General features: G+C 44.3%; 1 protein-coding gene, 1 non-coding gene and 2 pseudogenes across 2 annotated transcripts; 1 reads left to right on the top strand and 3 right to left on the bottom strand.

Moving 5' to 3' along the window:
• Positions 1–23,210: 23,210 nt before the first annotated feature.
• FGF1 (fibroblast growth factor 1) lies at positions 23,211–43,849 on the bottom strand. Its single transcript, XM_016205553.2, has 3 exons — positions 43,669–43,849; positions 27,779–27,882; positions 23,211–23,544 (listed from the first exon to the last, which is right to left on the bottom strand). The coding sequence occupies exons 1-3, from the start codon at positions 43,835–43,837 to the stop codon at positions 23,350–23,352; spliced, it is 468 nt and encodes a 155-aa protein (XP_016061039.1). The 5' UTR covers positions 43,838–43,849; the 3' UTR covers positions 23,211–23,349.
• On the bottom strand, positions 32,860–38,430 carry LOC107531482 (dnaJ homolog subfamily A member 1-like; annotated as a pseudogene).
• A 10,527-nt stretch (positions 43,850–54,376) lies between the features above and the next one.
• Positions 54,377–54,500, bottom strand: LOC148093189 (small nucleolar RNA SNORA36 family). The gene has a single exon (XR_015714453.1). It is a non-coding gene; the product is annotated as a small nucleolar RNA SNORA36 family (small nucleolar RNA).
• Positions 54,501–67,583: 13,083 nt separating this feature from the next.
• On the top strand, positions 67,584–71,685 carry LOC148093188 (large ribosomal subunit protein uL6 pseudogene; annotated as a pseudogene).
• The last annotated feature ends 404 nt before the right edge of the window (positions 71,686–72,089 follow it).

Below are 72,089 nucleotides of genomic sequence, written 5' to 3'. Positions count from 1 at the left end.
TCTGTTTCCCTGTGTTGTTTGGGGGACTCACCATAGACTCCTACAGAAGCTGGAACAAATTACCTGAACCATGGCCACTCACAGAGACTCAAGGATGTCAGTCCCCATTACCAAGTAACTCCACTGTAAACCTGGCATGTTGTTTAGATGGGAAACTAGAACCGAGTGGAAAGTTTATAGGACAAATTGATTGGTTGGAGGAGCTGGGGTTTGACTCGAAGTATAGCAAGATATTTGGGTAAACCAGTTCTCAGGAGCCAAGGAACTAAGATGGTGCTGAGAGGCCATGTAGTAGAGCCTAGGAGGAGTGAACCTTAGGATAGAGGGAAGGAATCGAGGCCTTATTTTTAAGAGTAGTAGCTTGAGAAAAGAGAAAGTACTTAGGATGGGAGGTAAGTGACCAAGTTTAGGTTCTGCCTTTGCCACACTACAGTTTTGTAGCCTTGGGCCTTAGCTTCCTCATTTATAAAAAGAAAGTTAAAGAGGCTGATGATTAGATTATGTCTAGATTTCTAGTCTTAAAACTATATGTGAGGACATGTGTTCTTTATTATTATTTGCTTGTTTGTTTTATAATGTTCTTTCTAAAGTTGTTAGCTGGTTTGAGATGTTATAAGTGGAAACAAAGAAAGAAGATCTTGTCTATGCCTCAGTTAGAGGCAGGGGTCAGGCACAGCAGAAGACCCTCAGAGAGGGGGCAAGAGTTAGGGACTGCTCAACATTCATTCCTTCTGGAAGATTTTTCTCACTTTCTTTAGAAGATTTTGTATTTTATTTAAGCATATGGTGACTTTCTTTGAAGGAAGCTAGATATCCCAAGACTTAAGCAAATTCCACATAAATTTTATAATTTTCCTTACGACCAATAAGATAGGTCCTATCAGTAATGATACTGAGCATAAATATTGACAGCTCTTAGAGTTCTCAGTATATCATTTCGCCAACCTACCCAACTTTCAAGGAATCACACCTGTCTCCTGGGAATTGCTCCCTAACCCCTCTCCCTCTTACGTCCCCACAGCCATCCACCCAGCCTCAGGGAGAGAAGGCAGAGCCGTCCAATGCGGTCACTCTCTGGCCACCTTCTCCTTGCTGGAACCCTGCTTGTTTTGAGACTGAAAAAGCATCACAGGAATCATTTTGGAGTAATATTTGCTTCAGAGCTCAGAATTTTCATGAGTGAATATAGGAGGAGGAATAGATTTGGGACTGAGGAAGGGACAGCTGATGACTTTCAGGGTGTTTACCTATCATCCACCTGGCAATGTCCAGGGGGCAGTTGAACTTACTGACCCACAGTCCCCAACAGAAGTACAGATACAGCTGGTGAGTCATCAGGGAGCAGGCTCCCTTTTAAAGCACGGCAACAGCTGTAGTAGCCCAAGGAGAATGGAAGAAGCCAAGAGCAGGCCCTTATGCAAGAGAAGAAAGAGCGGCCGAAAGAGGTTGCAAAAGATGGTCAGGGCTGTGGGCGAGGCCTGCGTCACTGTCCTTTACTCTCTAAAGAGTCACTCATGTGCCCCCTGTCTGTTCTACAATCACCAGTTTTTGATATTTTGTGTCAAGGATGTCAACGTTTCCAGGATATATTATCGTTCCAGCTTGTCTAGCAATCTGTCTACATGCACCATTAGTTGCTAACTAGGTGAGATAAATATCTGGCCTTGCTGTCTTGGCCACAGTTAGCATCCCTTCCGTCCTGTGCAGATTGACAAAAGTACCCATTAGGCCTTTTGGAAAGGATCCAAGTGACTGGACAGCAATGCCGCAGCCCTGGTAACTTGCTGTAGGCCAAAGAAAATAGGTTAAGCATTAGGATCTATCTTTTTGACTCTTAATTTCTTATTTTGATGGGGAAAATGGGCTCTGTAACTTTCTTCTTGTAGGGAACCAACAGAGGAAGGGATTCTGGCTCTTGGGAGCAAGTGAGAATGTCAGAGACTCAAATGAGACCTAGAGTTTTGGATCCTGCCCTTGGCCTTTGTGAGATCACTTGGGACCATGTCCCTAAGTCTCAGCAAATTCTACCAGGAATGAGATGGAGTCAGATGCCTTGTTCCAATAGACCCAAGTATCTGCCTCCCATTCCCGTGATACCGGAGATAGACTCAAACACATAGGAATATTGGTTTGGTTGGGTGAATATTTTTATATTTCAGTTTACAAGTCATGAAAAACAAATGGCCATGGTTTCAGTTTGAACTGTATCCCTAGGATTTATTTATGCATTTTAAACAAGTTTGTTTTGCCATTCAGTAAAAAACAAAAGAAATACTTGGACTCAGTTCAAAATTCACCAAATGTGCAGTTTTGAGTACGCAGTATGGTTCAAGTCCTGAGCTGTCTCCTTCAGAGAGAAGTAGGGTAACATGTTCCCCTTTATTAGAAAGGCCTATGAAAAATCAGCTACTTATTATTCCTACTGTATTTTCCTCTGGGTAACAGTGAATATTCCTAAATTTTGTAAGTCTAGGCAGATCTTCCTCTCCTTGTCATGTCCTTCCTGTTTTGTTCGTGATCTGGCACAACTCTTGGGGTCAGATGGGGAATAATTTTTCAGGCCAAAAGTTGCTATCTCTTTTTCTGCTTGAGGGCTCAGGACACAACCTATGTAGTAATTCCTGAGACTCCTGCCCTCGACAGAAGAACGGTGACGAGGTTAACGAGGTGTCAGAAGATGACAAAACCAGCTCCAGTGCTACGCCTTCCAACTTTTTAATTAGGAGCCCTGATGAATGGCTTGCTTATAAAATACCCTTTCCCTGGGTGACACCCCACCCAGCAAGGAGAGGTGAGGAAGTACATGATGAGATAAAGCGGGCCGTCCATCTAGCTCTGCTTTCTCCCAAGTTTGTCCAGCTCACATCCAGGGCCTGGAGCTGCCATAAATAACATCCTGGGGGCTTCCAGAGGCTCTCAAAGGCCACAGCTTCCACGATGACGTGAATTACCATGGAAACATGCGATAGCTGGGAGCTTACGATTTTTCTCCTGCAGACCCTTGGTTTGGATCCAGAGTTTCCCACAGTGTGTGTGTGTGTGTGTGTGTGTGTGTGTGTGTGTGTGTGTGTGTGTGTGTGTGTGTGTGTGTGTGTGTGTGTGTGTGTGATTAGATGAAGCCTTAGATTTGGACTTTTGTGGAACTGGCTACTTCCAGGTCCTCATGGTCATGGAACCAGAAGGTTTCCTGGGGCCATTCTTATTAAACCTAGGAGACTTTCACTGGGAGAACACACATTTTGCCAAGTTTATTCCTCAGAGGAAGCGCGCTGAGTGTTCCCCTCATTGTGGCGTGATGGATGTGTGCTCTCAGAATTTCCAGGACCCTGTGGACGTTATCACTGGGACCCAGCCACGTTTCTTTTTCCCAAGTGAATAAAGTTTTGTTCAGGAAACACATCAAGGCTAGAAAGACAAACAGCGTGATTCCATGTGGATGGATGAGGTGTGGGGAAAAGAATCCCTCCTCGGGAGAGAAATGGGGACCTTCCTTCATCCTTTACAAAGCGTGTTTTTCAGACTGTGCTCTTGGAACCTTTTAAGGGATAAAGAAATCCATGGGGAGCACAGGGGGCTTTGAGAGAGGAGGCAACGACCGTGGTTATGAGGGCAGTGATGGCCCTTAGTGCCGTTTCTCCTCTACTCCCCTTTTGACTTTCAAAAATTTTGATTAGTTCGGAATTTTTTGCATATGTATAGATTAATGTAACCACCACCACAATCAGGGTGCAGAATAGTTCCAGCACCCCCAGTTCCCTTGTGCTGTCTCTGCACAAGCACGCTCTTCCCTGCACCCTCAACTCCTCGCAACTGCTGATCTGTTCTCCATCCCTGTAGTTTTGTCTTTTTGAAAACGGCATATAAATACAATCATACGGTATGTTACCTTTGGAGCCTGGCTTCTTTCACTCAGCATAATGCCTTTGGGATTAATCCAAGTTGTTATATGTGTCAATAGTTTGTTCCATTTTATTACAACATATGGATATACCATATTCGTTGAAGGACATTTGGGTTGTTTCCAGTGATTTCAGTACCTCATTTTAAGGAATTGCTGTAAAATATGTTTAACATAAAATCTGCCATATTAACCATTTTAAGTGTCTAGTTCTATCGTATAAATTACATTCACAATGTTGTACAAGTATCGCTGCTATCTGCTTCCAAGCTTTTTTGTCACCGCACACAGAAACTCTGTAGCCACAAAGCAATTACCCTTCACTCCCTCCAGCCCCTGGTAACTTCTAACCTACTTTCTTTCTCTGTGAATTTGGCTATTCTAGATATCACATAAGAATGGAATCATCCAATATTTGTCTTTTCGTGCCTGGATTATTTCCCTTAGTACCATGTTTTCAAGGTTCGTCTGTGTCCTAGCGTGTGTCAACACTTTGTTCCTTTCCATGGCTGAATAACAAGTGTCCATGGTATGTATATACCTCAGTGTTTATCCACTCACTTGGGCTGCTTCCACCTTTGGTTAATACATATACTACTGCTGTGAACACGGGTGTACAAGTATCTGAGTCTTTTCTTTCAGTTTTTTGGCCATCTCTACTTTTTCATTGACGGCGGGGGGAGCATATGTATCGGGAAATTCCATTTTCTAAGAATCCAGTATTTTGTCTGAATCTGGTCATTGTTCTTTGTACTTGATGTTCCTCAAAATTTGATGAATTCTAGCAAATTTTGGTTCACTAGTCTCCTCAGTATCCTGGAGGAGAAAGGCAGTCACAATCCAGGAATGGGGAAAGTGGACTCACAATGGGCTGGAGCCTGGCCGTGGAGCTAGCCTCTGTGTGCAGCTTTCTCAGGTCGTGGTGCAGTGGCTTGGCTGGGTTGAAGTTGTCTTTAGTAAGTATGTCACATGGCCTGCTTTCGCTGTCATTTGCTCCATTTCCCCACCGAGTTTGCTGTGCCATCAGGAGAGGACTTAAGGATGGGGGCAGAAAGTACCAAGTGAGAAGTAACTTTCTCACTCTGCAGGATCTGCTTTTATTTGTAGAATGTGCCTGCACCTACCCAGACTCAGACAACCCAGCTCATTTCTCACCCACTTAGAATAATTGGAAATAGGACGAGTCTGAACTAGAAGAAATATGCGGAATAGATTATGATTACCTTCTAGGATATACCTTTGGGACCAAGAGCTTAATAGACTTTCCTTAATTAAGAGATACCTCTGATTTATTTTTAAGCGGCTGCATTTCTATACAGCAGGGGCTAAAGTCATTTAAAAATGGTTGTATTTTTAACCAGTGACAAGTTTCTCCTTCAGTGTTGCTAGTTTGTTTATTAAATTTCTCCTGATAAACATCTTAGAGATAGTTCAGGCTAGCCTTTCTTATCATTAATTGCCAGCCCATAAAAACTAAACTTACAATGTTTTATTCTGTACAGACTGGCTTGCCTTCTTTGTAGCCTGAATATATAGTGGATTTTAAAAAACGTTATAAGCATTCTTTTGCCCCTAGAGGATGACAAACCCTGTCCTTCACCGGCCTCCTTCCACAGCTGCCACCAAGTCCAGTTCTCACCCTTGGAGTAACCCCTTTGGCTTAAAACCCTTCACATTTCCAGGAAGTTGTTAAGCCTAACAACCCCGTGACTCAGTCTGGCCACACTCTTTTAGTTCCCAGGTTTGCATGGGAGTTTATGCTCACTCTGGGACCAAGGGAAGGCCACTGGCATCCCACTGCAGAGAAGAACAAAGAGGAAGCATGGTTACAAATTGAGCCATCGAGGGCTTCCACTGACAGAGGTATTCTGCTCAAAAGCCCTGTGTGATTGGCACCTTTTTCACTGCACGTGAAGATGCAGCAGAGAGTTAGCTTTGTTAGGTCCCAAGTTCATTAGGCATTAGGATTTTTTCCTTAAATGGGATTTTTGGGATATTATATTTGGGGCTACCTCATCAACTTGATTAGCCTTTCAAAATAATGGAATAGAAGTTAAAATAGGTTTATTTATCAAAAGGGACAAATTACAACAACAGCCATAATAATAACATAAAAGAGCCCCCCCCCCCTTTTTTTTTAAATATTCTGGAGCACTGGGCTAAGTACTTTCCTTGCATTGCTGCACTTAAACCTCACAGCATCCCTAGGAGTAGGCGCTCACGATCTTCATTTTACAGGGGAGGGATGGAGACAAAGAGGGATTTCAACCCAGGAAGTCTGACTCCAGACCCATCTGTCGGAGCCTCCCTCTGTGAAACAGAAGACATACAACTACATCTTTCTGCTATTAAACACAATTTCAGTCATTTAATTTCAGCAAAACAACATCATCTGTCAATATCAATATTTTGTATTTTATTGGCATTGTAATTTTGTTTTTAAATTTTTTATAAGTAAATCATGTAGATAAATTCATTTTGGTTTAATAGCTATAAGAACTATAAGCATAAGAGTTTATACCTAGTTTTATATATTTGTGCATATTTACGTAATATTATAATAAAAATGGCTTAGGTCAACACTGGCAGTCCACAGTATTAAGTCATTAACACCCTCAACACATTAACACTGTTTACTTTAAATAAAATCCCTTAATAGTTTAAGAGACTGGACATATTTTGATAGACTGGGAATGACGAGGTGATGTGAAGTCTCAAAACAGAAAGTGCTGTTCAGTAACGACTCTGCAGCTGGTTATGAGATACCCACAGGGAGGGAGTTGACATTTATTTTCTATCAACACTTTGAAGACCAGATTCTGCTCTCTCTTGGCCACCGTTGTTGGGTCAAAAAGTCTGCTGCCAGTATAAATGCCACTTTATAGGTAATTCCTCTTTCCTTTTTAAAAAAAATTCCCATCTCCCTCTCCCCTTCCCTTTGGCAACTATCTTGTTTTCTGTATCTATGGGTCTGTTTCTATTTTGTTTTTTGTTTTTTTCGGTTCCATATGTAAGTGAAATTATATGATATTTGTCTTTCTCTGTCTGACTTACTTCACATAGCATGCTCTCTAGGTCCATCCATGTTGTTGCAAGTGGCAAGATTTAGTTCTATTTTATTGCTGAATGACATTGTACGTGCCTCATCTTCTTTATGCATTCATCTGTTGTTGGACAACCAGGCTGCTTCTATATCTTGGCTCTTACTAGTAACGCTGCAATGAATATAGAGGTGCATATATCTTCCTGAATTAGTGTTTTTGTTCTCTTTCCTCAGCTGTTTTTAAGATATTCTCTATGGCATTCTCTGTGTTCACAACTGTGTGTCTAGATGTGGATACAGTGTAATTTATACTACGTAGGACTCTATGTGCTTCCTAAACTTTAGGGTTCATATCTGTCATCAAAACTGAAAATTTCTCAGGGAAAAGTCCTACCAACATCACCAGTCCACATTTCCACTCTTCTCTTATATTACAACACCTCCTCTTATTGTATTTTTTTGTGTTTTTTGACCTCCCATTGATCTCACCATGTTACATTCTGGTTAATTTCTTTCAGTTAATTTTTCCGTTTACCCATATTCTCTCCTCAGATATGCCCAATATAATATTTAATTCATCCATTTGGATTTTTTAGTGGAAGGGATAGATGTATCCTATCATTTCCATTTTAATCAACTTTATTGAGCTATAATTGATGTACAATAAAGCACACCCATTTAAATTGTACAATTAGATGGGTTTTGATAAATGTATACATGCTTGAAACCACAGTTAAAATATAGAACAGTTCCATCACCCCTAAGAATCTTCTTGTGCCCCTTTGAGAAGTTTTCAGTAATTAATTTTTCAAATATATTTTTATTTTTTCTCTTTCTCCTTTGCCTCTGGAATTCCAATTATGTGTGTACTGAACATTTGGATATTGTCCCTCCGATTTTTGAGGTTCTCCTCACTTTTCGCTCAATCTTTATTCTCTCTGTGGTTTGGATTGGATATTTCTATTGCTCTACCTTAAAGTTCACTGATTCTTTCTTCTGCCATATCCAGTATGTAGTTGAGCCCATCTAGTGAACTTTTTAAATTTCAGTTTTTATACTTTTAAGCTGTAGAATTTCCATTTTAATTTTTTTTTAGTTTTCATTTATTAATTGAAAGTTCATAGCTGTTCATTCAATATGATACCATATTTTCCTTTAATTCTCTGAACATATTTAAAAGAACTGTTTTAAACTCTTTGATAAATCCAACATCTTTCTGTGTAATTTGGTGGTTATTCAAGGATTTCAACAGAGATGAAGATCACTCTCTTTTTATTTTCTTGTTTCTAGAGATTCCCCTCTCCCTAATTTTTAGCTATTTGGTTGATTTTAGGTTCTGTCTTTGATATTTCAAGCCTATAAGATTCAACTTTCTGGCACCTGATTTGTGCATGATTGGGAGGTTTACTCAGTTTAAAAAAAACCAAAAAGGTGCCCTGGAACATCATCCCGTACACCAAAAGGTTGTGGGTTCAATTCCCGGTCAGGGCACACACCTAGGTTGCCAGTTTGATCCCCAGTTGGGGTGCATACAGGAGGCAACCAATTGATGTCTCTCTCTCTCTCTCTCTCTCTTTCTCTCTCTCTCTTCTTCTCCCTAAAAATCAATGAAAAACATATTCTCAGGTGAGGATTAAAAAAAAAAGTCAGTGAATTCACAGATAGGGCCACACATCACTCTGTTATTCAATAGCAAATTTCTTTCTGGTTTCTGTTCCCTTTTTCACCAAGCCCCTTAGGGCCTCCTCCCACACATGCGTAGTTTAGTTCTTGGCCAAGGATTTGGATAGAGTTCATACTCAGAGTTTAATACTCCTTCTGTAGGTTTTCTGCTGCCAGTACTTTTCCTGTAGATTTCTAGATGTTTTCAGCCTTGAACTCTGATATCTGGTACCTTGGCTGGTAAAGCTGTGGTTTTCCACTGCTGTTATTTTTATAGCAATAGCTGTAAGAGTTGGGTATCACCGTCAGGCCAGGAAGACATAAAGTCAAGTCTTGCCCCTTCCTGTGGCAGATTTTTGAGATTAAACTTTCCTTCTGCTTCTGTATGATTTTGGACCTCCTCCAGGTTCTTTAAATAGTTATTCTTAAAAAATACTTTTTAAATCTTGTTTTTGTCATTGTTTTCTCTGGGAGAATTTTATGACCACTTCACTCCTCTGACATTTTTGGAAGTAGTCCACCCATTAGATTTTTAATTTAAATATCTCTGTTTTTCATTTGAAGTTCTGTTTGATTCCTTTCTGAATTAAATGTGCTTTGTGTTCTGGATAGTCTTTTTATTTCTCACCTTATAAGTCATTTTTGAAAAATGTATTTGATTACTTCAAATATACCTATTTTACAGTCTATATTAAGTTAACATCCAGTAATTCCAGTTTGTGAAATTCTTAGGTGATCATTGGTGCCATTTGTTGTTTTTGCTGATTCTTCTCATTCAACTTTTTGTAAGTAATTTTTCGATTAGGAGCCAGTGATTGGGAGTGCATTAAATATGGAAAAAGCATACTTCCTAATTTGGGGGTTTGAATCTGCAGAGAGGTTTTTGTTTGCTTTTTCCTGGTGTCCAAAGAATATTATGGACCATTGTCTTTTATTAATTTCTAAGGCTAGAGATTCCTAGGCCAGGAAGGTAATATAAATCTATAGCCCAATTCCACCTGAGGACAGACTCATGTTTATAAATTTGTAGAGGGAAATGTTTCCTTTTCATGATACAGAGCTGAGGACAGCCATATCCTAGGCCCATGGTAGACTTCCCCCACAATCCATCCCTTCCAGGCAGTATAGCTCTTTGAATATCCTGGTTAGCAGTAGTTTCAATTGTAGTTTTTACTTACTTCCAGCTCAAGACTTAGTCTCCTGCATCCCCACTCCCTCCAGGAGCTTTCAAAACCTCATTTACATGATTACCATGAGAAATGAGATGAACCCCAAATTTCCCAGTTCCCACTTACTGCTTGGATTTTTTATTTTCTCATTTAATTCAAGTTTTTATTCTGGGAACATAAGAGTAAAAAGAAAAGTACAATACACACCCGTACACCCGTAATCTACATTTATTAGTTGTTAACATTTTGCCATATTTGCTTTATTTGTATGTGTATATGTGTTTGCTGAACCATTTTAAAGTAAATTATGTACATCATGACATTTTACCCCTAAATACTTTATTTAACATGCAGTGTCAAAAAAATGAGGCTTTTCTCTATAAAACTATTACTATTTTCACACTTAACAAATTGTATTAGTCAGGGTTCTCCAGAGAAAAGGAACCAATAAAATGTGTGTGGGGTGGGGTGGGGTAAGAGAGAAAATGAACTAAGTAAATGGGAAGGAGAGAATTATCCAAGAAATTTTACCAGAAAATTCCCTAGAACCAAAGATCATACATTTCTAGATTGAAAGAGCTCACTATAAACCCCAAACAGTCCACACCAGGGCATATTATTATAATATTTCAAACACTGGAGCCAAAGAAGACATTGAAAACTTTAAGAGAAGAAAAGAGGTAACACTTTTCAGAAATCAGAATGGTTTCATACTTCCTCACATCAGTACTGTTAGCTTAGGGCACAAAAGAGCAATTCCTTCGTGTTTCTGCGGGAGAATAATTTCCTGAGACTTCCATACCCAGCTAAACTGTCAACCAAGTGTAAGGTTAGAATGAAGACATTTTCAGGCACAAAGGCCATCTAAAAAGTAAATTTCTCTTTACCATTTGTAAAAAAGCTCCTGGAGGAAATATTAAAAAGTGGGGGTGGGGGCTAAATTAAAAAAAAAAAAAAAGTATTGCATAGGATCCTGGACTAGCACATCTAAAACAGAAGAGAGGGACAAGGAATCCCAAGAAACTAGTGGAGGGAAGCCACAGGGTGATAGTTCTGCATGAGGCCCTGAGAACAGCCTCACAGATTGGAGGGCTCCAGGAGGGACATCTCAGTGAGAAGTTGAACTGATAAACAATGTGGTTGATTGTATTTAGAGGCTTTTTAGAGTTTCTCAGAAAGTTTGGGGTTGAATTAGCAATGAATAGGATGAAAATGGAGGAAATGAAAACCAGATACTTGTATAAGAAAAGACATACAATCGTCCATGTGGCTTATATGTAACTAGTAGTTATATAATTTTACTAATGCAAACATTGAATCCTGAGCTAACCAGTGGTGCACTTTATAGGGAGGGTGGGAAGGGCACTGAGATGGGATGGAGGCTGTGTGTATATATATAGCTGGTGAAAAGCGTAAAAAGCTAAATCCTTATCTTCCATAGAATGTAGCCAATAAACATTGTTTAGTATTGAAGAAAAGTCAAGAAATGATATTTCAACATGTTGTTATCAGAATAAATGAAAGTGGTTGCCTCTGGAGAGCAGGACGGGAGTATGGTGGGGAGACCGCCGTTTTTTGTTATAAAAGTTGTAGGGCTATATGACTTTTAAAACTATCTGCATTAGTTTGATTAAAAAAAAGTTTTAAATATAAAAATTAAAAATCCATTAATTTCACAATTTTAAATACTATTTGTAATTAGTTGACTGTGACAGATATCACAGTGCATCATAATATCACCATGTTGGTAAAGTTTCAAGTTATCCTCACCTTCTTCAAGGGCAGAGCATGCCACCTCCTAAATTTGCACGGTCCAATGCAGTATCCACTAGCCACATACAGTTATTTAAATTAATTAAAATAAAATAAAATTCAAAATTCAATTCTTCAGTTACACTAGTCACATTTCCAAGCATTCAGTAGCCACATGTGGCTAGTGGCTACCATGTTGGACAGCACAAGTATAATTTCCATCACTGTAGAAAGTTCTATTGAACTGCACTGTCCTAAATCATTCTCAGATTCATTTCTTTTTCCCAGCTTATTACCATTCTCTCATCGGCAATAGAGAGTAGTGATTGAAGATGTGGGCTCTGGAGTCAGAGTAGAGCAGCTCAAGTGTGGGCTCCATCCCTTATTAGCTGTGTGACTTTGGGCATATCACATAACCTCTCATTGCTTCAGTTTCTCCATCTGTAAAATGGGGATACTAATAGCACCATCACCTCCTAGAGGTTTAAGGAAAGACTGTGATAATGTGTTTAAATGAAGGGCTTAGCACCATACCTGGTGCATGGTAAGAACTCAGTACAAGTTACCTCCTGCAACTGGTATTGTCATCATCATCATCATCTTTCTCATGCTTTGCCATATATCCCTCGAGCCACGTCTGAGCTCGCACGCAGCCTGATGGCCTGTCCCCATACGAAACGACTGCTTCCACGTCAAGGGCTGGCCTCTCTCTTTCTCTGCCTAGGGCTTTCTTGGGTGTTACAGGGGTTTGCTTAGTCTGGAGGCAGAGTCCAGAAGTGCCTCGAGTGGAAGTGCTCAACCAGAGAAGGAGGTGCCAATGGATAAGAAGAACCCCACTTCCCTGGTTGGGGCAATTCTGGGATGTCTTCTCCACAACCCCTCGGAGGCTCACTTGTCCACGGCAGTGACCGGCTCAGCGAAGCAGCCTTTGTTAGCCCTTCTTCTGTCTTATCTCCTTTCTCAGGTGTGCTGCTTAGGATCTCCTCCCAATCTGCACTCATGTCGTGGTCTCAGGGTCTGTTTTGGGGGAACCCACACGAAGAAAATCGTCATCACCGTCACCCATTCAGGTTCTTATCTCAAACCCAAGCTCTTACAGTAGCCTCCTGACTGGTTTTCCCATCTTCTTTTCCACTACAGCCAGAGCTCTCTCAGTTTAATCTAAATGTGGAGTTATGACTGACCTGGTGAAAGTCTCCATTGGTTTCCTCTTGCCCAGAGGCAGAATTTAAGCTTAGTTCTGTGATAAAGAACCTTCACAAATTCTCCAGAGCTTACCCTACCGGCCTCACCCTTGTTTACTTAGGCTGTTCACTACTCTTTAAACACGCCATTCTTTGCTCCTCGGTGTCCTCACACACGCTGCCTCCTCTGATTGGAGTAATAACAAACATTCCTCCCACCTGTGCTCCTGTATGAATTTTTCTAGTGCTCTCCTGTGTTGCATCCTAATGATTTGTTTATATACCATGTTCCCCAGCCACGCTGTGGACTTCTCAATAGGGCCTTTTCTTTCTTCATTCCCGGGAGTCTGGTTACAATCCCTCTTCCACAGCGGGGATTCAGGAACTGTCTTCTCTGTTTGGTTGTCAGGCAGGTAGGTCCCTGTGCCTTCGAGAAAAGGGAATGAGATCAATTCAGAATGGTTCAGATGGCATCAGTCATGTTTCTTACAGAATCCAGGATACCGAAAATTATCTGTTCTATCTCTGTTCGCTTTCTGTCTCTTTGGTTCCTTTGTTCTTTCTAGGAGGTCACTGTTTGACCACAGGACTTTAAGAAGCCCGTATCTGTGGGGTAATGTGGGCTACTGGGTTTTTCTCATGAGGTCTGTGTAAACATGTTTGTGTTTTCTCTTTCATAGCCAGATTAAGACATCTCCAGCCAGCCAAATCCCTCCCCAAACCCTGAGACTGGCACCATCTCTGAAGAGTCTCCAAGTTGCCTTTCTGTTTTTCTGTCTTGTGAAGGATGTGGTTTTGGGTTGTGTGATTCTTTTTTAAGCCGCTTCATTTGTTTCTGGACTGATTAATAGCATAGCTACCCAAACTTGGACACAAATGTCAAAATCCAGAGTTTCTGGACGCACAGAAATAAGAAGCTCCTGAGTTCATGTTTTCCATCTGAGTGAGACTCAGACACACAATCGCTGCTTCCTTGTTTTCTCTCTCAGCCTTGGCAGCGCTGGCAAACCTTGGTTTTCCTTTCGGATAGAAGGGATTTGCTGGGAACAAAAAGCGTTTCCCTGTACTCCACCTGCTGGATGGAATGAATGAAAGCCTCAGGGAAAGATCTCAATATTTAGCAAATATAACCTCAGCCCTCAAAGTTTCAAGTCTGGAATACATTTCACAGTCTCAGATTTGAACCCAAGCCAGAAACATGCGTGTTGATACTAATTATTTGTGTCCTTTGGCAGAGGGTTTAGAAAAGTGTTACAATTCAGTCGCATGGGGAGAGTAATTGTGTACATAAAGCTTCGCCTGGTACCTACAGATGTTGGAGAATGGAGTCCACCTAACTTCCCTTGTCCATCACCTGCCTCTACCTTGCTGTCTGGCCTCAGTTCACATCTTCCCCCCTACCCCTTGCTCTCCACACTTTTCTGGAGTCTCACTGGCATTGTGTTCCCTCCTGCTACAGGGCCTTAGCACATGCCGTTGCCTCTATCCAGAATGTTCTTCACAACCCACACTCCACCTCTTTACCTGGCCACCTCTCCCTCCTCCTTCTGATATCAGCTCATTTCCTCCCAAAGCCCTGAGTGAGTTCAATCCCCCTATTATGTATTTTGAGGACACTGGACACTTTTCTTGTGTAAGCACCTGTCCCACCTGCAATTTTACATTTCTTTATGGGATCCTTTGTGTAAATTGCTTCCTAAAGTGTAGTATATGTATATGACACAAATAGTATGCAGCGTTCATTCTTTTATTTTAAAGTTATATGTTTGTTTTAATGTGTATTAGGAAAAATATCTATAGAGTTAGCAGCCTATCCTTTTGTGAATGTTTTTGCTTACGCCGGGCCTAAAATAGATAAAGCTATGAATTCACCTTCCACAAGCCATATGAATTAGAAGTACCATAGTTAGGCAATGGGCATGTAGGCAAACATTTTAGACAGAGTATATGAATGACTGAAACTGGAAATAATATTTTCATAGATTTCCCCTCACTAGATTGTAAGCTCCAGGAAAGAGCTTTTTTGTGTGCCATTCTACCCCCATGTCTGGTACATATTTAAGCCTTAATAAATATTTGTTGGAAGACTGGACAAGTGATTGAATGAACAGTTTAATGATTCAATAAGGGCCCTTCCCAAGTGACATCAGGCCAGCCACAGATCAGATCATTAGAAAGAAGGGTGAGATTTCTTTTGAGTCTCATCTACATGGATTGCACACAGTAGAGAGAGGTTGGAACTTTGCCGACTTAGAACATTCAGCTTCAGAGGGACAAAGACTTTGCAGAGTCACAGGCTATATATAGGGGACCTTTGCAGTTATCCTGCTCAGAGTAGTGCCTCTAGCATCCTGGACAGGTACTGTCATATCTTCATCCTGCGATGAAGATCGGCATGCAGGAAGTATCAGAAATTTTGAGATCACACCTATGCAAGGGAAGGAGGCAGGATGGGGCAGGAGAAGTTGAAGCAATTTTCAGTAGAGGCCTCAGCAGACTTCATGAGAAATTCTGAAGCTGGAAAGATCCTTAGAGCTGACCGTAGTCGAGGCAAAAGGACCAGGCCATGATGCCCCTGTGCAGACCAGCCCAGAGGGGCTTGCAGCTGTCCTCCCCAGGGCCATCACTGAAGGCTGCTGATGTCGAAGGCCTGCTGCAGGCAGTGCTCTCAGCAGCTGGGAGGGTCGCTTCTGAAGGGCGAGCTGGGTGACACATCACAGAGTCTACCCCAGGTCTCTACCCACACTCTGTATGAAAAACTCCAGGAGGGGCAGATCAATCACACTACCTGTGGATGGGCTTCAACCACGGTTGGATGCTATAGAAAAAATTTTTCTTCATATGGAACCAAAAAATACTGCCTTGTCAAGATCCAAATACCTATATTCGTTTTGATTATCAGAGCAAGAAAAGCAAAATGACCCTTGAGCTATCTGAAGAGAGCTCTGACATCTCGTTTTAAATCTTAACTAAACACACCTCGTTTCTTTAGCTGTTTGTTTTGTTTTGTGTATGTTTTTGCTGGCCCCTTACTATTCATCTGTTACCCTCTATACAACATATACTTTTTTTTAATTTGTAAAACTTCATTTACTATGAACATCTGGAATGAGATACAATAGTGTGTATGTGGCCTGGCCAGCTCGAACTACAACGGGGCACTTGCATCCCATAATCTGTGCCGTATAGAAGGGCCCTGGGAGTCGACTGAGGTTCTCATATCTCTTTCAAAGGAGTGGCTGTGAAGCGAGATCTTTCCAAATATGGATTCATAAAATTGATCATTGGGAACCTAAATGGAAAATCCAAAAGAGAACTTTAAGCAGTGTCGTATTATTATATAGTATGCATGCTTATTTTTATTATAATAAATAGCAAATGCTTGGTTAATCTTTATCCTAGGCCAGGTGTTGTGTTAAAAACACTTGCGTGCCTTCACCTCATTGGGTGCTCCCCACAACCCTGTGAGGTTGGGACCATGTGTGCCCTTATCCTATAGAGGAGGAAGCAGGGCACAGATGAACTCACTTGCCCAGAGTTACAAGGTCAGTAAGTGCAGGAGCCAGGATTTCAACTCGGCCAGTCTGGCTGCAGAGTTACCTTCTTCTGTGTGTTACATTGGTTTGGGTTGATTTAAATCAGGGAATGACTTAACAGCATGACCTTGAACATACATGGTGGTTTTCAGAGAAGCTCAGAGGGCTTAGAAAGACAGTAGCTTTTGAAAAAGAAAACAAAGCCAAAAAAAAAAGATTGATCCTGAATTTCATGTAGAGACTTTCACTACGGTAATAAGCTTTTTCAGGGAAAAGGCCACATGTATTCATCTTTTAAGACTGTGTCTAGCAGAGTCGCTAAACCACGGCTATGTCAGTTATCAGTGTATTGCCTAGGCTCCCAATCCCCTCTCCTTGGCCACATCGTGTGACACTGCGGCTGGGCCCTGGAAACATCTCCCTTTGCCAGCTGATGCAGCTCCAGGTTTGTCAGTAGAGGGCACTGGAGGGACACTGCGAGAGGAAGGGGCTTTTCTTTGAGGTTCTTGTGCTTTCCTTGTTGCTCCTAAGCCAGTGGGCAGCTTGCTGTGGGAGACCTAGTGGCCCACAACCCCAGCGAGCCCCTAGGTGTCCTGCAGGCCGCAGCCGTTCCTTCTCCCAGGGAGCCTGCGTCCCATCCTCGAGAGGAGGCCAGCGCTCCCGTTGGTTCCTTCCCTGAGTGCTTTCCTCAGGCTTGGGGCCAATACCTGCTGTTCCAATATTCTCTAGACATCTCTTTACTCCTCTTGGTGGTTCATCATTCTTTCCATTAAAATTAAAACTCCCCCATTCAAATTGTTGGTGTGGTTTCTATCTCCCGACTGGGCCCTGACTGACACAGTGGTAGACAATAAATGACGAATGGATGGAGGAGTTCATGAGGGGCTTAAGGAAAGGGGCCTCATTCTCACCAGTTCCTGCTGTGTGCTCTGCAGGACTAGCCTGTTCGGCGTAGCCCTCTGCCCTCCCGAGCCTTCCCAGATGCTCAGGGTGCTTGGGAGTTCCACATTCTCAAGCAACCCATGGAATCCGCCTCTTCCTCACCTCAGTTAAGTATTATATGACAGATTCCGGTAGCACCAAGAACAGAGAAACACGTTTGCCCCTCATTTGTCCTCTCTGTACACCTGCCCTGGGTTTGCAGTTTTGTCCCGTATCATCAGGAATCATCTGGCCAGCCCTAAAACCCGCGCCTTCCCAGGTCAGAATCCAGGTTTCTCAGGTAGATGTTCTATTTTGAGAATGCCATCAGTTTTACTGTTCATTGCTACAGGCAGTTGCTGAATTCTTAACAGAGCTGACAGACCTAGGCTGTGAACAGTCCTGTTTTAACAATCCACACAAAATGAGGTAGTGTGTAACAACATTCCTGCAACTTATTTTGGAGAAAAAGTTTTGGGCCAAGGCATATCAGTAAAATAATCTAACAAGATATCTTGCTCTTATGTATCTCTGGGTCAGACAAAAAAAATTTTTTTCCCCTAAGGCAGGAAAACATGAAATATGAAAATCACAATGAAGTGTGTTTCGGTGATGACTGGCACAAGTCACCTGCCTACATTTACACCCCCAAACACAGCAGCCAAATGAACCAATCCTGAAATTGAACACAGTTCCAAACAGGGAATGCCCAACCCTTCATTAGGGTTGATAGGAAAGCACATCAAAGACATGGTGAGGTTTTGCTTGCTGATGTAATAAAACAGACACCGATGTTTAGCTGCTGAGTGGGTAAATTTAGCCTGTGTGACAGTGGGAAGCTAGGGGAGAAGGAAGCAATTTGGGAAATACCTCCTCCCCACATCACAAATATTCTCAGAAGACCCCCAAAACTAGGCCCTACAATATATGCATTTTATAAAGCAAACCCAGCCCCTAGTTTCAGGCCCTGTGTGACCTGGTTTCTCTTTTAAATTTTATAACTAGGGCAGAAAGCTAACAGTGTAGTGTGTCATGGTCAATATGTCAACCACAACGTGGGTACAATATTACCGAAAGATCCCAATAGTTGTTTAGTAAATTTCCCTTTAACTTGAGAGAATGTTAGATGAATCCCTGGGATCTAGAGCCCCGATGTCAGATCCCCACACCTCAGGCTCTGAGTTCTCTAGATTTTAGAGTAAATTTTACGTATACAATGGCAAAAGAAGTTGCTTTCTAGGGGTGGAGGACAGGTTTAGGGAGCAGAGTAGGAAGGGGGGTATCACTTTTTATGAGCCATAATCTCAATTTTAACATTTGCCAAATCCCTAGTAATTTTGAAATGGAGAACACACAAGTCCCACTGCTTGGTTGGGCTTAAGTATCCCTACATTGCACTTTTGCTCCTGAAAATAATTTTTGTTCACTTGTGAAAGTGCAGCTGAAGGCACATCTTTGTTTGACAGCCCAAAAGAGCTAAGGGTTCAGGATTCCCCTCCCCTGCCTGCCCTAGCTCTCAGATAGATATGAAAAGTGATGACTTCATTTATATTTTTTTCTTTGTGGTCCAATTCACCCATAAGGGGCCGATTCTCAGCTACTGCAAGCCCCTCAAACATTTAGGGCATGGAGTTAGTTACTTTTTTCAATTGATTCAGCAAAGATGAGAATTTTTAAGTCCCTGGGTAGGATGCATTCCAGAAGCAATGGCGTTTATCTTGTGACTGAGTCATGGATGGTAAAAACTCTTCTTTGGGTAGATAAGAGGGTAGATAAGATGGTAATTTTCAGAAAGTGATGGGGGCTGGGTTTCTAGCTTTTTCCTGGCTCAGCCTACTTTTCATATCTTGTTTAGAAATGCTTATGAAGTAGGAATTTAGGGGCAAAAGAGAAAGATGAAGTGAAGACTGTGGGAGTCAGGGAGGGAATGGCCCAAAGTGATGAGACTTCCAAACGAGGAGAGGGGATCCAAGTGCCCAGGCTCGGAGGGCGGAAATCTGCCAGGACCAGCGTTGAGGCAGCAGAGGGTGCCTGTGGAGTCTGCCACGTTGCATGCGTTTTGCACGATTGGTAGCAAACCTGCTAAAAGAATTCACCAAGCTCTTAGAACAGGTGGTTTCTGGGTAACAGGATGTCCAATTGTCTTCTTTCTTCGAGAACAAACTGTGTCTTTGAAAACACAGACGTCATAATATCGGATTCTAAGTGAGACTTGTCTTTGGGAAGGAGAATGTTTACTTTAAGCCATTTTTCAAACTTTGATTGTGACCCATTAATGTTGTGTTCCAATTTAATTGCTCTTGACCAGCATATTTTAGTAGAATATAATAGAAAAATCTGAGTGCATCTCATATATAGTTTTGTGACTTTTTTTCAATTGTATGTATGTAAAAGAGTATGTCCGTGCTGGGTTGTAATGGAAAATGTCATTCTTAGTGTGGATCAAGCTCCAAATAGTGGAAAAATACTGCTTTAGGCAACTTTAAAAGGAAATGGAGAGACTGATTGTGATATGTAATTAGCAGAGTGAGCACACACGGCTCAATGTTTTTTACTGGTGCACATGCATGTGTGACTATGGGTGTGTGCGCACATGTATAAGTGTGTGTGTGCATATATGAGTGTGTATATGCATGTGCGTGAGTGTGCATGTGCGTGATCTGATTCTACCCTGAGGTCTAGGAAACAGCGTACTTTCTCCTAAGAGTAAGAAGTTACAAGACTCAGAAATTTAAGAAGACATTGTTTAGTATGATAATTTCAGAAAATCTGCTGGGGAAATCTATAGTCCCACATCAAGGCTCTTGAGATGCAAGAGATGTGCCTCTGACCATTGACTTAAAATTGTAAATAAGTCTTTGAGTTTTTTTCAGGTCGCAGTACCCTTGCCTAAGCACAAGCTGGTCAGCTCTACAATAGTAGCATTGTTTCGCATGATTTATACGATGAAGCTGAAGAGTGGACCGAGTTAGTTACGGTGCTTGGCTCTTCAGGGGGCAAATTTCCTTACTATATGTCCCTAGTGGATCTCCAGGAAAGCACCAATATTGCCTCAGGTTTCCAAACAAAATGAAACATGTTGCTGCCTTACCTTTTCCTATCAGTCTTTAAAGTTTCATACCTGGTGACAAGGTAAGGGTGGCAAACAGAGCAGCCCCACCTCGGGGATGCCGGGGCAGTCCTTCCCTAGGAAGGTGAGACACCACGATGCAGAGAAACCCAGAGACGTTATTACCTATTGGAACATTTATTAATACTCATAAGGTGCAAAAAAAGAGAGACAGTGATGTAACATGACAGGCGTCTTCTTCATCCGAGGTCTGCTTTGCCTCCCAGGAGCTCTGTTGGTCTAGGCACCACGTTCTACAAGGACCCGGTCTTCTGTAACATGTGATGCCCCACTTAATTTTTGTACGTGCACACTGTTGGCCATAGGAGGCTTTGTTACCATCCCTTCCAGGGAAACAGGCCACCACCGGCTCCACCAGCACATTGGAAACCATCAAACGGGTACACACGCCCGATGCTTTGTACAGAATGTCAGGCAGCTCATAGCCGTTGGCCTGAAAATGAACCCACATGAGAGGCACATGGCAGGCAGACGGCTGCAAGGCCGACTCAAGGAAGAGAGAGAGCCACAGGCATGCTCCGTGTTTAAGGGGCTAGCGCATGTCCTAACAGCGTGGGGAACGGCTGCCCGCTGCCTTCCTACCAGGTCCTACCTGATTTGAAAGTGAGCAGTTGAAAATCTCAGCTTTCCCTTGCTATGCCCTCTGACACTTTGATAGGGGTTTATCTTATGCGGGGGGTGCTAATTCTTCCCAAACCTGGGTTTCAGGGACTTGCTGTCTGTCCAGCAGGAACCTGCGAAAGTCTGTTTTTATTTGACTGAAAGAAAAAAATCCACAGCGTCTCCCATCACAAATCTAATGCCCTGGGAGAGACTACAGCAGTAAACCCGACAGACAAGGTTCTCGGGGGCCCCGGTACCCAGCACAGTGCTGGGCACACGGCCGGCACTCAATAAATATTCGTTGAATGAATGCACGGGTGATGACTGGCCTGAGGGGGTCGAGGTCACAGTAGAGTTTCTCCTACAGTGCTTTGGGTCTCTGAAGCCACAGACTTCTGCCTCATCTGTTAGCAACAGTATTTACATTTTCTTGGCCAATGCTATCCTTGAATTTGATTCATACGCTAAAAATTATGGACCACTATAAATATCTTGGATTTCCTCTCCGGGTACCTTTTTCTAGCCAAATCTTCTTAGTCAAGAGATGTTAAGCCACACTGTACTATCTCTAACTTGCCTGCAAAGATTTACTAATATGACATAGAATCGTGTTATCCAAGTTATAAAAACAAAAACAGTTGTGAAATCGTTTTGCTGTAGAGACAAACGCAGGATGGTATTATTTACAACGGTGTTAACTTGATTCAGTCCTCGATTCCACTGTTGCTTCCAGCTTTCACAAATTGTCACTGTCCTTCCATTCTCAATATGACAGTTCAACCAGGAATTGTTTTTCAGTTAATCACTTTAGTTCCTCATAAAACATGAGCTAACACTCTCATCAGTTTTATCCACAATTAACCACATCATTGCTTAAGAATCCCCATTTTCAAAGAAAAATGTCTAAATAGTACAGTGGAAAACAAAGGAAAAAATCTCATTTTACAGGTAAGTGTAGTGTGAGTAGTAGATAATTGAGTCGATTATGCATCGTATCCTATCATCATTCTCAGTGGCTGGATGCTAATCAGTTTAACTGCCTTTGAGCTATATATTTTTAAATGTGATTAAAACATACAGTCTCACAGTAAATTTAAATGGCTTATTAAAGGCCTTTACAGGGCAACGGTATCATATGTCAAAGATGAATGGTGTTTCTAATTTGCTAGCCACTTGGGTCAAGTTTACTTTAAGCAGGAAGCATATTTATACAAGTAATCGTAACACAAATGACCTCTTGGGAAAAGCTGTTTGTGAGGGTTTAACATTTTTGAAGTATGCTTTTGTTTATCTTCTGAATGGGCATTTTATAGGCAATGGGCCAAAGCGCCTTAAATACATGCTCCTTAGCACGGCATAACCGCCGGGATGCTGCCCGAAGGCTACAGTGTTTTCAAGGGTGAGGAGAGGGGTGGGGCGGGAGGGCTGGGCCAGCTTCATTGGCCTAACATCCTGCAGGACCCAGACTTAAAGGACGGTAGGGGGACAGCAGCGACATCCACAGCAACTGGGCGCTTGTTAGAAACGCCCAAACTCCACCCCAGGTCCACCGAACCGGAATCTAATGCAAACAAGCTCCCCCGTCGTGGTTCACGAGCACTGCCCCGGGACCCCAAAGCCTCTACTTTCTGGTGGCCAAGCACACCTCCTGGCGTCCCTTCTCTTTCCTTCTCACTTCTAGAATCATCCTCTGTAGAGGACAACAACCCCTCAGCCCCGTCTCCCTTTCCCATCGCTCCCACACCCACTCCTCAGGCCCAAATGAACTGACCAGCATCCGATGCCTTTTGATCAAGAACCCGCTTCTCGTGCTGACATCTGACATCCCCCAGGGGCTCCTGTTGCCAAAGAACCTTCGGAAAGTCAAGGCCGCGCGAGGACTTCCAAGGGCCCGCGTTTCGCCCGCTTCCCGGCCCGAGCCTCCGCCCGTCGCTGGTTCTGCACCGAGGCCCAGAAGGCAGCCCCCCTGCCATCTTAATCCCTTTCGGGACGCTGCCTTCCTCTAACCTAGCCGTAAGCCTCTCTGCTAATATTCGTGGGGTGGGGTAGGGTGAAAGGGAGCATGGCCGGTGTCTGGGAGAACTGCGGACAGGCTTTACTCAGCAGAGGGACCCCCTCGGCGGCCCCCTGAACGCACTTCTTTTGGCCCCACCTTTGCTCTGAGGGACTCAGCCTGCAGCGGGCGTCCAGAGGCTACTGGACCTCCAAACCAGACCCACACCCACCAGCCTGTTGGCCCCTAGAAGCGATTTGGTCCCCTCTGTTCCAAACTGTGCTGGGGTAAAGGGCTCTGCGAGAAAATGAACGGCATTTTAGAAGCGCATTGCTTACAGATTCGGGCTCTGTGGGCCAGGGGTTAGCGCAGCCAATGGTCAAGGGAACATTCTGGGGTCAACCGGCGAGGACCCCTTCAGGCTCCTCTGGAGTGCTCAGCACTCGGAACAGATTTCTCTAATCAGAGGAGACTGGCAGGGGGAGAAACAAGATTGCTTTCTGGCCATAGTGAGTCCGAGGACCGCGCTTGCAGCTTCCATTTTTCTTGAGCCCAACGAACCAATTCTTTTCTGCGTGCTTCTTGGATGTGTAGGTGTTGTAATGGTTTTCCTCCAGCCTTTCCAGGAACAAACACTCCTCATTTGGTGTTTGCTAAAAAGGGAAAACCAAAAGAGAATAAAACTATCAGTGAGTGGTTTTAGGTGGTGGTGGTGGTGGTGGTTCTCTGCTTAAAGCTGTGTGACCTTGGGCAAATTACTGAGGCTCTCTGTGCCTCCGTTCCTTCTTCAGTAACATCAGGGTAATAAGGGAGCCCATCTCTGGGGGTGGTAATGGGGACTTAGAACAGGACCCAGCACATAATGAGTCTTCAATATACATTTGCTATTGTTATAAGCTCCCCTTCCATTTGTGGTCTTCAGGACCCTATAGTCTGCCATTCGGAGATCCTGAATGACTCTAAGCACATTAAGGGTGGGCTGAGCCTTTTGTCTCTGTGGAGGGTTGGCACACAGGCATGACCACGAAAAATGTCCAAACCAGGTAAAAGCAGACGGTGATGCAGTGGGGGCTTTTAAGTTTGGACTTGAAGAATAAATGGAAACCTACTAATATTACTTTTTATCCTGGCGATTGTCACTAACAATAGCAGGATTGTACCTTAGCATTATGGGCAACATAAATGCTTGCACAAAATGTGCCCTACGCCTACAACACATCCTGGAACTTAAAGTTTTTTAAAAAATGAAAAGAGCTTTATCTTTTAATATTTATCAAAATAATTGTACTTTTTAAAAATTACAATTTTACTTAAAAAAAATGAAAAAAAAAGAAACCACCCCAAAGCCCACCCACCCAGATATAGACAACTGTTAACAGATGATAAACATCTTTCCTTGCGTCTTTACGTTCATACACACAGCAAGAAATAGATGAGACCAGATGGATATAGACTTAGGATGCTATCACAATGGTATGCTATGTCTGCTGTTTTAAAAATTGGCAAAAAGCCTATGAAAACATTCAATCTCACTAGCAAGAAAATGCAAATTAAAATATGATTTAACATAAGTTGGCGATGCTATCTGCAAAGAGAAAAAAGGTTTACAAGTCTTAGTGTTGGTGAGAGTGTAGGAAATGGGCATTCTTGTGCACTGTTGGTGAGATAAATTGGTGGAAACTTTCTGAGGGTAATTTGGCAATATGTATCAGAGTTTTAATGTGTATTACCTTTCACTCAGCAATTTCACATCTAGGAATGGGCCCCTAAGAGATATCTGAGCAAGAGTAAAACTATATTTTCAAGGATAGTCTTTGGATATAATGGTAACAAACTGGAAATAACCTAAATACTCATGGACAGGTGATTGGTTAAGTAGATAGTGGTACATACATACAGTGGAATCCAACTCAGTTGTAAATTTGTTAAGCTGGAAAGATAGCTACAACATATTAAATAGAGCAGTTGCTTTTTTAAAAAGTCTACCAACAATTATTTTTTTACTTGGAATGTATCTCTTAGAGAATGGGAGGAACCCCAGTTATTTGGACTTCCTATTCGTCAGGATTTTAGAATTACATTTATTATATTTGGATATAAACCAGTTAAGTATATTAAAATATTTATATTGACTTCGCTCCAATTCCAGGTCATGTGGTCTCTACATTGTCTCTTCACCCACAGTGCTTGGCGAGCCCCTTTCTGGTGGTTTCCAATCCTGTTGTCCCGTGTTCTCTGTTTGTAGGCACGTTTGTCTATTAGACTGTAAGGCCTTCTGAGGGAAGAGGTGGAATCTCGTCAGCCTTTTATCTACCCCTAGACACAGAACCTTGCAAATAAAAGGTGCTCACCATCTAGGTGGGGAATTTAATTTGACTCTTGAGATCGTGTAAAGCCCTCAGTCAAGTTACCTTTGATCGGTAAGGAACTCTGTGACAGGAAGCAAGCTGCTGCTTAGTCACCTGAGTTCAGTGCAGTAACAACTGGGTGAGACACTGGATCATCTTAGAACAGGGTGGGACATAGACGTGACATTTAATTGGGTGACTCTGATGCCTCTGAAGGAACTAATCCAGACATTAGTGTTTGATGCACAGTCAGGGGCGGGAGGAGGTGGGCCATTTTGGACCTGCGTGGGAGGGCTCACCCTCTGATGTCCCTCACTGGGCATCAGGCCCCCGCTCTGTGACAAGGCTGAGGATGGCCATGCCCCCCATGATGTCTCCATTATACTACGGTAGCAGCCACACAGAGAATGACTGAGTCACAGGCTGAGTCAGCAGGCCAAGTCGGAGGTGCTACGTCTGTCCCCCAACCAGGATTTGTCAGCTCTCCTTGCACATTATGAGCAATGCCAAGGGCCTGGGAAGTAACAGTTGATTCATGGCAATTGTTTTCATTATTTTCTTTTCTATATTTAGCGTGCTTCCCCCCAGTGACATAGGTGGTGTGTACCCGCTGTAGGAAACTCGGAAAATACAGGAAGGCATCCACACATTATAAAATCAGCCATTTACCACCCTCAGAGATAAATGAGTTCATGTTTTGGTATATAACCTTTCAAACTTATTTTTTAAAATAAATATGTTCTTTACATACACACATGCACACACACAGATTTGTACCAGGATGGATTGATACCTAAAGTCGGTTAAGAGTATGAGACTGAGCTCTGAGATATGTTAGAACCTGTCTTTATCAGTGGGGAAATTATGAGGCATCGTATATTAAGGTCACCAACTGAATATTTCAGGTGAATTGTAGCGACAGCCAGGACTATGGTGGGAGAAGGGCATGTTTGGAGCCTACAGAAGATTGGATTTGGGAGGTTCTCTCTCAGTATTTTTACACAACTAAAAGAAGGTTATACTAAACATCAAAACTGATTTAAAGAGGGAAAGCCATAAAACTCTAATATATAACCTAAGAAATAATGAGGGCAAGGGGTGTATAAACAAATAATTTGTTTCACGGCTGCTGTTGATGGGGCTCCTCCCTGCGCCGGCCGGGCTGGTGGGCGGGTCCGCTCGTTGCCTTCCCGCCTCGCCTCAGCCCTGTATTCGGGTAGCTGCTTTCCATTACCATCATTTGAGCCAAGGCTCGGGGGGGGGGGGGGGGGTCACTGACTTGCCCAAGTGGCAGAGGCATGAGATTCAATTACAGGCCTGAGAATGAATGGTTGATTGGTCAATGGATTTTATTACCAATTGAAAGAAGCACCTTTTAAAAATAAAAAATCTGCTCCCTATGTAGTGGTCACTGCCTGGCTCCAAACCCTCTCATGTTGTCCTGTATTTCAGCAAACAGCCTACTAGAGCTTACCTATAACTCTGATGATCCTGGCTCCTGACCCCTAGTGGGGAGCGTGAAAAAAAAAACACCGAACTGTGTTCTCATTCCCAATTCTGGCTGAGATTACAGCTTCAAGAGAGGGTTTCCTGCGCCCACTGCCTCTTGACAATTTGATGTAAATTAAAGGGAGCCCCAGACTAAAACCCCACCCCTGGCTGCCTTTCTGTAGACATACATCTTAATAAAAGGGAAGAAACGGGTTTGTCTTGGCCTATGAGTTACAGCCAAGCCTTAACTATCGGTTCTTAGGATACAGAGAAAAGATCATTGAAATCCAGAAATAATTTCAAAACCTGGGGCCATTGGCTTCCACTCTCTTTCTTGTCAAATCTTGTACCAGAGATACCAGTAAGGGGAAACTCTGACTGCCTCTATTTCTGTTCTTTTCTCACAAAGACCACCATAAGCGGAGTCAAACCTATGTAAAGCATTAACTAGAAGAGGGATGGAGACGGTGATTTAGAGAATGTCAGCTACTGAATAAGTTCTTTGTGCTTCTCGAGGGCAGGGATGTGGTTTCATTCATCTTTACATCCCTGTCAGTACCTAGCTGTACTTAGACACTGGAGGCATTTGATAAACGTTTGTAGAATTGACTTATTGAACATATTATTTAGGAGACCCTTTCAAAGTTTCATGTGTGACATGTTAACTGCTAGAATCTGGGCTGTGCAGTTCTTATAAAAAGCACAGGGGGCCACGCCTATAACATGTGGTGGGTACTCAAGAAACATTTTTGGAATGAGTGAGTGAAGTGGAACTAGGTCTTCTGCAATGAGTGATGGATGAGTTACCAAAATTTCAATCAATGTCTCCTCTATGTGATAATCCGTTTGAGTATTTTGAGAGAATGCCACAAGAAACTCTTTTATGTTTGTGCCTAAAATAAGGCAGGGTGGAAGGCAGGAATCCTACTGGAAAAAATAACAAACAGAGACTAATTGTTGCTTTATAGTGTGTATCACTCAACGTAACAAGATTTCTGGAAACCTCAAACCTTGGCCGAGTCTGGAAGCGTGTCAGCCTCATACTTACCGAGCCGTACAAAAGCCCGTCGGAGTCCATGGCCAAGTACTGGCCACTCTCGGTGCTCTTTATATACACCTCCCCCACGCTTTCCGCGCTGAGCTGCAGCTGAACTGAAATAAAAATAACACGAGCAAAAGTAAATAAACACTAGGCCTTTGCCAACAGGGCCCGGCGGCCTGGACAGTTAGCCATGGAAAATCCTGCTCATTCATTTCAGGGCCCTCAAGGATGAGCCTCAGGTGAGTCAAAACATAGAAATACAGCTCCTTTTTCTTTGCCCTCCAAAGAAAGCTGTCCATTGGGAATTATGTTCTTGAGAGAAGGAGAGATGAACCAGGCGTGCCCGCCCGTCCTCGTTTGTCACAGAATGACGCCTCTCTCCCTTCTCTCTCTTTGTCAGCGGGAGGAAAGTAAGCGCAGGAGGAAGCCGCACTCACTTCCCCGGGCTCCCGTTCCCAGCCAGCCTGGGGTCCTGTGGAGCGGGCCCCTGGGCAGCCTCAGTGTGTCCCGCCTCAGTTATCAACCTGCTTTGGGGGCGTCTCTTGACAGCCTGGGCCTTCCAGGAATGAGAGCTTCCCCTGGGCAAGTTGAGTCAATGCCCCCACCCTCTGTGGCAACCAACTGGGTAGAGGCAGAGGGGAACCCTGGCTTCTGATGGGGAGAGTGAGGCTCTTACCTGGGGAGTGATTTTGTTATCTAGGGGACATTTGGCCATGTCTGGAGACCTTTTTGGTGGTCCCACCAGGGGTCGGCTGGTGCTGTTAGCATCCAGCAGGTAGAGGTCAGGGATGCTGCTAAACATCCTACAGTGCACAGTGTGGCCCTTCACAATAAGGAGTTATTCAGCCGAGGTTGAGAGACCTCGAGCTTGAGGGCAAGGATGCGAGCTACCCTGAGTTACGCTCTCCCCAGTTACGCCCACTGATACTGCGCGCTGCTGGGTACCTAATCGGAGTCCAATACCCATTGGGTAAATTATTCATTTGTTCATTCTTTCCAGGGTGGCTCTGGAGGGAGGTGCTTTGATGGTTCACATTTGGGAATCAAAATTAATTTTGGACTCTTCTGGACAATTCTTTGGTCACTAGACTGTCACAACCATCGTTACGACTAGGAGTGAAATCTCGACCAGGGACCAGTGAGCACTAAGTGGTTCCACCAGGAGATGAGTTGACCTAGAGGTCAGCTTTGTCAGAGGCCAAGGGGCAGAGGGAGCTGAAAAGAACACAGGGTTTTGGTTGGCACATCTAGACCCCCTCATGGCCTTTTCTTTATTTTCCTTATTTATTTAACTTCTTTGAATAAGAATGATATTCTCATGTTTCAAATTTGGAAACAATATAAGAGGAGACAGTGAAAAGCCTCCCCTGCCCCTCAAAGCCTCCCATTTGCAACCAATGGGGATACAGCAGTAAACAGGACAGATGAGACCCTGTCCTTCCTCCCAGGACACTTTCTCCTGGGGAGACAAAGACAAACAAGTAAACCCCTCCTAGATACATTTTAGATGCATCCTCTAGACAAATTTCATGCATATATGAGAAAATACATGTTTTCCCTCCTGCCTTTTTTTACACAAGTAGTAAGATACTACACACACAGTTCTGCACACTGAGTTTGTTTGTTTTTGGAGATCTTTCCATTTCATTACCGAAGGATTTAACCTCACTCTTTTTTGCCAGTTGAATTGTGTTCCATTATGTGGCTATACCACAATCATTTAACCACTTCCCTTTTAATATGTCTGTATTTTCTTATTTCCCTCTGTTTTCTTTATCTTCTGGTTCATTCCAAGGGGGATACATAGTTGCATTACGCTACCGAAAATGCAGTTTTCCTGTCCTTGGAAGTCTTTGCTACAGAGACTCCAGGCCTCCTCTAGCTTCCTCTGGTAAATGGAGTTTATCTCATTTATAGGAAGGAGAATGGAAGCCACCAGTCTCCTTTCCCACAGGTCCTCCTGACTTCAGTTAGCTCTGAGAGAACAGGCCAAAGGGCCTCCGTTGTGATCTGGGCCCTCCCCGTTCTAGCCTCAGATCACACCACTTGCTCACTCAGTCACTGCTTCACCCATTTGACTCCTGCAACACACCAAGCTCTTTGCCACCTCAGGATCTTTGCACGTGCTCTACCCTACATCTGGCACCATCTTAGCCCTGATACAAAGTTGGTCCTTCTGCTCCTCAGGCCTCAGCCTAACACCCCCTCCTCAGAGAGGCCCTTCCCACCCAAGTACCCTGTGTATTCTATATAGAAGCTTCTTTCACCCTTCCCACCCCACCCCCCACCTCACTATCCCTGCCACTGCCACCTTGGTCTGCACATCATCATCTTTCTCTGTCCCTTGTTTGTTTCTTTCATGGCACTTTTTACAAAGTATTAATCACTTTAGGGGTTACTCATTTATTTCTGCCTCCCTAAGAAAATGTGCACTTGGGAGAAAGGACAGGGGTTTTGTCTATCCTGTTCCCAATTAGGTCTCCAGTACCTCACAGAGTGCCCTGCCCTCAGGGGACAGCCAATATATATTTGTTTAATGAGTCATGCTTTGCTAATATTTGCAGAGATGACTCTCCTGGCCCATCATGAATAAGCTGTGAACTTTGAATTATGCTTCCAGTATTGCCTTGTAGAGTGAAGTAAGATGGGACCAAGTTGAGGATTGTAAGGCTCAAGGATGGGCTCTGCCACCAACCCTTCATGTGACCTTGGCCAAGCTATTTAACCTCTAGGCCACAGTTTTCTTATCGGTAAAATGAGAGCCATCTGGATTCCATCTCTAAAGTTTTTCTAGCTCTAACAGTCTATGAAGCAAGTAAATACAGTTGATAACAATACTGTATACAATAGAATATTATTCAGCTATGAAAAGAAACAAGGTACGGATGCATGCCACCACATGGATGAATCTTGAAAACATGCTAAGTGAAAGAAGCCAGTCACAAAACACCACATATTTGGTGATTCCACTTAAGTGAAATGTCTAGAATAGGCAAACACATAGAGACAAGAAGTAGATTAGTGGCAGCCAGGGGCTGAGAAGGGGAGTGGGGGAGAGAGAAGGGAGAATTCTCTCTTAGGAGGTACAGGGCTTCTTTCTGGAGTGCTGAAAATGGTCTAAAATGGATCGTGGAGATGGTTGCTTAACTCTGAATATAAGAAAAACCACTGAATCGTTCACTTTAAATGGGTGAATTGTATGGTATGTAAATTTCTCTCAATAAAGCATTTCTTAAAAATTCTCTGTGTTTTCATTTATGGTTTTCAGATAACTTTCACATACATTTTTCTATCAATTTCTCAGCATAATCCTGTATGTTTAAGGGAGACCAAAGGAAGGGGATAACCATTTATTGCATCTACAATGGGCCAGGCAGCGAGGGCGCTAGTTTCTATTTTGGTACAGATAGTGTAAAATTAAGGGTGTAGGCCCCATAATCAGACTTCGTGAGTTTAAGTTCTGGTGTGACTATGTGTTAGCTGTGAGATCACTGGGCAAGTTATTGACCCCTGTTTCCTTACCTATACTGACAGTACCTGCTTCATGGAGTTGTTGTGAGGATTAAATGATCCGATGCATGGAGCGTGCCCAGTACTAACTATCATTTCTCCTGTGCTTAGGTGTCTTCATCGCTCCTCACAGAACCCCCTGGAGGAAGGTGGCTCTGGCTGTGTCCTACAGGTGAGAAGACTGAAGCTTGGCTACAGTTTGACTTACCCAACGTTATACTTATAACCAAGGGTAAAACCATGGCCCAGGTTTAAGCATTCGAAATATCCTGCTTTTCCCTCTCTTTCATAAAATACACTGAGCTCCAGTTATGGGAAGCATTGGTCCCAGTCAAGCCATACTCACTCCCTCCTTGGATTCCCTTGTGTTCAAGCTCAGACATGCGCAAGATACCAGATGGTCATCCAGGATCCCTTTTTTTTTTTTTTTTTTTTAATATGTCCTTATTGATTTCAGAGAGAGGAAGGGAGAGGGGAAGAGAGAGAGAAACATCAATGATGAGAGAGTCATTGATCGGCTGCCTCCTGCACTCCTCCGGCTGGGGATCGAGCCCGCAACCCGGGCATGTGCCCTGACCGGGAATCAAACCTCAATCTCCTGGATCCTAAGGTCGATGCTCAACCGCTGAGCCACGCCCGGCCAGGCTCCAGGATCCCTTTTGTAGCCATAGCATGTTGTTAGTTCCCTGGGACTTTTTTCAATTGACCACCCCTATAGGTCGGTATTTAGTCAAACACATTGTAGGTGCAACATAAATCCCAAAGGGCAAATCCTTTTAGGTAATCGAAGAAGGTGTTTTCTTAAAGTAGACTTTATCTTTTAGAGCAATTTTAGGTTCATAGCAAAATGAGGGGAAGGTGCAGAGATTTCCCATATCCCCCCTGCCCCCCAAATGCATAGCTTCCCCCATGATCAACACTCCCCACCAGAGTGGTTCATTTGTTACAGCTGACGAACCTGCACTGACACATTCTTATCACCAAGGAAGATTTTTATAAAGCTTTTTATTTCGTAGTTCGTGCCTGTTCTATGCCTTAAATAGTTCCCATTCATCTTGCTGTGGGGTGAGCCGGGTTGACTTTGCCGTCTGTGGAGTCCCCTTTGGCTGTGCAAAGGCCTCACGGAGTGTGAGCCAGCGCTGCTTGGCACACGAGTCAGTTCTCGGCCATGAGCCCCAGCACCAGGGTTGTTACACTGGTGAGAGTTCGTCTCAAGAGTTTCCTCTGTAAATATTATTTCTCCAGGATGTCCAAGTTTCATAGCTCATTTTCACTGGATTTCTTTCTGGCTAAGTTTCCTAAACATATATCCTTGTGCGAGCAGGGCTGGCAGGAAGGAGTAACACCCAGCCCGAGCTGCTCGTGTAACCGGCTAGGTGTCCAGCTCCCTGGTGTGACTTCATTCCAGTTTTCCAAGCCTACATCCCCCTGCAGCTGCTGCCAAGGAAGAGTAGGAAGGAGAGAGCTCGAGAAAGGGGCTCAGAAGGAGAGGGAGGAGCTGGCCGCACAGCCTGGCTGCCGCCGGAGCTCCTCCCTTTTGGAGCCGAGGGGAGAGCCAGTCAGTCAGCACACACGCATTAGCCAGCTATGGTGTGCTGGGAGCTGAGCTCAGGGCTAGGCAAGGGCCCTGCCTTCCGGGGCATACGCCCAGTTAGGGGTACAGGTGGCCCTGTGAATGGTAAAGCAACGCAATAGCAAAAAACCCCAAACACTTGTTTTTGTGCTAAAAACAAGTGCAACAACTACAATACTCTTCCTTTCTCTCTCCCCCCCCCCCATATATATATGTTTTTTTCTTTCAAGGAGAAGCAGAAAATAATGTACAGTGAAAACAAATTGCAAAAGAATATAGTAAATCCTTGATGAAAATTTTGTAAAAATCACAATCCAACGTGCACAGCTCATGAATATATAGGGAGTAAATAGAAAAATGTACTCCAGATACAGACCAAATTCAGACAGCAGCTGCTCTGGGGGGGAAGAGGAAGACTAGGGCTGGGGAGGGGAGTGAGGGGACTTTCCCTTCATCCCAACTCTTCATTTCTTTGAAAACACAATTCTGAAGCCAGAGCTGTCAGCTGGTAACACTGGTTAACTCTGGGGGACGGGGCTGCTGGTGTTGGTAGAATTCTCCTTTGTGCTTTTTGGGGGATGGTTGACATATAGAGCCCAGTTCCTCATCAATGGGCAAACACTCAGAGCTGACCAAGACTTCTGCTTCTTGCTCCCGATGACCCCTGGGATGCTCTATGACCCAGCTCGGGCTTGACCCCAGGGACCATCTAGTTCAGAACACGGGTATCCATAAAGGTGAGTCTTCTGCGGGGCAGGCAGGGGACCAGGAAGCTGGTGAGGCAGGACGGGGGTGAGGGACCACTAAAGCCACGCCTTTCCTCAGTTTCCTTCCCCAGCACCTTCCACCAGGTTAGCACCAGAGCAGGGAGGTTAGGGCTCGCTACCTGTGGCCAGCAAGGACAGTGGCTCTAAAGCACGCCGAACCTGAAGGGGTGAGTACTTTTTTGAAAAATTAGATATGTCACTGAGTCCATAGGGTCCTTATTGTTCCCCAGTTCTGAACTGGGGACAGCACCTTTTGACTTAGCAGAAGGAATGGAAAGCAATATTTTAAAAGGTACTCTAGCGAAAGACATACATTTCTCAGAGGAATCCAGCTCACAGAGCATTGTAAAACGGTGCCGTATGAAGGTTGGAAGCGCTTGTCTGGTGGATTTGTGACCGTATTGCCAACAGAACCCGGGAGCCTGTTCCTTTACTAGGAATGCATTAGGGTGTGCTGGTTTGGGATGGCCTATTTGTCAAAAATACATGTCAAATTACTGAAAGGTATAAGGCCCCCTTGTGGATTGTGCTCCTCCCGGTGCCCGGCTCATCCTTTGGACGCCTTCATGGGTCTTCACTTAGGGGAACCTCCGTAAAGGGGAACCCAGAGCTTCTGAGTGGATATGCCAGCCCCCTAACTAGGTGTTTCACCTTCTTTCTGAGCAACTGTAAGTCTGTATCTCCGGTTTTTAGTTCTGCTCTCCAGGGCCTTCCATTAGCTCTTAGCAGTAGTTTATTTGCAGTAAGATATGTGACTCCTGCTTGCCAAGGGTAGAAAGGAAAAGGTGTTTTGAGCTTGTCAGTGCCAAGAGAAGTGAGCTTTGGGGCTCTGCAGCTTGTATTCGAGCCCCAGGCCATCCTCACTCTCATCTTCCTGCCCTGCTCTAGGAATTTTATGGGGGTTTTTAAATTGCTTTTTTAGAGAGAGGAAGGGAGAGGGAGAGAGAGGTAGAAACATGGATGAGAGAGAAACATCGATTGCCTGCCTCCTGCAGGCCCCCTACTGGGGATCGAACCTGCAACCCGGGCATGTGCCTTGACTGGGAATGGAACCGATGATCTCTTGGTGCGCAGGATGGATGCTCAACCAGCTGAGCCATGCCGCCCTGCTCTAGGAATTTTAAAAAGTTAGATTACAACTGGTACATTTAGTGAGACAAATGTGCAGAGGGAAGTTCTGCTTCTGTAGCATCGGTGGCCTTTAAGCCTGCTTTCCACTCTGTTCTCCACAGAGAGGCCAAAAGAGATTACGTGCCTGGTTTATTCTGGGTCGAGACTTCCCGTCCTTTGCCGTGTTTACCCAAAGTGAGGTCAGCCTCATCCAGAGCTCCGTGAGGTTGTTTTATGTCAGTGGCATTTATAATTAAAACGCAGCCACAAGCTGGGCTCCGTAAAACATTAGAGAAAGACGGCGAAGGAAAAAAACCTGAGTTTATGGAAAAAAAATTCCAGTGGTTTGGAATACATATATACCTGAAAAAGACTTTTCTTAGAATGTGTACAGGCGTCTGCTTCCCCTTTAGGCTCTGAAAAGGGTGCCTGGAAAATTTTGTTACAGTCCATGGACTGTGTGATATATTTTTAAACAGTTTATCTAGAAAAATCCTTCTGTATAACCAGATAAGGGTGTGTGTAGGGTGGAGGGGCAGGGAGTCTTCTGGCGTCACAGCCCACGGAGGGGAGAACACCCTGCTGGGGCGAGCTTTCCTGCCTGGGGACCTGCTCTGCTCTCTGGCCGGCGGGAGGGTTCCGCTTTGCCAGTGCTGGTCGTGTGAAAAGCCGTCTTGACTTTCAGCCCAGGCTGGTGGGGGGCAGAGTGCCCTTCCCATTAGCTGCCCAGTCTCAGCAAACCCGAGAAAGGACGTCTGACTGCCTGGAAAACGAGGGGCGGGTGGGATTTCACCGAAGAGAAGGAGCCTGCCCTTTAGAAAGGGCTGCAAAGTAGCATTCTTTGGACCAGCCAACTCCCCTAGTGCCTTTAGGATGTGGTTTGATTTATAAATATTTGATTGGCACACACTTTGCTCAGAACATTTCCATCTGTGTGGCGAGCTGTGCCGGTAATCCTGCTCCCCACGCAGCCTCTTACGTGCTCACTCGGGGAGGCGAGGGCCACAGGCCGCAGGAGGCGGCGGCAGGTTTGCGACCCTTGTGAGCTTATTACTGTTCTCCAGTTACTGTAATAAGTCCTGGTCCCCGTCGCCAGAGAGGAAACTCCAGCAGAAGGAGTGGAATCAGACGCGGAGCTTTCCCTGCTGCACCGGAGACAGCGTGCTCTGCGGGAGGTTAGACGGGGCAGGGCTTGCCGGGCCAGGGCCTGGCCACATGAGACCCACGTGCCAGGCCCTGAGGGTGCCAAACCTAGACAGTCCCAGAGCCACTGAGAGGAAGAGTCACCCTCGGTTTAGCGAGCAAGCGTGGCAGCTATCTCACTTCACAGACTCCAAAGATCAGTGAGAGGAGGAAGGCCAAGGAAGCTTAGCCGTGAGGATGAGCATGCTGAATACCATTTTCCAGCCCTTATCGAGGGCCCGGTAGTGTGTCAAACACTTTTGCAAACACTATCACATTTAAAATTCCTACTTTCCTACGAGACATGTACCCTTGTCATCTTTGTTTTTTCTTTCAATTGCAATTTGTTAAGTATAGTTGGAATACAATATTATATTAGTTATGTTATTTTCAGGTGTCCAAGATGGTGATTTGACATTTTTATACCTTACAATGTGATCACCCCACTGATCCTAATAATCATCTGTCACTGTGTAAACTTACCACAATATTATTGATTATATCCCCCTTTACCTTTTTCACCCATCTCGCCACCCCCCTCTCTTCTGGTAACCATCCCTTTTGTCTCTGTTTCAGTGAGCCTGGTTTTTTGGTGGTGTTATGTTTTTTTTAGATTCCACACGTAAGTGGAACCATATAGCATTTGCCTTTCCTTGTCTGACCTATTTCACTCGGCATGATACTTTCTAGATCCGTCTATGTTGTCACACATGGCAAGGTTTCATTCTTTTTTCTCGCTGTGTAATATTCCGTTGTATATATGTAGCACATCTTTTCCATTCATCTACCTATGGGCACCTACGTTGCCTCCATATCTTGATATCGTAAATAATGTTGCAGTGAACTTAGGGGTGCATGTGTCTGTTTAATGAGTGCTTTTGTTTTCCTTTGGCTAAATATCTGGAAGTGGAATTGCTGAGTCATAAGGTATATCTAGTTTTAGTTTTTTGTGGAATCTCGATACTGTTTCCATAGTGGCTGCACCAGTTTGCACCACCAATAGTGCACATCCTCGCTACACATGTTATTTATAAACTTTTTGATAATAGCCATTCTGACTGCTGTGAGGTGGTGTCTCACTGTGGTTTTAATGTGTACCTCCCTGATGATTAGCGATGTTGAGCATCTTTTCATATGTCTGTTGACCATCTATAATTCTTTTTATATATATATTTGAGTTAATTCTTCATTTAATTTCTAAAACACTACTATAGTTGAATGTTAGAACAAAAACAATAGCAAGTAGTGAGCATATTGTGATTATAGTTCTTCCCTCATTCACTACTGTATATAAAAGGCCAGCAGCAAGTGTTATTCCCTGGCCCCATTAAGAGGCCTGACACTGAACACCCACCCCTAGGATGAGGTTCATGATCCCCATGTGCTTCCCCATTGTAATGGCACCATCTTTCTTGATTTGGATCAAAGTCCACCAGTTCTACCTGGTCCATTTCATCAGTCTCTTCTACTTCCTTCCTTTCAGGTAGGAGTTTTTCTAGCAAAGAGAGTTTGTCAGGAGAGAGAAAGCCATTCTCAGGAAAGTTTACCTTGAATTCGATGATTAGGTGACCCTTTTCATATGGTCTACGATACATCGGCATGCCTTCATTTAGCACACACTTGATATCTCCATGCTTGACAATCTGACATGGATGAGAGGTGATGACTATGGTTTGGTTGTGAGGCGTAGCTACTGGTTTTCAAAAGCCACACAATGCTTCGGCCAGCTGTATGTCCATACACAGGAAAAGGTCTTCTCCTCGTCAAGTGAAACCACCATGGTCCTTTTGATCTAAAACAATGATAATACGTCCTGGCTCCAGTCCTGGTTCTTGGTCTCCTTCACCATGGAATGCTATCTTCTGGCCATCTTTCATGCGTTTATCAATATGAACTTCTAGAATCTTCTCCTCTCGAACTACCTTCCTTCCGTTGCAGCTTTTACATCTCCCTTTAGGACTGATCCGTTCCCCATGGCCCTGGCACTCCATGCACACAGACCGAATTTGCTGAACCATTCCTGGTCCGATCTGATGAATTCTTATTTGAGGTCCAGTACCTCGGCAATTGGGACAGCACTCGACTGCTCCTTTCTTACCACCTCAGCCTTCACATTAGTCACAAATGACATTCTTCTGCAGAGCTAGTTTTCTTGTTGCACCATTATATAAATCTTCTAAGGTTACTGAGACCTGATGCACAACATTTGTACCTCTCCTTTCTCTCTGCATCCTTCCTCCTCCAAAAAACATGTCAAAGATGTCCATGGACGAGCCAAAACCGCCACCTGCTCCACCTTCTTTAACAGCTTGCTCTCCTCCTTTGTCATATAATTACATTTTCTTTGCATCAGATTGCACTTCACAGGCTTGGGAAATCTACTTAAACTTCTTTCTTCATTTGGATTCATATCAGGTGGTCCTTCAAGGCCAGCTTCCTGTAAGTCTTTTTCAATTCTTCCTGGGTGCATTGGGTTTCACCCCCAAAACATCATAGTCAGTGGTTTCTTTAACCATTTTTGACAGCCGGGGAGCGGGCCGAGGGAGGTGTGGAGGAGCTGGAAAGAGCGCATTGCTGCACGCAGCTCGGAAAGCCGCCGCTCCTCCACCTCTCACCGAGTGTTCTGGAAAGTTCCCTATAATTCTTCATTCTGACTGGTATGAGGTGGTACCTCATTGTGGTTTTAATTTGCATTTCCCTGCTGATTGGTGATGTTGAGCATCTTTTCTTATATCTGTTGGCCATCCATAATCATTTTTTTGAGAAATGTCTATTCATGTCCTCTGCCCATTTTTTGACCAGATTGTTTATTTTGTTTGTTTATTATTGAGTTGTATTAGTTTCTTACATATTTTGGGTATCTGCCCCTTACCAGATATATTCTTGGCTAATATATTCTCCCATTCAGTGGGTTGTCTTTTTGTTTTGTCAATGGTTTTGTCACCCTTGTTTATAAAATGAGGAAACTGAGGCATGTGGAGGGGAGGTAACTTCCCCAAGGTTGCACGGGACTAGTAAGTGGTGATGGGACCTGCGCCTACATGCATCTGACCCACAAGACAGGTTGCATAGATCCAGTATGTTTATTTAATAAGTTTGTGGGGCAAAACCAGTATCACAGTGTTGACTTTGGGGGCTGTAGTGGGTATGGAGAGAGCCTTAGTCTTGGAAGAAGAAGCTGGGAATTCTGTGCCGAGCTTTACCAGTTACTCGCTCGTCACAGGCCCTGTTAGCTTCGTGTTCACAGAGTGATGACAATTTGTAACCTCTCTGTAGCTAGGCAGAAATGATAGAGTCTGGCACAGAGCCTGGCACATCCAGGTGCTCAATTGGCATTTAATATATTGTTGAATTTGGATCTATCTGCCACCAGTACAATTCATGGACTCATCAAATTAATGTTTATTGGACATTATACCAACTGTCAGGCAATGTGCTAGCCACAAAAATTACATTGTTGGACTCTAAGTCCCTGTCCACAAGAAGCCCGTGGGGGGAGAAAACCATTAAATAGTCACACAATAAATGTGGAATTAAAACTCTAAGGAATGCTGCCTGGTACACGAGGCACCCCTGAAATGTCTTTCCCTGCACCTGTTCCTCTTCCAGGAAGACATCTCCATTTACCCATCTCCCAAAGGAGAGCCCTGGGTGTCAACATGAATCTTTTCACAACCCGTACCCATGCCCCTTCTCACAAATGGACAGCTCTTGCCCTCTGCATTTTCCTGGCATCTGTAATATGGTAATGGAATGAGTGCTCACAGCCCATAATGGTAACTGCCCACCATGTAATGTGAGGAGTTGTAAAGGGGCAAACAAAAACATCTACTCTACAGGCCAGAAATCCCCACCAGTGGGGACATTGCACTCAGGGCTGCATTACAGAGGCCTGTGCACAAGCATCCATTGTAGGTTTCTGCCACTCCAGGGGAGGCCTTGTGTGAGGTACCAGGGAACTTCAGGTAGAAGATGAAATTGAAAACTTCCCAATTTTGCCCAGGGCAGATCTGCTGTTTGGGGACAAAGAGAAGCTGTGAAAGGAGGTTTTTTTTATTTGTTTTTTTTGTTTTGTTTTGTTTTTGCATTGTAGAGCTGGCAGGCACACAGCTCTATCTTGCATGATTTATGTAGATTTGTTTAAATATTTAATTGGCTTTTAGAAATGATTCTTCCTGAAGGAAGTCTTAGAGTGTGGCTCTCTACCTGTGACCACAATCTCTAATCATGCTCAAACTAATGTTCAAGGAATATAAACCATCCCCTTGCTAGACTGTGCTAACCAGTTAGTCAGGGATCATCCATTCCAGGCAGGTCCAGGTTGATTCAGAAAGGTTGTGGCAGTACCGCCACTGGGCAGGAGAGGGCGACATAACCACATTCAGTGGGTGCATCCAAGCCAGGGCGTCCTCGGAGCTGCAGGATCTCATGAATTTTCCGCCTTGTGAAGTACACAGGGCAGTGTTAGGATTCCCATTCCACAGGTGGGGAAACTGAGTCTCAATATGTTCCACAAGATAAGACAGCTGGGAACACCCAGGACATCTAAAGTTCCAGATAGGAGAGGATGATCGGAAGGGTCACGGGGCTGGGGGTTTGAAGCTCTTTTGCAGAGCACTTTACGTGGAATGGAGGGAATGGCCATTGTCCAGCGCTGCTCCAGTTAGAGAGGGCCAACGAGGAGTGTCAACTCGAGCTTTCTGACTCTTAACCCCAGGCCGTGACACGGCCGAGGGTGTGCGGATTATGTCATTCTCCTGGCATCTCACGGTCCGGGGAGGGATTTCTGCTCCCTCACCCCACTTACCCTGATTTCTGTCCTTGGCCCTTGTTCTTAGCCCTAGAATAAGTAAATAGGTCAGCACCCCAGCTCTGCATGTTGTCCGAAAGGCATTGAATCAAACCCAGAAGTTAGACCCCCGGCCTTGCTGGAAGGGAGTACGACGGAAGAGGAAAACACAGGGAAGGTCCTAAGTGTTATACTGTGTTTCCATATGCTGGGGTGACTATGCTGGAGTATATGCTGGGGTGACTATGCTGGGGTAACTATGCTGGGGTGACTATGCTGGGGTGACTATGCTGGGGTGACTGCTGGGGTAACTATGCTGGGGTGACTATGCTGGAGTATATGCTGGGGTGACTATGCTGGGGTGACTATGCTGGGGTGACTATGCTGGGGTGACTGCTGGGATAACTATGCAGGGGTGACTATGCTGGGGTGACTGCTGGGGTAACTATGCAGGGGTGACTATGCTGGAGTATATGCTGGGGTGACTGCTGGGGTAACTATGCAGGGGTGACCATGCTGGAGTATATGCTGGGGTGACTATGCTGGGGTGACTATGCTGGGGTGACTATGCTGGGGTGACTGCTGGGATAACTATGCAGGGGTGACTATGCTGGGGTGACTGCTGGGGTAACTATGCTGGGGTGACTATGCTGGAGTGTATGCTGGGGTGAAGATGCTGGAGTGCATTTGCTGGGTAAGTCCTGGTGATGACCACAGTGACAACACCAGCAATATTAACCAAGATGTGCTTACTTTGGGCCTAGAGGTTGTGCCAAGAATTTTCATTACATTATCTCATTTAATCCTCTCAAGAAACATGTGAGGCAAGTGATATTATTATTTTATAAGTGAGAATAATAAGGCCAGAAGGTTTCAGTAACTTGCCCGGGTTCACCTGGCAAATAGTGAATCCAGGACCCCCTCGTCCACACCCCTAAGGCCGCCTTATGCTGCATCCCAAGGGTTCCTGACATCCTAGGTGAGGCGGCTGAGCCCTCAGTACTCCTACCTACCCAGAGTGCAGTCTCTATGTTGATGATGGAATGACAACAATGAAGACATAAGCCATTTGCACAGAAATTCCAGTACGTGGACATTGTAATTGTAACCTCACCTCTTGTTACCCCAGAATTCAAGGTTTCCCGAAACAGCCAGCTCAACCCTGAGGAGGGCTTCACCAAGGTTGTCTTTCCCCTGAGAGTCTGAGGACCAGAGAGCATTCCCATTGGTTCAGGAAATTGGTAAAACTTGTTAGAAACATTTACAACTTTAGAGAAATTAAAGCTTGTTCCCCTGGTGTTGAGTGGGGCAGATCACAGAACTTGTGTGGCTTGCCTGACACAACAGACTACAATCTAAGTCGATTTATTTGCAGTAAACGTTGCTTCTGTACAGTTGACAGAAGCAACTAAACAGAGTCTTTTTTGCCTCATTCTGGTGCCTATTTTTCATCAGGGATCAGGCATTCAGAAGGCCCATTTGAAGACAAGCCATCAAGGCAAAGCCCTGTACCTCTAACTCTGCAGCTGCGAGCCCCAACCTCAGCCCTCCTGCTCCCCAGCTGGGAAAGAAGGGACAATGCCAAAGGTTTTGTAAACACCGGCTTCCCTCCTCACTATCCGTGCATCTGAGGGTGGAGACTGAGCACAATGCAGTGGTCATTTGTACTTAGATCCTGCTGTTTGTGGTGCATATTTCATGGATAATTAAGACTACCTGATATATAGACCATCAGATCAAAGCCAGTGATATGCATTCCATTAAAAAAAAATTTTTTTCTTTTAAAGATTTTTCTATTGATTTTTAGAGAGAGAGAAAGAGGGAGGAAGACAGAGGGAGAGAAACATTGATGTGAGAGCAAAACGTCGATCGGCTGCCTCCTGCACACCCCTTCCTGGGGATCAAGCCTGCAACCCAGGCATGCGCCCTGGCGGAAATCGGACCAGTGGCCTTTTGGTGCACAGAATGACACCCAACCAACTGAGCCACACCAGCCAGGGCTGTGGATTCCTTTTTAAAGCCATCCTACAGAACATTACTCTCTACCTGTGCTGTGTTCTGTCTTCTAATTTCATCCATACTTTCCCTCTCCTGATTTGTGAGATGTTTGGCCCTTTTGAGCCTCTTAGGAGGGGCCAGATCTGACTTCTGGCTTCTCTATAACATCTAATGCCTCAGTGATAACTCAGGGAATTCCCGATAACATCACAGTAGGACTCAGACACCTAACGCCAGAAGTACTAAAGCAGAAGGAAGACATTTTTATTCTTAGATAGTCAAGAAGCTTCTTTTTTCTGAAGCTATAACTCTATGTATCAACACCGTCTGAGAGCTGGATTGGCAGGAAAGCCCGGAAGAGATATTCAGCTTTTGGCTTGAATCATCCCAGCTCTCCAGTTTCTTTAAGGTCTGGGGAATGACTTTACCCCTCCCGGTTACCACAACCACATCTGCATGATACGCAGAGCAGAAGCTCATAATTTATGATGTGTAAGTCTACGATTTGAACCAGGGTTTCACAAATCAAGCCCAGTGGAAAGGTAACCTGGAGAGTCAGTAAACTTGAACCTGAGCCCACGTCTTTTGTGAGGCCTAGTGCCGCTGCCCCATGCGGCTCTTCCCCTCCTGGAGCAAACAGGACCCTGACCAGCCTGGGGGGGAGGGGGGGCGGTTCCCTGGTTTCACTAGTTACAGAAATCTGCATGACTCAACATTGGCCGCCACATCTGATCTCAAAGCAGCTGTGTAAGTCAAGAGAGTCCCCTTTAGGTAGGCTCTGGCCCTCACAACTCAATTTTCTACACCCAGACCCTTTCCACATTTATGTCACCCCGCCCCTGAGAGTGTCATGCCTTAATAGACCCTGGAGAAGGGGGTACCAGTATTTAGATATCCTCTCTTCCCCCACCCTTGACTAAGGAAGACACCAGAAAGGTGAGAGGCTCCAAGACAGATGGGTGCTTACTGTGCTGGTCGCTCTTGTCCCTTGTCCCATCCACTGTGCCATCTGGGAGGATCCTCAGGAAGTGGCCCCCATTGCTGCAGTAGAGAAGTTTGGGCTTCTTGTAATTACCCAGAGGCAGATTAAACTTCTCGGTCAGGGCGGTGAACGTGGTGACGTCCCCTTCTGCCATGGCTGGGCAACTGCTGGTTATGTGCTTTCAGGGCTGTAAGAAATTAGACAGATATGTGGAATGTTCATCCAGCAAAGGTGCAACGTACACCTTCAGGAAGGGAAAGAGCCTTGGGCGCAGGGCTCTGGTGGGTTGCGAACCACAGACCGGCCAGGCGATGCCCACAGTAATGGGCCCGTGCGGTGGCCGGTGGTTAAGGACGGATGGTCAGGGCATGGGAGGGATTGTTGGGGCATTTCTCACTTCCCAATTGGCCACAGCTTTGGATCAAGCTGTGCGTTTTTTAGAACTTTAAATTTAATCATTTGGCCAAGGGAAAAAAAAATAATGTGTTGGTCTCTCCTTCTGATCCACACACATCCTCAAATTAAATACCAAAGTTGCACTAAAATAACACCTGGGGTCCGGCTGAAACCCACAAAAACCGAGAGGCCGGGCTGAGGTTTGCCCTCCACCCTCCCACTGTTTTGACTGGGTACCGCCAGGTCCAGGTGCAGAGATAGCAGAGAGCCCGGCCTCGAGGCCCGGAGGACACGCACAGAGACAGCCGCAGGTTAATGTGTAAAGGAAAATTCCGCGTTTGCTGGTGGGAACGGACCTGGAACTGGGGAAGGGCGCGTGGGGGCGTTACATGGGGTTTTTAAAGGGCAAACACTGTACCAAGGGAAATTTCTGGAGGCAGATCATTATGAAGGGCATGCCAGTTGCCTCCTTCCACAGCTCTCCACATATCCTTATCACACAGAGAAGGTGTCCCTTGTACAAACCCATCTTTGTCCTAACTATTGTCTAAGGAGACATACTTATGACACAGAAACCACCAAATTGCATATTATAATCCTCTAATGTTATATATACCCACTCTATGTAAATTTATAATATATTAGTGTAAAAATGTATCAATTACACCTCTAAGGATTAGAAAGCAAAGCCAATCAACTCTAGAATTTTAAAGCATCTATTTGTCCCCACCATTTAGGAGAATGACATGCTGGTGACTAAAGGGCAAGAGGCGGAGAGACCAAGACACTAACGTGGGACCCTCATAAGTGTGAGTAGGTGCTGACTGCACACGTTGGTTTATCAAGCGGCCTTATAGTAGTAATGATCATCATAATTATTAATGTATTCTGGGCTAGAGGTTGACTCATATAATGCTCACCGTAACCCTTTGAAACAGACACTCGTATCACCCTCATTTTTAAAAAATAAAATGAAGCCAAAACTTAGAGATGTTCAGTGGTCCATCCAAGGTCAACAGCTAGTAAGTGGCAGAGATGAGCCTCAAAATGGGTCTCTTGAAACAAAGCCCTAACTTGCCTTTAATCACCAAGAAAAGGTTCCGTGACCTCACCAGTACTGCAGTGTTATGGTAGTGCCCCCCATCCACGGTTTCCCTTTCTGTGGTTTTAATTACCCACGGCCAACTGTGGTCTGAAAATATGAAATGAAAAATTCCAGAAATAAACAGTTCTTAAGTTTTAAATTGTGCAGCGCTCTGAGTAGCCTGATGAAATCTCACACTGTCCTGCTTTGTCCCACCCAGGACATGAATCACCCTTTGTCCAGCAGCCGGTTCAGTTATCAGATGGACTGTGGTGGTATCATAGTGCTTGTGTTCAGCCACCTTATTTTACTTCATAATGGCCCCAAAGCCATTCACCTAGCTCTTATTATAGTATATTGTTATAATCCTTCTATTTTATTTTTAGCTATTGTTGTTAATCTCTTACTGTGCCCAATTTAGATATTACATGTTATCCTAAGCATGTATATATAGGAAAATGTGGTATATAGGGCTTGGTACTACTATCTGTGGTTTCAGCCAAAAATTAAGTTATTTATTTGTGACCCAGATGTTGGTTATTACCACCACCACCAGCCTCCACTTCTCCCCCATGCCAGCCTGGCAGTGGACTCCAGGCATCTCCTTATTTCCAGGAAACCCACATTGCTAGGTGTTAAGGAGCTCTGTGAATGTGACAGAAGGCCAGCTAGCCTTCTGCACTCTCCACACTCGCCATCCACCCATCCACCCACCCATCCACTCATCCATCCACCCATCCACCCATCCATCCTTCCACCATTCATCCACCCACCCATCCACCCATCCACTGGTCCACCCATCCATCCACCCATCCATCCACCCACGACCCATCCACTCATCCATCCATCCATCTACCCACCACCCATCCACCCGTCCACCCACCCATCCACTCATCCATCCACCCATCCATCCACCCACCATCCATCCATCCACCGGTCCATCCATCCATCCATCCATCCATCCATCCATCCATCCATCCATCCCTGGAACAGCCTCATGAACTACGCTATAGAAATTAATTCCACCATGAATGAAGACAACAATTTGGATAATTTGTCCAGGTGATTTTGGAATTAGGATTCGTGTTGGAAGCCTCCATTTGCTTCCTCTGCTCCAGGCATTTTAATGTTTCTGGTACATCTCTTCCAATCTGTAGCCATATGGACCAGTCACACTATCCCCAGTTTCAGTTATAGTTTGAAGTCCTTCCATGGACCCCAAAGAGAATTTTGCATGTATCATATAAACTGTATTTAAAGACGACCCCAAATATCCTCTTTACATATGGTAAAACTCTGTCCAGCTCTTTTCACATAGTACAATACCAGGTAGAAAATTAATTCTATTTCCGTCGATTTCACAGGGAAGACTGCAGAGTTTACCTTGTACAGCACATTGTGTTTCCTTCCCAAACCCTCACTCTTTCTTCCAAACCCTTCTCTTTCAGCCTCTATGTCTCTGTCCACCTCTGTTTTCTCTCTCTCTCATTCTGTCTCTCTACTCAGCCTTTTTCCCACCCAGCCTCACAATCTCCCTCTCACTCCACTTGCTTCTGGCCCTTCTGATAAAGCAATTTAGTTCTTCTAAACATGGATCTCTTCAACCATCGCCTCTCCGTTAGCATATAACACTTAAAAGATACCCCTTCCTTAAAATACAACTAAGAGATCATCAATATTTTTTGTTTTATCGACTTTTTTCCAAGCACTTACTATGTTATGTCATTAATTTGTTGCAGGGGGGTAGTAATTATATACTAGTGTTGACATTTAACTGTACAAATAGCCACTTGTATCATCAGTCTTTAGTGGCAGAATTGTTTCTTGTCGTCCCTGGGTTTTCTCAAATGGAAGTCCCCCGTGGCCCTGGTTGTGTGTGTTAAGATCGGCCTCCTTTTTAGACCCAACATCCGTGGAGAGTCTCCATTAAGACGTTTTCTAAGTGTTGGGGATGGATTTGGCTCTATCTGTTTGCATTCTTGCTTCCATCCTGTTGGGGTGAAGGGGAACAGATGCACAGGAAGGCTGACTGAGGTTGGAGGCACCACCTCTGGCCAAGGATTATACTAATGCTCCCATTCCTGGACTTGGTCACTGTGGGACTCTCTCCAGCCTAACAACCTCTGCCGGAGGCCAGCAGGCATCCCCTCCTTCCTGATTACGGTGCAGCCTGTGGTTATGCAAGGCTGAGACTCTGCTCTCTGCCTCTCCCCTCAGTAGGAGGGTTAGTAATGGGGTGGTTGTACTGACTTCAGATTGCTCCCATCACCGCTTAGTGCAGATCCATACCTGGAAACCTGATCAGGACATATTGACTCCTGAAAGTAAGCTTTGAGTCAATGTGAAATTGATAGACTGTAGAAGGAGCATTTATGAATCAGCTGAAACTTAAAAAAAAAAAAAAAGAAATCCCTTTTGTTGCTGAAGGAAACCCTAGAGACACGAAAAGCCCTTATTTTTATTTTTTTGCTTCATTATAATTTACCGATATTTTAAGCAGTGGTTGGTCCACAGTTCCTTGCCAATCCAGTATTTGTTTGAGGGTAGGCATAAAGGAAGTCTATGACGTGATAAAACTATTAGGCAGCAGTCTCAGCAGGCCCTCGGGGATTTACACAAATTGCTCTAATAAATGAATCCATTAACTACGTGAAATCAGGCATTAAGCATAATGGAAATTTATAAGCTCTGCTTCTTGTCGTTATTATGTTTTTGTTGGCTTCAGGGGTGGGGGTTATCTGTGTGCGTGTGTGTGTGTGTGTGTTGGAAGATGGAAAAGATCAAGTGGACTTCATGCCATCGTTGTGTGCTAAGCCCAGCTCTTTGAAATTTGGGGCACTGGTGAGACTTAGGGAAAACCTGAAGATTTTCTTGACTTGTTAGTGACACCAAAGTGAAGAGAACACCAAGCCTTTTGGAACACCTGTGTTAAGGCTGACCTATTTTGCCAGTGGTAGCTTCTGAGGAGAATGCAAGCTCTGACACATGGTCAGGATGTTAAGTATATACCCTGGCCCAGGAAGACAACAGTCACTTTTCAATGTGGTGCACTAAGCAACTCTGTACAGCTCCTTCTCTGCACCAATTGGCTCTGGGAACCTGGGCGAGTCATTTACAGCTTCCGAGATATGTCCTCTAACAATCTCCACCCTGCCTGCCTCACAGTCATCTGAAGGGTTAAGTGGGCTCACTATTCATGACAGCGCTTGGAAAGAATAGAAATGTTACCTCACCTGTAGGAGATATGAGTAACTGGTTATGTTGAACTAGGCAAGGCCTGAGGTGGTCTAGGTCAGCTGTGATTGAATGCTTAACTTAAAGTAATTTTTCAATTGGTATGAAAATAGAATTTTTTATTCCCTCTCATATTTGGTGGAAATTAGCTAAGCGCCCCCCCCCCCCCCATCATGTAAGCCACCAAGATAGCAGAGAAATGGAGGAGGCAAAGGTAGAACATGGTTATGTATAGAAGAATCCAGGCCACCATTTCAGGCTCAGTTCTCAGCTTATACACAGTTACTGACGTGACATTTGGGAAGCCTGCTCTATGTATGAGACATCTGTGCTCAGTTTGACCCTGCTGATTAAGCTAGAAGGAAAGACTCACAGTTCTAAGAATCAAGGGAAGGCAATTGCTGTTGTTTATTTATTTATTTATTTTGCTTTTGACCCCTGTCACTGCCAATGTAACACAGAATACCCATGAAAAGAGATATTTTGCAATGTGTAAAAAGCCACCCAAGGTAGATGCATAAGCATCTGTTAAGGCGGTAATTGGATATGTGTCCTCAAACACAGCATATGTAAAACAGGCTTCACCTTTGGTTCCAAATATGCTTTAAGTCCTTGCTCCCTGTCTCTATGAATGGCATCACCTCAAAGCTTAACTGTTCCTTATAGATATTAATTAACCTAGATCTTGTTAAGTCAGAATGCTTGTTAAATGTTAGGGGTAACTACTAAAAGAAAAGAAATAGAATGCATTGGATTCCAACCAGCAACTGGTAGGGATAAAGGAAATAAAACAAAATAAATAAAACTACTCATTCAAAAGAATCCAGAAAAGGAGAAAAAAATAGAAAATAAAAAAATTGCTCAAAATTAGGTGGTAGAAATAAATCCAAATATATTTATAATCACAATAAATGTAAATGGACTAATTTTACTAGCTACTGGATTTTTAAAAAAATTCATCCACACTCTCATTACAAGAGACACATTTAAAACACAAGGACACAGAAAAGTTGAAAGCAAAAGGGTGAAAAATGGATACCAAATGTTAACACAAAAGTTGATATGGCTAAACTAATATCATATAAAGTAGGTCTAAGGCAAAAAGAATGATCGAGGATAAAAGGGATCACTGCATAGTGATAAGTGGAACAATCAACAGAAAGGTATAAAAAGTCTAAGCTCAATAATGACAACGCCTCAAAACATATAAAACAAAAACCGACAAATGCCTAAGGAGAAGTTGACAAATCCACAATGATAGTGGGATATTTTAATACATTTCTGTCATAAATAATAGAGCAAACAGACAAAAAAATATTAAGGATATAGAAGATTGAAATACACAACAAGTTTAATTGAATGATCATGGGACAAATTTGCACCCAACAATGAATGAATACCATTCTTCTCAAGGACACCAGGAGCATTTATAAAAATCAATCATGTATCAGATTGTAAGGCAAGGCTCAACACAAATAGAAGAATCCATTTTGTTCAGACTATTCTTTGGGTTGAGTAGAAATCCCTCCCATCCCTCCCACTGGAGACAAAAACCTTTCAATTGTACCTTTTCAATGTCTCCTGAAATCATCTTCTTCATTCCCACTGTGGCTGCTTTAGTTTGGATGCAACACCCTCTCTCACCTGGGCTGCTGAGATAGGTAGCAGTGGTCCTCTTCTTAAGCACGGCTCCTTTTAATTCCCTTTGACTCTGCTGCTAGTGACCTATCTCACACATGAATCTGACCATCACTCTCCTGCTAAAGATCTCTGACTGTGTCAGGGGGTTCCCTGCTGCCATCAGGATAAATATAACCCAGGCTCTGTCATGACGTATGAGGCTTTCATCATCCCCTTGTCTTTTCTCTTACTGACCTGTTTTTCTTGCCTTACTCCAGCAGCATTTTTTCTCTCGCCCTTCCTCCACCCTTCAACCTTGGCCTGGCTAAGTCATACTCACCCTTCAAAAATTTATCTCAGATATTTCTCTTCCAGAAAGCCTGTCTGGACACCCCCACACACACACTCGCCCCGCCCCCCACCCTAACTAACCTCCCTACTCTTCCTCCACACCACACATACCACTTTAGATTAGTTGATTCCCTAATGCTTCCATAGCCGCGCTGTATTTACTCTTGTACAGCACTGGGTGTGATTGCCAGGCATAGTCCCTGTTTAAACCCTTCAGGGGTTTCCCATTGCTCTGGGGGAATGACTGAGGTCCCAACATGGCCTTCAGGGCTCTGTGAGAGCCAGTCCTGGCTTCCCTGGCTTCCTCCCCACCACCTCATCTCCCACCACACTCTTTCTCCAAACTAGCCTTTCATTTCATTGAAACCACTGTGTTTCCCTGCTCCAACCTTCATCCATGCTGTTCCCACTTTCTAGAGCACTGTTCCTCTTCGCCTTCTCCCTGTCCCACTCGCCTGTTAACTCCTGCTTTTTCTTCAAGTCTTAGTTCAATTGCCGAATCCTCGAGGAAGCCATTCCTGACTTTCCTTAACTGGGTCAGGTTCCTCCAGTTCTCATAGGACCCTTTTACATTTCCTCAGAGCTCTTATTTCAGTTTTTAATTGCACATTCATTCTTTTGATTATTTAATTAATGTCTCTCTTCATGACAGGGCTGTCAGCTCTGTGATAGTATAAATCAATGTCTTGCTAACCATGGTATTCCAGCATCTGGCAAAGTGCCTGGCACCTAATATGTACTTGATGAATATTTGTTGAATGAGTGAATGAATATAATTTAACTATGTTTACTTGACTGCCTCCTTCATTCATCTCTAAGGCCCTGGGCTACGCCTTTTTTTTCTAGACCCAGCACTTAGCAAATGCCTGCACATAATCAGTGTCCTGTGGGTGCTCGTTGATTGAATACCAGGCCAGTTCCTTCTTAGGATCCTCTAGTGGAAATTTGTTATCAGGAGACTTAATCCTCAGGTATTAACAGAGAAACCAAGCCAAAAGCCTAAATGTGTTTTAGTTGGGTTAAAATTAGGCTAGAATATCCTACCCTTGGTTAAAAGCAGGCCCCAACCTGGATTCCATCTTGTAGAAGATACTTCCCTACTTCTTCAAAGGAAGTATTATGGAAATGAAGACTCTAAAGGAAGGTATCAGACCCTTTGGTGTCAAGTCTAGCCTTCTTATCTGACCAAGAGAAAGTCTGTATTTGGTCTGGTTTTGTTATTTCTGCCAGGGAATGTCAGGTTGGCAGGGACCCACTTTATACCTTCTGGTGAGGGAAAATTTACAGAAAGGGAGACAGTGTGTTCTTCTTTCTCTTTTTCCTCTACTCCACCCTCTGTGATCTGTATCAGGTCTGAGGCCTGAGGTAGGGATGTAGCCATGCTGAAGGGCCTGGAATAGCATCTCAGCATGCTACACCCCAGCCAGTCTGTTCCACAAGCTGAAATCTCACCTTCTAAAGTTGGCAGTAAACTCTGGGTGTGGCCATGGGATGGCCTTGACAGTGGCATGCAGGAGATGGCTCCTACAAGCTTGTAAAAGCCAATTATTAAGTATTCAGGAATTTTGCAAGCCGGTTGTTAAACCATTGTAGCTTGAGATCAGCCCTGGTGAGATTATTTACACCATAGAAATTGGCAAATACTATATAGCAGGGATTTTTTTCTCTCTATTTCTATCCTTTCTTTTCCTTTCCTCCTTCCCCTTCCTCCCTTCTTTCTTTTCTCTGATAGCTGGTTTACCTACATACTACTAAACTTGGGCTCGAGTCCTGGCCAGACACTTGCTAGCAAATTACTCAGTCTTACAGAGTCTCAGTTTCCTCATCTGCAGAACAGGGATTCATAACAGCAGCTACTGCACAGAGTTGCTTTAAGTGGTAAGTGATAATACATAAAAAGTGCTGAGCCCAGCCCTTGAAAACTTGTAAGCATTCAATAGATGTTAGTGTGGTTATCATCCTCCATGTACCATATTGCTTAGGTTTTGTCAGTCTGTACTATTGATTTTTGATTGAACAGACTTGATTTTAAACATTGAGCACTATTTTGGCAAAATTTAAAAAATATCATTTTCTATATATAGGTTAGAAATTTTCATTTTCACTCATGTGTAATGATGTTCTCTTCTCATTTGGTTGGGTGCTGACTATGACATACTAGTGACCAGTTCTAAGTATATTTCATTGGTTTTTGCGTGTTACTATCCAGGAGGAACTAGGGGTTCAATAGTCTTTCTCGCCTGCTCTTTAATTTTGGGTCATTCTAATTCTAAAGAATTCCCAAACAAGTGGGAATAAACTGTCCCCTGGCTTCTAGAATTAAATATTATTTGAGGGAGATCAACATGTTATACCCTAGAATGCCAATAACTTCTACTCAATACCTGCCATGGGTAGAATCCTGAGATATCCTGGAATTTAAAAAAGAAAAGAAAGAAAAGGAAGTCCTGAAATCCCTAATCCACAATTATAAAATGAAAAAGGCTCTGAACACTAGAAGTTCTTTTGTAACTCAAACTGTGGCCAAACCCAACCCAAACTGTCCTGCGGCTAAAATCTTGATTCATTCCACTCTGTGTTAATATTTATATAATCCAGTGCAGAATTAGTAACGTGTTTGATTATAGGGTACTGTCCCAGACCACACTGGAGTTGTTCCATTATATACAATATATGTACCATACTGCCTTTCTAAAACCCCCAAAATTCTGATTCTAAAATATATCAAGCCTCAAGCCTTTTCAGATAAGGGATTCTGGATCTGTAGCAGAAATTAGAGTATCTGCCTTTAAGTAGTTGACACTCTGGCCATATGAGACTCATCAAGCCGTGCTTCAGAAAAGAGGGGCACAAAAGCCTGGACCAAGTGTAGCCAGCAGGAAGTGGTAGTGGTTATAATCCAGCTCTATCACCCAGCAGCTCAATCCCAGTCTTAGCTCTCACACTCCTTAATAAAGACTAGAAAATCTGAGCAGACACCCTCCCCCCGCAAGGATCTCCTCCAATATCCTTTACTTCATCCCCTGGATCTGTAATTCTGTGCAGTCTGGCTTTCCCCCCATCGAGCATTATTCAATTGGAGGTCAGAAATTCTTTTAAGTGCTTAAGAAAAAACAGCCTCCACTCGGAGAAAAAATGGTGCACTCCCTGGTGCAGTGCTCTGCTCTGTTCTGTCTGAACTTTAATGCTACACCCCAGTCCAGAGCCTCCTGCAGGCTCTCAGTCATCCTGGAGACCTGCACACATCTTAAACGGAAATATCCTTCCTGCAGACTGATGCTTTAAAGCCCGGGGGCTTCGAGCCAAATGCAAAGTGATTCTGCAGAGGCCCTAGCAGTGCTCACCCCTTCCTCCAACCTTCCTTTTTTAAAAAAAATGTTTTTAATTGATTTCAAAGAGAGGAAGGGAGAGGGAGGGAGAGAGAGAAACATCAATGATAAGAGAGTCATTGATCGGCTGCCTCCTGCAGGCTCTCTACTGGGGATCGAGCCCAAGCTTGTGCCCTGGCTGGGAATAGAACTGTGACCTTCTGGTTCATAGGTCGACGCTCAACCACTGAGCCACCCCGGCCAGGCCCAACCTTCTCTTACTGATGTGGCTCCAAAAATCTTTTGAATCTGTTGTACAAGTTACAATCTCTAGAACCAGCCCAGCAAGTACATTTCTTTCTCGGAGTCTGCAGCCCTTCCAGCTCATAGAAAGATGGTCAGTTTGCTGGTCTTTTTTTTCCCCCTTATCTCTTGACCCAGAAAATTTGGCTTCTCCAAATTCAGTGTTTTGAAGTATATTTTTGTTATCTCTTTGGAAATGCCAAGAGCCAATAGCCTGCTTTGGACATACCATAAATAATAAAATATGCCCATAAATAATGAAATAATAACCTTTTCTTGAACATTTACTATGTACCGGGTATAGTCCTAAGTGTCTCATACATTATTTTAGTTAATCCTCAAAGAAATTCTGTTAGGTAGGTATTGCTGCTTTTTTTTTTTTTTTCCTTTCTTTCTGTTTTTTAGGCCAGGAGGTAAATGACTAGAGTAAAAATTTCTATTTGGTCCCCTGCCCTAGCTGGTTCAATGTCCCAAAGTTTAACGAACAGAACAGAGAAGTTGCCCTGAACTGAACTCAGGGCATTTGCTTTTTCACCTCACATTCTGCAGCTCAGGACGAGACGCGTGGAGAACTTAAATAATTTCTCTAAGGTCACACAGCTGAATGAATGCTAGAGCCGAGATGTGAAGGGAGGGTTTTCTGCCTCCAGAGTCCATGATTTTAATTGCCAAGAAATGTGGGAAAGAAGAAAAAGCCCATTGGACTGAGTAACCCTTAGCTTCTCTGCTGTTTTTGCCCCACCGGCCTCATGATTCAAGTTGACAGTGTCCTAAAGGAGATACTTGTCATTGAAAGGAGCCTTTGCACGTTCCTACCTTGACACTCAACTGTCCTGTTTCACAGCAGTACAGTGACCCCCTGATTGTCCCTCTGCTGCTTCCCCCAAATGACCCAGCATCACGCGAGTCCATCTTGACCTTTGTCACAGTAGAGTGACTTGCCATCGCTTATAAAAGGGCTGGGTTCAGGCCAGGGAGTGCATGGTCCTAGGTTGGAAGCACCATGAAAAAGGCAAGTTCTCATAACCCGAGAGTCATAGGCCTGGGTTTTGGCTTCTGCTGTTTCATTAACTATGTGTGGGACCAGGCAAGTCATTGGATGTTTCTGATCCTCAGCTGCCTCAGCTGTAAAATGAAGCTGTTCAGAGTTCCGATCTGGTCACGGTGCCACGAGGAGAGGCGAGTCAGGCCTGGGAAGGCCCTTGTGTTCAGTGAGTGTCTGGGAAACAGAAGGTGCTGTTGTTGATATTTTTGTGTGTCGATTATTTACATTTTGATAGCAATTGGGCTTTTACGAAGTATTTTATGTGAGTAAACAGGCATCTCCGGTGCCTGTTGCGTCGACACCACGTTAAGTTCTTTGTTTATAATCATTTTGTATTTGCTAATCCTTTTATTATCTGGATAGATGCACTCTTTCCCTTTTGCTCCAGCCGAGAGAACTGTCCCACAGAGACTGAGCAAATCTGTGGTCTAGCCAAGAGTAAAATCCTCAGTCCCCAGACATCAATTTATTGTGTCACCCTCTGTAGGGCAGCCTCATTTCCAAGGGCCCCAGGCTCACTCAAAACATTAAAAAATAAAAAGAACGAAACTCACATTTCTGCCAGACAGATGATAGCCAGGCGTCTCTGGAAGAATGGTTAGCAGTCCCGAAGGTGCTGGGATACGAAGGAGGAATGTAAACTCTGCGGAGCTCATTTCACATGTCAGAGTCTATTCTGGTTCTTGAAAGTGGGCCCCAGAGGCCCCGGCTATGCCCCAGGAGCCACATTCCTGCAGAGGCATTAGGCAGCAGGCAGGGATCCGGCGGGGAGCAGGGCCCAGGATCCGCAGGGGGACCCAGTGAGAGTCACAGCCAAAGGGCAGGAAGAGTCAGCTGCCCCAGAGCCAGCCTTCCAGTGACTAGTTTTTGCAGAGTCTACATTAGGATAGTATAAACCTTGTTTCCTCTCACATTTTTTCTTTTTAAGGACTTTGGCTAATTTTAGAGCTTCGTTTTACTTGCCAACTCTCTCTGATCTCACATGAAAAGTCCAAAAGGGGCCATTCTCCCGTTCGCAGTGCTTGCCCTGTTTCGGCACCTCTCATGGCTCGCGTGCTCCCGTGACCACATCACTGGCATTCTGCACGCAGGTCCGCACACGGCCCAGCTCTTGGCAGGAAGCAGGTGTGTTTTATGGGAAGGAGATGGAGCAAGAGAGCATGACTGGTGTTTGATAAGGGATGGAAGGGGTTGGAAGTGAGTTGAAATCTTGTATCCAAGAAGCTAAACTAAGAAATAAATCTTCCTTGGGTATCTGGCATCTCCAGGAAGGCACACATTGCAGACGAGTTGACATTTATCAGACAAATCACAAGGGTAGGTAGGTACCGATAACCAGGACAGTACACTCATCTGTCAAACGTCGCCTCTCACGGGAGTTCCCTTTAGTTTTGGCAGGTAGCTCAAGGCATGGTTTCAACTCCTCATGATTTTCCTTCTTGTTTATTTCTTTTTTCTAACTGACCTTTCAAAGCCATTTGTATCCCCCACCGTCCACTACTCCTCTCTCATGTTTTACAGATCAAAGCACCACTATATTGGGTGGGGTGGTTTGAAAAATGGAGAATTTCTACGTTATTGGCCTTGGAAAGCAGATTAGGCAATAAAAGTAAGGAGAAATGTCAGAGTGACTTCTCCTAACTTCTCTGGGCTGCCATCCTTTTGCACATAATTCCTCTCAACTTTTAAAGATCCTACATTCCTTGGCTCCTCCTTGGTGGTGTCTGGTTCAAGGGGCTGCTCTGGAATTAGATAAATCTAGACATTTAGATGGGTCCACAGGGTGGGGCAGACAGAAGGCAGAACATTTCCCAATGTTTTCATGATGTTGTATTTTTGAATTCTTGATGTAAATGACTTTTCTATAGGTCTGTTCATATAAAAATAAACTAATAGGTGTTGCTTTTCAAAATTGCCATCCATAGGAGTTGTAGAATTTCACATTCTGTAGGGAGTTTAATTGATCTGATTTTCAAAAACGTTTAGCATAGCATTTTCAGCAGCGTGACTATTATGGGCTTCCCTGAGTCTAATTATGTTGGACCCACCATATTTAGGGTAGTTCTCATCACTTCCCTGTCCTCTATCTCAGACCCAAATTGTTTCTTGTGTAACATTGATGATAATTGATGATTTCATTTATGTCTTTGTTTACTTGTTACTGTCTGTCTCATTCCAATACACCACACACCCACACACACAGAGACAGGACTGTAAGCCTCATGAGGACCCAGGTGAGGTTTGTCTTGCTCACATTACATGTCAGCACCTAGATCTGAGCCTGACACATAGCAATTGCTCAATAAATATTTGGGAATGAATGAATTCAAGAAGTCTGTTTTCAAAAAAGCTGTTGGGTGGTTTTTTTTTTTAAAAAACTAACTTACCAAAAATAATCCCTATGGGAAAGGTGCTATTTAAGGTTAGTTTCCATTCTCTGCAGATCCTTTTAAGTTCAGCGAATAGTGTTTGTCTAAGAATAGTGTTTACCAGGGAAGGGGGTTGGAATCACTGGTTACCCATATAGTGCAGAAGGAATAGTGTGAGGCCTGCCAGTTTTGTCTCTCATGTACCCTTCTCTTGATCCATCCTTTCTTTCCTTCTATATTTACTAAATGCTAATCGAGTATGTGCCAGGCATAGTAAAACAGGGGTCATAGTGTACCTACCTCACAGGATTGCTGTGAGGATCAAATGAGATCATTGTAGTTAACAGTTCTTGGCAAAGTACCTGACATATTAAGAGCCTGATAAATGCTAGCCATTAACAATTTTACCAGAAATATTATTGAGCAACTATCATGCACCTTCTGTTTCAGACTCTCCAGAACAAGCAGAAAAGATAGCATCTAACCCAGCAGGGGGGCTTGTGATGATCTATGTCGTCAGCCTTTTTTCCATAATATGTTTCCTAGCAGAGGGCTACATGGCCGCTTCTTTGTTTTATAGGTGGGGAGGGTCACTAGCCAGGACAAGAGTAAGGAAAGGACCAGAATATCAACATTTTGGATAAAGATACAATCAGTATTATTGATTTTTTTCCCCCTTTTGCCCTTAGGCTCCTTATATGGCTTGGCCCAGCACTGTTACTGACCCTGTCTTTAAATAAGAAAAATATTTTTTTGCTATTTTGTTCGTCATGGATTTTTTTTTTGCATAAAAAATATTTTAAAAAAATTTTGCAGTGAAATATTATTTATCTTGATTTCTGAGTAAATTTTGCACCTGAAGCAAGGGCCTCCCTCGTCTCACCCTAGTCCCGGCCCTTTTAACTAGTCTAAGTTTCTCTAAGCTCTCAAAACTGAGCCCCTCGACCCTAGTCGCGGGTTATCAAGGTTACATACTCACTGTCCACTGTCGGTGCCAGTGCAGCCCACCCTCAGCTCCTGCCTGAGCTTCCAAAATAGCCCCTCTTTTGTTCTTGGGCCCCTCGGATCATTTCTATACACAAAGCCGGAGGGATTCTTTTTAAAAACCTACACGAGATTGGTCACTCCCTTTTTTAAAACCTCCGGTGGCTTTCCATTTGTATAAACGCTTACCGTGGCCTACAGGACCCCGGTGTGGTGCGTCGCTGCCTCCTGCCACTCCCTCCCTTTGCCCACTGCGTCCCAGCCACGCCGCCTCCTCTCGGATCCGTGGCCCAGTGTGGTCTCCACATGGCCGCCTTCAGATAGACTGTTCGCTGTCCAGCAGTGCTTTTCCCACCACGCTCCCCTGGCTGGCTCCTGCCCACCTCTCAGATGGCCCTGGGGCAGCGCCTCCTCAGGGCTCTACCTTGACCTCCTGATCGAAGTCCTGTCCCCACTCTTCCTTCATTATTCTGTTTTGTTCCCTCCTGTTCTCTCCCTTCCCAACACATCCCATCATTTGCACTGAAATATCCGTCCATGGGTTTGCTTGTTTCATGCCTGTCTCCCTCACTGGGCTGTAAGCTCCTGGGGGGCTGAGTTAATTGCCCTCTTCTCCCCGGTCCCTACTCAATGCCTGGCTCAGAGGAGTTGCTCAAATGTCTGCTGAATGAATGAGGGAGGGAAAATCATGACCTAAGCACGTTGCCACACCCCGAGAGACTTACTTTCGTGTCCCATTCTGCTCTCTGTCATAATGAACTTTGCTCTTCTAAAACAAGTGTTTTCCCCCTAGATTATTTTTATAGAAAAAAGTGAAGCAAATATAGAGATAATTATTGATTCTCACTCACGACGTCCCTGTTCCCTATCGCCAACATCCTCCTGAGAGCCTGCTGCAGGATTCCTGGGAACCACAGGAAATAAGTCCACTAACCACTTGAAATGCTGTTACAGAAATAGACCAGACTTGTCCTTCCTCCTGTGCAAGGGCCTCTTTCCTCTGGGCAAATGTTGCAAAGCAATTGTATCTGCTCTTAGGTGCCTCCCTCTTCAGTCACCCTCCCAGCAGCATTTATCTGGACATGCTCAGAATCCTGTTCTGAGATTGTCCCCCCACTACCTAGGCCATCACCTGAGCAGATTGCTCATCTTATGATATGTATATGGTTTGAAAATCTGACCATTTATAACCTGACTTCACTCAATACATTAGGATTTTTCCCCTCAATAATAAACATAAACCTACACCTCCATCTGCAAGGGCTGTGTAGGATTATACTATGTGGACATGCAAAACTGTGTTAATTAATCCCCTTTCATTGAGCATCTAGGTTGTGTACTGGTGTCTGGGTTGGGGCTGGTACCTGCAACCTCAACAAGCCTCCTGGGGGGTTCTGATGCACCCCAGAGGGTGAGAGCCCCTGGTCTGGGGTAACTTTTTTTCTACATCAAGACAGAGGAAAGGAATTCAGCCTGGAAGGGAAGGGCCAGTTGATTATTTTTGCCCTTTTTACAAAGCCACTGAAATATCTCCGAATCTACTCTCCTTGTTTTCTTTAAAAGCAGCGGCCCAGGGGACACTGCCCATTTTGATATGTTTATTTTTTTTCTCTTTCTTTCCATAACTCATACTTCCTTTACTGAATTATTGTTTGTCCCTGCTGGAGGGAGGAAAATAAAACAGGTGAGGTGAAATGCGTGAAGGCCCCAGGTGCCCCTCACCCTGTTCTGCTGAGTGAGGCAGGGGCAGGAGGGCTTCCTGTCTGCAGTGAGAGGCACCGGCCTCCGGCAGGCACACCAACACGTCTTGACTTAATTCGGATTACTCTAAGGGTCTGGTTTGCTGTTTATGGTGGTGCCTGATGGAAAGCCCCAAATTTCTCTAAACTGAGCTAGAAACCAGTTCTGAAGAATTAACTGGTGCCTAATCACAATATACTAGCCCATGATAAGATGAAATCAGGCCTCCAGGGTGAGGAAGGTGACATGGCTCAGAGTTTTAAGGAGGTTCTGTTATGTTTCTGTTTCTCTCTGCCTCCTATTTTATTGATAAAGTTGTTCCCAGTTGTTCAAAGATCTGAGTACTCATTCATTCACTTGACACATATTTAATGAGCACCTACTGTGTGCCAGACATGAGGGATATAGTGGAGAACAGGATAGACTGAATGTGGCCCTCTTGAAGTTCACAGTCTAGTGGGGAAGACCCACCACAAAAGGGATTCTCAGTGAACTGAATGTTACAGTGGCAAAGCCCAGGGCACCATGGGAGCCAGATAATAGGAAGTGACCTACAGAGCCTGGGAGATGGGAAGACTTCCTGGAGGAAGGAGCATTTATATGCCTAGTGAAGAGGGAGAAGTTATCACGTGCAAAGGTCTGAGCCTAGAAAGAACATGTTTCATTTGGGCAACTGAAAATGATCCTCCAGGGATTAGAAGAGAGAGCTGTGGTTGGAAACGCTGGCATGGTCATATCACACAGAGCCCTGTAGGCCTTTATCTATGGGACTGTGGAAAACTACTGAACAACGCAGGCTGGGGTGAGACATGGTCAGATTTGAATTTTGAAAATGTCACTCTGGCTGCTAAGTATAGAAATATTGGAGAAGAGGCAGAAGCAGGGTAGTTAGATGCAGTGGTCCAAGTAGGAGGTAGCAGGGCCTTAGGTAGGATGGTAGATGTGGGTGTAGGCCAATGTGCTGTCCATTCTTCGCAGCCTCCAGCCAGGATATCTCAGCTATACTGGCCCAGTGGCCTTCTCTGAGAGAGACAGCAGTATTCAGCCAGTGCACAGTACCAGGAGAAAAGCTGAGCTTAGATTTAAAAATCTCACCACCAAATATGCCAGGAATATAATTTCCAGGCCAGAGAGTGCTTCTTTGGGAATGTGGGACGATTTGGAAGCAAGGCCCCATGCATCTTAATAGATGACAAGTAGTGCTATGGAGCCAGAGTTCCTCTCTGCTTGACCTGCTGGGCCAGGCAGTAAGGACTTGTCCCTGCTCTTCTCCATCTGGTCCTGACTCACCAGATGACTGGACAAGTCAGCTGTCCCTCAGCTGCATGTGTCTGGCCTTAAGAACTGGAATTCCGAGTCATGCTACTATTCTTTATAGAACCTGCAAGACGGTGTCATCTCGGGAAGGTCCGAGGGCAGGTCAGACACTCTGGAGGGGAGGGAGGGTAACAGCAGGCTCTCAGTGTGCCTCCTGGTTTTATGATTCGTGGGGCTTGGTGCCACCAGAGGAGATGGCTGAGGTCATCTTCAGGGCTCTTCACTCATTCACTCAACAAGTGGTCATTAAGAATCTATGTTCCTGTCCCCATTCTCAGATGGTGAACAAAGCCCGCAGTCTTTCTGCCACGGAGCTTATATTCCAGCCATTCCTGAGACGCAGCCAGTGGCCCACCCTGCCTCCAAGCTCTTCTGGTCTGAGTATTGAGCAAGAAGGCCCAGGGTTCCCTGGCACTGAGTCCATCAGTGGCCTCTAACAGGACTGAATTTCCCTTTTTCAGATGTGCCGGGCTCGCTCTCACCTCCAGGCATTTGAGCTTGCTTTTCCTTTGGCCTGGACCTCTCTTAGCCACCATTGCCACCTACCCTCTGTCAGCCCCCAGGATATTCCTACTTCTCCTCAGACATCACCTCAGATTTACTCAGACAGAACTTCCTTGCCCACCGGCCCAGGTCCAGGCCCAGTGCCCCAGCAGGGTGCCCCTACCCCTCTGTTTCTCACTGGAGCTGTTACTGGGCTGTTTCTCCCCCTTGACTTTGTTCCATTAGGGCACAGCCCTTGCCCATTTTTTTTCTCCCGTGTCCTCCACAGGCCTGGTACATAATATGTGCTTAATGAATATTTGCTGAAAGGAAGGAGGGTGGGTGGGGGCGGGGGGAGTGCCGATCCGTGCCATGCTGTGCAGCTTTCTTGTTTTGCTGAGAGGAAACACTCTACACTTAGAAGTACTTTCAGGAACCAAAGCCTGAGAAACTATACTAATTTGCCAATTGCCATACTGAACCCAAGTATGAGTATTTTTTTAAAAGATTTTTTAATTGAATTTTTGAGAGAGAGGAAGGGAGAGGGAAAGAGAGAAAGTAACATCTATGTGAGAGAAGCATCTACCCGCTGCCTCCTGCACTCCCCCCACCAGGGGATCGAGCCCACACCCCAGGCAAGTGCTCTAACAGGGAATTGAACCAGTGACCTTTCAGTGCACGGCTGACACCCGATCACATGAGCCACATGGGCCAGGACCAAGTATGAGTATTTTTCATTGATTAAATCCATCTGAATTTAAGCCAATATATTTTCTAAAGCCATTTACCCCTCCCCGCAAAACTGACAGGCAGAGAGATGAAGAGGCTTGGGAAGAGATGAGTTTGAATCAGTCTATTATTATTATTCATTAATTCATTCAGCAAATTGTTATTAAATACTATGATTTCTCAGGCACTGGGGCTATAGAGGCAAACAAAAAAAGCAAACCCCTGCTTTCATTCTCTATTCTTAAGTTTAAAAAAGTCAACCGCCAAATAAGAGAATCTGAAACAGTGCCAAGTCCTATTTCCCCCTGTTGGGGGGACATTCCCTGTTGGGGAATGTGGGTGGCATGTTTCAGGGAAGAAACATCAGGGAAGAAATCTTCTAGTTGTTAGCCCAGAACAGGCAAGGGACTCAAAATATGACGCACCAGTTGGGGGGCCACAGGGTTAATATAATTTATTTAAAGGACAAATGCTTCTCAGACAGCCAGTGTTGCCTCCATCCCAAACCTGCCCTGACCCTACCAAGCCAGAATGTGTTGTTTCCTCCTGTAATTACAGTTATTTGCACCCTCTGGTTGGCCTCCCTAGTGAAGGGGACTGGATCTTACACACTCCCTTTCTCTGTTGACACACACTCTTGTCTTACACTTAGTAGGTGCTCAGTGAATATTTGTTGACATTTATTAAGTTGAAGAACTAAGATTTCTGGCTAATACTTTGGAAACATACCTACTTTGAAAAGAGTTTTGATTTGGGGGATGGGAACAATAACTTTGGAGTATAGAAATCTTTCAGTGGAGAATGTTGGGTGCCACAAGGCTTTCCGGCGCAGAGGGAGGGGTGGCAGGATAAGAGAAGGAAATTGTGAGGCCTGCGAAAAGGAGACAGGGCAGTGAGGACTAGCTGGACATTTGGCTATTTTGGTCGGTGGTGGTAAAAAGCCGTTGAAATCATCTTGCATGCTGCTCCCGCCAAAGCTATGCCATAGATGTTCATGTTTGCTCTGAGATTTCTGCTCTCTGGTTGGTTAGTTTCTTGACTTGGGAGTTGGTTGGGGTTTCTTGTTTCCTCTGTCATTTCCTTTCTCTGAGGGGGTTTATTTTCTACATATACAGAATGTTTTTCCTGAATAATCTAGATGTATAGCTACAGTGTCTTTTTTATTATTATTTAAGTAGTATTTTTAAAGCTGAATCAGTGTTCAGTCCATAATTCCTATCAAATGAAAACTGAATATCACTACTGAAAATACGAAACCAGTATCACTGGCCAGGGAAGGTAATTGTAAAATTGAATAGGATCAAAATAAACCATATTATAAAATTTTTAAAATAAAAAGTATATAATTAATAAGGCTAATTTACCTATATGTCTTATTAAGTACTTCTTAAATGTCATCTCGTGATTTCATGTAGCAGCACTTCAGCATAAATATTATTATTCTCAGTTTCACAGTTGAAAAAAGTGAGGAGGTCTGAAGGATCATTTACTCTTTTCTTTGCAAATGGAATATTGGAACTAAAAAGTAGAATTGAAATTAACTTTTTTTTAGAGAGAGAGAGGAAGGGAGAGGAAGAGAAAGAGAGAAACATCGATGTGAGAGCGCAACATCAATCGGCTGCCTCCTGCAGGGGATCGAGCATTCAACCCAGTCATGAGCCCTGACCGGGAATCTAACCGGGAACCTTTTGGTGCATGGACGACTCCCAACCAACTGAGCCACACCGGCCAGGAAGAGATTATTAACTTTTAAAATAGACACCATGTATTGTTTAACTGTTTGCTTTTGTAAGTAAAGATAAAATCTAAAGAAGCATGAGAAAACAAAGCAAAAAAGCAAGAATAGAAAGGAGCTCTGAACTAGGGGTGTCAGGTAGAGCATCTACTGTTACCCCTTGGCTTCCTAGGTCACCACATGAATGCACTTGGTGGTGACATCACCTCAGTTCAGGACGAGGAACGGCCCAGTAAGAAAAGGGTTACATGGAGGCATGGAAGGAAAAGAGGGACCAGGTGCTTTGCTTTCCTCTTGGCTGCAACTTATAAACTAAATTCAAGTTCACTTTCCTTGTTCCCTTAGACTGAGGGTGAAGTCCTGCTGGAGGCCTGAGTATAGTTCTTTGGGGCCTTTTCAGGGTCAGAAAACTCACATGCTTGCAACTCTGTTTACATCAGCAAATCCAGCTGCATTGTGCAAGCACTTGACCGGCCCCTGACTCCCAACACAAAACAGATGTCTGGGCAGCAAAGAGAAAATACACAGGGCTCCTGAACTGGTAGGACTTTGTTTTGATGAGTTGGGAAAACGACAGGGGACAAGAGGCACTGGATGTGCCAAGAGTTGACAACAGCAGTGACCAAATAGACCAAGCTTTGTGCTGGCTTGAGCCACATGGGCTCCGAGAAGAGATGGTCAGAGGGACTGTAAAGGCCAGACCGCATTCCTTCTGGAGAAAGATCGCTTGGGGGGGGGGGGGGGGGAGGGCGGTAACCATGGGGTTTTAAGCTGCCTTTTGACCGGGATGTGGAAAGAGATGGGGTCCCCTAGGTCAGAGAAGGAGAAGTGGGATCAGAACCAAGACTCCACTTGGTGCTCAGTCCTAGAAACTGCTCTTCTACTTTTTGTCTGCGTAACATTGTTGAATGTCATCTATATGGTAGATTGTGGAATAAATCTCTCCTAATGGTTGCTCAATTAGATTAATCATTATGTTAAACATTTTTCAAGGAATGTTTATCAGCTAGAAACATTAATAAATAATGAAAAAACAAATCCTCCTGAAAGAGCCAGGCACATGCACTCTTCCAGTGCACCCCAGGGGGAGCCATGTCGTCTGCCTACTCATTTGAACAAACTAACTTGCATTCCCTCTCATGCTCTACTCTACTGATATTCTTTTAGTAGATCTGTAAAATTGAAAGCTGTGATAAAATTCTCCCTTGAGAAAAGGAGGAAATTAAGCCAACGACAACTATTTAAGATATTAAAAGCTGTGGTTTTAAAAAGATAACACCTATCCGTGTGCACTGGGAAAAGACTGCAGATTACACACATGCGCCTCAAAATGTGACAATGGCCATCAGTGGGTGGCAAGGTTACAATGATTTTTATTTTCTTCTTTTAATTTTTCCATATTTCCCTGATTTTTTATAAGTCTCATGTATTATTTGTATAGTTAGAGACGTTTTTCTTTTAAAAATCCATTAAAAATACTATATTACCTCTTGCTACAGTCTAGGGGTCAATAGCCTGAGTTAATGCTGATGCTAAAAGTTTCTCACTTACGGCTCCCTCTAGGAAAACAGAGCTTTTTCTCCTTGGATAAAAATTTGAAAATTTCTCAGTAGGGAGCAGTAGCTGACCTCAAGATTCAAAATGGTACCCATGAGAGCGGTGCTAGCTAAGGGACTGGGCTTCCAATCCCTCGTTATGTTCTCAGCATAGAAAAATAAGTTTTCTCCTCTAGTGACCATTTTTCTTCATCTGATCCTCACTTCTTCTTGTCTTCTGCCATCAGACTCTTAGTTACCACAAAGTAGGTCTACATTCCCCCCCACTCGCATCTACAATTTGCTAACCGTGGGGTCTTGGCCAAGTCATTTCTAGTCTTTGCGCCTCTATCTGTTCGTCTGTAAAGTAACCGGCTTATGATGGGGATTAAATGAAATCGTGCAGGCGAGCGCAGGTGAGCACAGCACCAAGGCTGGCTGTTCCCATCACCCCACTGACTTATCCCAAACGTCTTTTCCGGCTCTTATGCGGAGAACATCTCTTCTGATTTAGCCGGGCCCTGTAATCTCAAGGCATATACTGAGAGCAATGGCCTTCCAGAAAGGGCTCAGGAACGCTAACAGGAAAGGAAAGACTTAAAACGTAGTTCCTCCTTACCTGTCACACAGCTGGTTTCCCCACAGAGGCCTCGAAGTCTTTGGTTGAGCAGCAAACCTCGCTCAGCAAGGAGCCCCCTGAGAGCTGGCTGCCGGCCCCAGTGCTGCTTGCCTCAGTAAGTCAGGGCTCTCTTTAAGCTGTTCCTTTTGGTTTCTCTGACTCAGAATATCTTAGGTCATTCTGAGACTGCCTTCTCCTCCCCACCTTCCCTACCTGGACATTTGTCATGCTTTTGACTGCTCGGCATCTGAAGCCCCCTCCCATATTTGAGGGATGCCCACCCCCACAACACACACACACAGTCTGGCTGAGTCATTCCTGCAGTGTGCTGCTGGGCTGCCGTGCCTTCCCAGTGAGTCTGTGGGCAACCCCAGGTTCTCTAAATTCTCTTTCTGCTGAGATCGGTCAAAGTGAATTTGGACTGTTTATAATTAAGAAACCTAGCCAGTTCCTACTTGTCCTTCATACCCACTTTGGCATGAATCCTTCAGCTGTTGGTTCCCCAAACTTGCCGAGCTTCCCACGTGGTATATCGCTTATTACACTGGTTATAACGTTTTATTACAATTGTCTGCTTCACCTCCCCTAGACTGTTAGTCCTTAAAGCCACCAAGATCACTGCAGTTATCCATCACGGAGCAGAGTGCCTGGCACATAGTAGGCCCTCTGCACATGTTAAATGAATGAATGAACCATGAAAACCTTCCTACACAGGAGGGGACCAGCACAACCACAGTACTTCCACTTGGAGAACCAGTTAACTCGCCAGCTTTTTTGATAACCTGGCAACATTCCTAGCCTGATTCCAGGGAAACCAAGATTTCCTTTAGGCTTTGGCAAGGAATAAGATATTCCAGCAGTGTCCCGAGTGGGAGAGTATGATGTTGGCCACGTCTTGAAGTGGGTGAGTAATGCCCTAGGCAGCACTTAGCTCTAAACCCTGGCTTACACCGCTGTCATCTCCTGAAGCTCCCGGCTTAAAATGGAAAGTGGCATTACTCACGGCGAGGAGCAGACAATAAAAAAACATTGAGGTGGGCCCGACGCAATGGGGTGAGTGTTCCCCGGCGGTGATGAGAGCATCTCCACGCTGAGTGCTCACGGCCCTGGCAGACGGCTCAGTCATCGCAGGCTTTTGAACTACACCTTAGACTTAGTTCATCACCCAGCACCTCGCTCCGTGGGGTGTTGAAAGACATTGAGTTTCTCACCCGACAGCAGGCACGGTGGTGGGAAATGCCCCTGAATCAACATCAGAAAGCGGCACGCAACGGTGGCTATGAACATAGACTTTGGCATCCAACAGACCTGGGTCTGAATCCCAGCTCTTCTACTTAGAAACTCTGTCATCCTGAGTAAACTACTTAACCTCTCTGGTCCTCAAGTTACTCATGTGCAAAATGGGTTAAATAATAGTACATACTACAAGGCCATGGGAAAAGTAAATCAGACAATCTGTATAAAGCCCTTAACCCAGTGCCTGGCAAGTAACCAACATCCAATAGGCGATAATGTTCTTTTACCACCTTCCTACAACAGCCTCCATTGCTTCTCTATCCTTTATGTTTGTACTAATGCTCCTCAACTTGCGATGGGGTTACATCCTGATAAACCCATTGCAAGATGAAAGTATCGTAAGTCAAAAATGCATTTAATACACCTCACCGACGAGCATCATAGCTTAGCCCGGCCTGCCCTCGGCGTGCTCAGCGCCTGCAGTTGGGCAATCACCTCGCAGTGAACTCGCGGTGGAGTGACAGTGTTGACCCTCGTGGCCACACGGCTCACAGAGCCATGCGGGCTGCTGCTGCCCAGAATCACGAGAGAGCAGCTATCGCACCGCACATCCCTGGCCCAGGAAAAGATCACAATTCAAAATCTGAAGTACGGTTTCTACTGATGCCTATCACTTTCGCATCGTCGTAGAGTCGAAAACTCCTAAGTCAAAACATTGTAAGTCAGGGACCGTCTATGTTTCTCTGTTAGTCTCACTCAGCCTTCATACCCTTCCTCCTTCAAGGAGTCATCCTGTACCTCTCAAGCCCTTCTGAGCTGAGGCGACACCCCGGCCTCCTGCCAAAGTCACTCACTACTCTCCATTCCCATCTCGCCTTCCTCTCACTTTCTAGGTGCCTGTCGGCTTGTGTACAAAGACCCCACTGCCCAATATCCGACCTGTCGTTGTCTCTACCCCACTTCAGAATCCATGACCTGGCACATGGTGGAGCAAAGCACATTAGGATACATCAGTCTGATTTAATGAAGCCTCACGGACAGGATGGGCATAAGGACGTAAAATGATCAGGGTTGAACACAGTTTCCAGTGCCCCAGTGTAAGGCACATGCATTAACCCAAAGCAAAGTGCACCAGAGTCCAGCTGATCAAAGCTGGGCATGGAGCCTCAGTGGTGTTGATCACAAATGTAAGCATTTTCTTAGGAAAGAGCACACTACCAGCTTTTCTAACAATAGGCTTCTTTAGTGAATTTATAAATAAGATTCAGATTTTTTAAAAAAGAATATGCTCTTGGCCTCAAGTAGATTACTATTTAGAGATAAACACTGAAGTACATGTGCCAAGGCTGTTAGCATTGCACTCAGTAGTTTTTATTTATTTATCTATTAAACATATCTTTATTGATTTCAGAGAGAGGAAAGGAGAGGGAGAGAGAGAGAGAAACATCAATGATGAGAGGCATTGATCAGCTGCCTCCTGCACACCCCCGATTGGGGATCAAGCCCTCAATCTGGGCATGTGCCCTGACTGGGAATCGAACCCCGATCGCCTGGATCCTAGGTCGACGCTCAATCGCTGAGCCACGCCCAGCCAGACTGCACTAGGTAGTTTTATACCAATGACCCAGAGACTAAACAATCATCAGGACCTCCAGGGTTAAGAAAACCTCTCACCTTTGATCAATTTCTAGGTTAACCTTAAGCTATCATTTCAGGACATGTTCTAGTCACTCATTTATTCAAGACATTTAATGAATAGCCTTTTATGGGCTGGGCACATTTGTGGTTATCATGGAAGATATGCTAAAAGGATAGGATGCCAGTCCTGCCCTCCAGGAACTTATAGCCCAGCAGGGGAGGTAAATACACGTAAATAACTCATGGAGTGGGTCGACATGATGAATGTAACACATAAGGCATCACGTTTCAATGGGAGTTTTCAGGAGGCACGAATTGCTGATGGTGGAGCTATTGGGGAGGAGGGGTTATTTGAGATGGTTTGTATACATGATTAGGGTCTCAAAAGGCCAAGATTGCAGGTACACTAGACAGAGGACACTACATGGGCAAGGAACAGAGTTGGGAACATGCAAGGTGAGAATAGGAAACAGTAACTTTGAATTAAGGATGGTTTATGTATAATGAGTTCATGGGAGAGGGAGGTAAGGCTGGAAAGATCATTTGTAGCCAGATCTTATAACACACTTTCCTGCTCAACATCTCCACATGGATGTCCAATAATTATCTTAAACTTAAGATGTCCCAGGCAGAACCATTGATTCCTTCTACCCAATTCCCCAGCTTTCCTTCCTCAAGTATTTCAAAACTTAGTAAAAGTCCCCGGTGCCTCAGCCCCCCGAGAAGTCATTCTTTCTCTCTCCTTCACTTAGCCCCATTCAATTCACCAGCAAGTTTTATTAGTCCTGTCTCCAAAATACATTCTCAGTCTGACCTCTTCTATCTTCACCATTACTGCTACTGTGTTTCAAACCACCATGACTTCTTATCTGCCTTCTTGTTTCAATATTTGCCCTTCTATAGCAGATTGCTTAGGTCAGATCACACCCTTTGCTTCCTTAAAACCTTCTAGTGGCTTCCTGTTGCTCTATCTGCAGGAAGATTGTGTCCTGCAGGTTCATGACCAGGCTCCAGCCTCTCACAGCCTCATCTCACACCTCTCCTCCCTTTCTCATTGTGCTGCACCAGCATCATTGGCTTTCCTTCTCTTCTTTGAACTCACCAAGCATGGACCTGCCACAGCATTTTTGCATTTGTTGTTCCCTCTGCCTGAAACACTGTTCCCTCAGCCTGATACGCTTCTCTTTCCTTAGACCTTTGCATGACCACCTACTCGTGGCTCATATCTCAGCTCAGATGTCACATCCGCAGAAGGATCTTTCCTGACCATCCTGCCTAAAGTTGCCCCCTCTCAGCTTTTCTCTGTCTCAGAACTCAAAAATTTCCCTTTATAGCACTTGCCTGAATGCTCTCCAACATTCGTTTAGTTTTCTGTTTTATCACCACCACTTTCTTTAACATGTAAGCTCCACAATGGCTTTGTCTTATTTACTACCATCTCTTCAGTCTTTAGCACAATCCTAGCCCAATAGAAACAAAGTAGTTATTTATGGAATGCAGATGCCTGGGCCTTACACCCAGAAATTCTGATTCATTTGTCTGGTTGGGACCAGGCAAAAAAGGAAGTAATTTATTTGAATTTTTTTTATCATATGCCCATTTTTTTGTTTGTTCCTCCCCCCCAATATTCTATGTTTATTTATGCCAAATAGCACCATACAGAAAGTCAGTCAGTTTAAAAATATGAAGGTAAGCTTTCACGTATCTACTGTGAGAATGAAGACCATTCATTCTCAGCAATCACACTGTCAACATCCCAGAAAATGCCGACATCACTCTGAAGGGACGCACAGTTATTGCGAAGGGCCCCAGAGGCAACCCCGTCAATGTAGAACTCAGTCTCCTTGGAAAGAAAAAGAAGAGGCTTTGGGTTGACAAATGGTGGGAAAATAGAAAAGAACTGGCTACCGCTCATACTATCTGCAGCCATGTGCAGAACATGATCGAGGGTAGCCCCGGGCTTCCGTTACAAGGGCAGGTCTGTGTACGCTCGCTTTCCCATCAACGTCATTACTCAGGAGAATGGTTTCTTACTGAAATCAGAAATTTCTTGGGTGAAAAACACATCCGCAGGGTTTGGATGAGGTCAGGTATTGCTTGTTCAGTATCTCAAGCCCAGAAAGATGAGTTAATCTTGAGGGAAACAACACTGAACCTGTATCAAATTCAGCTGCTTTGATTCAGCAAGCCACACAGTTAACAACAAGGATATCAGAAAAATTTGGGGTGGTATCTATGTTTCTGAAAAAGGAACAGTTCGGCAGGCTGATGAATAACATCTAAGTTGTCCAGCTATAGAAAGAGCAAGATGCTGGATGATTCCTCACTTTTTTATTTAATTACTTTTATCAGATGTGTTGGGGTAACATTGGTTAATAGGATCATATAGGTTTCAAGTGTACATTTCTGTGATGCATGATCTGTATATTGCTCTGTGTGCCCACCACCCAAAGTCAAGTCATCTCCATCCCCATGTATTTGGCCCCCTTCACCCTTCACTACCCCCACCTTTCCCTCTGGTAACCACCATACTATTGTCTGTCTCTGTGAGTTTCAGTTTTATATCCCACAAGTGAGTGATATCATATGGTTCTGGGCTTTTTCTGACTGACTTATTTCGCTTAGCATGATATTCTCAAGGCCCATCTATGTTGTCGCAAATGGCACATATTGTCTCATC

Source organism: Miniopterus natalensis, chromosome 4 (assembly GCF_054644295.1).
Source record: "Miniopterus natalensis isolate mMinNat1 chromosome 4, mMinNat1.hap1, whole genome shotgun sequence".
Taxonomy (NCBI): Eukaryota; Metazoa; Chordata; class Mammalia; order Chiroptera; family Miniopteridae; genus Miniopterus; species Miniopterus natalensis.
This window is presented reverse-complemented; position numbering and strand designations above follow the sequence as displayed.

Coding starts and splice junctions, on each gene's coding strand:
- FGF1 (XM_016205553.2), bottom strand. CDS start 43,837: ATGGCAGAAGGGGACGTCACCACGTTCACCGCCCTGACCGAGAAGTTT. Junction 27,883..43,668: donor GGACAAGAGCGACCAGCACA/GTAAGCACCCAT, acceptor TTTTTATTTCAG/TTCAGCTGCAGCTCAGCGCG. Junction 23,545..27,778: donor ACGGGCTTTTGTACGGCTCG/GTAAGTATGAGG, acceptor TTCCCTTTTTAG/CAAACACCAAATGAGGAGTG.